The following is a 72,089-nucleotide window of genomic DNA, read 5'->3' as shown; positions in this document are numbered from 1 at the left end:
CAATCAGATAGGACAAAGCTGCGTCAAAACCCTGCGCCTGGTTGAAACAGGCATACGTCTTGACGCACGTAGGCTGAAAGCTAAAGCAACAACTAAGTGTTGTGTGCAGAAGTTGCAAAAAAGGAAAAATGGCGTTTAAACCGGTAATGAGCCCATGCTAACTTAACACGGTGTAAAGATATCCAGGATCTACATCAGTGTGGGGTTCACAAACCTGGCAGGTACAAGGCACTGAGGCTTTGCACTGTGCATGTCTCATCCCGAATCATATGTTGTTTCTGAATGAAACAATTTCCCAGACCACATGCTTTGGATTGGATACTTCTAAAAAATTAAACACCCCTACTATCCCGGAGTTAGAGGAATATGATGGTTGGAGTCATTTTACTCGGTTGTCCATTAGTGATTTACAGGCCCTACTCCGTAATTCTTCCTTTAAAATTTCCAGTATAAATCCAAAAGGTTGGCTGCTTTGGTAACGTAGTTCAGATTCTTGCAATTTGCTTGGACCCTTCAAACTCTGAAAAATGGTAAAGTTCCCTGGGGATACATGAACGTTTCTTCTTTATTTGCCCCATTCAATTTGACTAACAAACAACGCTTGCTGTCAATGCGTGATGCTTCCTTTTCAATGTTACATATTGAAAGGTTAGAATCTTTGCCTTTTTCAGTGGCAGAGGCCAATGCTGCAACGTGCCTTATCCACGGTTTAATAACGCTGCGTTTTGCTTTATATAAGTTTTCAAATTGTATGAAATATGTACCAATAGGTCGTTATGAACCTTTAGGTAGTGGTTTTCTTCATGAGGTCTGGTCGCTTCCATACACATACAGATGTTTCAAAGATGACCAAGAAGTTTATCTGAATGGAGAGGAATGCACTGAGACGCCAGATCATTCACTAATGTGTAGGCACATACAGTTACACGGTTCATACAACAAAGACCGACCAAATATGGCTTGCGTGTTGCAAGGCACGCCAGTTCCTGCTATCATCCCCACGTTCAAGTTGTTGGAAAATGATAGTTATTTGATGCTCAATAATGAAGATTGTTGTGGGTTAATTACAAGTATTCCTTTTATCGTAACAGTAAGTGAACGGGGTATTTGCTGCAGAAATGTTCTATTTCCTTCCACACATGAACATAGGGAGTTTTCAATCTGGCCACAAATACCAACCTTGGGTGCAGATTTCAACGGCATGGCAAGAATAAGGGCTCTTTTGTCTCAGAGAGAGGTGGCCTTGAGTTCGGCCCGTGAAACTTTCATGCTTCACATAGCGAACACCCGTACAGAGGTGCAGGCCCTTTTAAATACTGATTCGCCTTTGCATTTCACCGAGATGGTTCGGACTATCTTTAACGCGTCCTCCACAAAGGACCTGGCACATTTTTTTAAAGTTGTTAGCAGTGGTCTCGTGACTTCATTTGAGAAAATCTTTGGAGTCATCCCTGCTTTCTTTCATTCTATTTTTTCCACTTTGTTTGGTGGATTCCCAGTTTTACTTGCATTAGCAGCGGGCGCTCTTGTGGTTTTTTACATTTTTAAATATGGATGTCCTTCCTGTGCAAGGTCCCGCCCTGCAGCTGCTGACGCTGTGCCGCAATCGCATGCTTGAATATTATGGCACAATGCCGTTGGCGACATTAAGCACGGCATATGGATTATCTTTTCGATTCTCCTACTTCACCTGTGTCCAGCCTGTATTTCACTGCCTAACCTGTGATTTCGATTGGGCCATTGATTTGTGTCTCTGCGGACCGGTTTCTCCTGACGTCGACTTTAATCAGCTGATGAGTCCTATCATTACTCACGAGTTGGTTTGTCCTGGCGAAAGGATTATGGCTGTGGCATTGATGCATGGACTAATTGGTCCCTGGAATTTACTGGCGGCAACACAGTCTTTCTTGGAACAGAGCTTTCTTGAAAACCCACCGAGCTGTCCTCTGATGGTGATAGAGGATCCGGTGCTGGGAGAGCACGTATGTTCTTTTCCGCTTTTAAGTTGGATGGCTGAACTGTTTTCGGATGAAGACGGTGACTTCCTATTGGAGGCTGTTGCAGCTTATTTTGCATACACAGTTATGTCATAGACCTTTTTCATGTTTGATATGCTGAGTACTAGCATTTCATTGACAATTCATTTACTTATTTGTCAAGTTTTTATTATTTAGCTTGCCTATTGGCTTAAGCCTCGATAAAGTAGTTGGCTGTTTTATTTTTTTTTAGCATTAAATTTTGCTAGTTTTTAATGTTTTACCTTGTGGACCGTGCACATATAAAGTTGCAATCTGCTCTCATGACATGGCACTTCTATTATCTTATTCAGTTCGTTTCCGGATCATGGGGGGGTGTCATGTCGATCCTGGATATCTTTACACCGTGTTAAGTTAGCATGCGCTCATTACCGGTTTAAACGCCATTTTTCCTTTTTTGCAACTTCTGCACACGACACTTAGTTGTTGCTTTAGCTTTCAACCTAGTAGTTCATCGTGGTTTACATGACAATAATATGTTATTGCTCTACTATCTGCTTTGCTTGTTAAACTATATCTGTACAGCGAGTGCTGAAGTTTCAAGAACAACACGATACAGAATTGTTATGAGGTCTGATCTCCACGACTTCATAGTCATAACATAAGTGCAGCTTCTGCCAATTCTGGGCATGAGGCGCGTTTTATATTGCTTTGCCGTACACACATACACAACACTTGATGCGGTTCACATGAAGAGAGAGCTGGTGTATGCTGATGTGATTCCTTCAAATCTAGGACACTAAGGTATGGGCCCGCCCTAAACCAACCCAAAGAGACCTTCTTAACAAATAATGTAATATGTGTATTAGGGAGGGTGAAATATAAGTGTTGCTAACTCTTATTCATTTACAGCATGTTAACATACTGTCACCATTCGCTTTTGATGTACTAGTAACTATGCTGGTAATTTTGCTACTGATAATATGTGTACTTGTATTATCTAAGATACTACGCCTGAGAAGACGGCATTAGTAAATAAACATTTCAAATGCACATGTGTTCTTCTTAACTCCATGTTCTCGTTTGTAATGAATATATAACGACCGAGTGTTCATGAGTTCCACGTATCCTGAGGTACTGTAAGTTCATGTTCTGAATTGTCTAAAGATTGGGAGTTTGTTATATCCAATGTGACACTGTACCTAGCTTGTTAGGGGTTTTTTGGGTACTAAGGTCAGTTTTGGGGCACCCTAATTCGCCGAGGTTCCAATCCTCTGTGCTTAGTTCTGTGTGAGAACAGAAACCCTACGACAGGGGCACCCCTGAGCCTTGATGGAGCTTCATCACACTTGCGATACAACTCCAGCAATGCGCCACCTTTACGGCACAGATGCGTCACGCATCTGTGGTGTTTTTGCCCCATGGTGCGCCGCATTGTAAATGCAGCACACCATGGGTGTCGGAACAGCGACGCAGGATGACTGGCACATCCCTGGTGATGCGCCAGTCATCATAAATCTATCCCTAAGCTTCTTATCTTGTTAGAGATGAACCGCCATATGTATCATCAAAGTTTTTTGCATTTCCTAAATAGCGAACTTTAAGGAATAAATAGCGATTCTTTACCATTCCTAATTTGCGATGAGCAAATTGCTAATTGCAAATTACCCATTCATTTCCATGGAGCAGGAGACCCATAGGAATGAAGGTGCAATTTGCGATTAGCAATTAGCTCATCGCAAATTTGGAATTTTTTCGAGGGTGCAGGGGTCTCTCAAGAACACCCTGCTGCACCCCTGAAAAAGAAATTTGGAGGCATATGGCGCACATAAATTTTAAAAACATTCCTTTACCTCAAAAACGATTTTCAACTCATAATTTGAAAACACTGCCCACGGGGAAATGACTTAAAATGTCCTCAAGACACATGCAAGTGTTTTTTTAAAGCCTTTGCAACTTTTTTGGGTCACTTTTAACATGGCTATGTAACTCAAACAGTCAAAATTTAAATTTACCGTGCACAGGTGGGAGCATATTTACAAGGAATTTGCTCCACGGGGAAAGGTCTTTTAATTTAATATTGGTAAAATAACTTCAGAGACACTGAAATGCCTTATAAAGAAGCATACACCATTATGTCCTTCTCATAAATTTTAAAAGCATTCCTTTTGCCCAAAAACGATTTTCAAGTCATAATTTAAAAACACTCCACATGGGGAAATGATTTAAAATGTCCTTAAGACACATGAAAGCGTTTTTTGATTGCCTTTGCAGCATGCTTGGGTCACTTTTAACACGGCTATGTAACGCAAACATTCAAAATCTAAATTTGCCATGCACAGGTGGGAGCATATTTACAAGCAATTTGCTCCACAGGGAAAGGTCTTACATTAAAATGGAAAAAATAACATCAGAGACACTCAATTGCCTTATAAAGAAGCATACACCATTATGTCCTTGTCATAAATATTAAAACCATTCCTTTTCCTCAAAAACGTTTTACAAGTCATAATTTGAAAACACTCCACAGCTCCTATGCACTTAAAAACCCTGTCAGTACTAATACTTCACATTTTCTCCAATTACAATTTCTCAAAGAAACAAAATCTATTTGTAAAACACTTGACACCAAGCAACATTTGAAAAACACAACTTTCTTCATAATTTTCTCCTTAAAGCACACTATTCTGTATCTAAATTAAAGAAATCTTTTCTCACCTAAGCAAATACTTTGAGTTTCAAAACAGTCTCAGAAACACACCAATTTGTCTTCAGCAGAGCAAAGGGTATGCACTCCAGAGTCTGCAGCTATCAAAAGCACAGAAATGCTGTAATTCTTCACACATATCTCTCATGTCACCCAATCAAAACTCTTCCCTCACTTTTTTTCAAATTAAAACCCTTCCCCCCCTCTGCCCTCTCTGCTTTTTTTGCATAGCAACCACCTCTTGGAAGACCTCTGGTGTTTGCAAGTTCACACAACAATGTTGCAATTGAACTCTGAACTCTCAGTGCACCTGCATATCCAGTGCATTATTTCATTTAATGATTTTTTCTTCACCACTCAAAATACATCTTTCAAAGAACTCATCCATGCACCCTAACTTTCTGTTTTCAGTAATCAAAATCCACCAATCACTCTTACTGCTTCATTAACACAGAAACTCCACAGTTTTTTTCATTTTACACTCTTATTTTTTCAACTGCCATTTCATTGCCACACTTCATCTGACTGCAGGAGAACCTTCTCTCACCATGTTTTCTGTCTGGATTGTTGGACATAGTTACATCTATTGGGCTCAGAGGTATGCTGAGAACAGGAATTTACCTAACCTCAATTTACAAGATGTGGAAATTAAGTGGCTTGGCCACAGAGGATTAAAATGTCACCAATTGATACCATTGGTGAAAACCTTTATGCATTTGCCAAAACCTGACCTGTTAATTGTGCACTGTGGAGGTAATGATTTGGGCACTTTGACTGGGGTAGGTCTGGAAATGCTTTTAAAGGACACCTTTGAGCAATTGATGGCACTTTTTCCTCAGACTGCCTTGGTATATTCAAATATATGCCAAAGACAGAAATGGAGGTGGTCGAACCAATTTTGTCCACAAATTGAGAAGTCGAGGAAGCATGTAAACAAATCTGTTTCAGCTTACATGAGAGACCATGGAATGGGCTCCTTGTACAACAATAACTTGCGTTACTACATGCAAGATATCTACAGAGGAGATGGAGTTCACTTCTCAGATGAGGGCAACAGAATTTACATTCTGAATTTAAGAATGTGCATTGGTACCTACTTATAAGTGCCTAAATGTACCATAAACCCAAAAGCTCTTCTCAGAGCTACCCTACATCTGATCACTCACAATTATTATTTTACTCTAACTTTTTTCACTAATTTTCAACAAAGTACGCTCCCCAGAACGCTTCCCGTTTTTTTTTTTTTTTGCCCTGCGGGGCCCTTTTAAAGCCTCCACATCAAACCTAGGGGGTCAGGCAGGATCTACTATGCCCCCTTATGGTCATTTGCCCCTTCGCTTTGGCCTCCTCTTGTCTCTCGATCCTACCGAGAGACAAGATGGCGGCCGCTACGGACTGTTTGGAATGTTTACAGACGCCGGAGAACCAATCAGCTTCGCAAAGCTCCGTAACGCGAAAAGTACGCGAAGCGGAGCGCTGTTACAGATATATATCTTTTTTTGAACGTTAATTTCTCAAAATCCACTGGAGCACATATATTGAGACGTAGCAAAGGCACATCGGGCTACCAGTCCCTACAATTTTGCCAAGTTTCGTGCAAATCCATTCAGCCGTTCGATTATTATATATTTATTTTTTTTGCCCCGCGGGGCCCTTTTAAAACCTCCACATCAAACCTAGGGGGTCAGGGAGGATCTACTATGCCCCCTTATGGTCATTTGCCCCTTTGCTTTGGCCTCCTCTTGTCTCTCGATCCTACCGAGAGACAAGATGGCGGCCGCTACGGACTGTTTGGAATGTTTACAGACGCCGGAGAACCAATCAGCTTCGCTTCACAAAGCTCCGTAACGCGAAAAGTACGCGAACTGGAGCGCTGCCCGGTCCGCTGTTACAGATATATATCTTTTTTTGAACGTTAATTTCTCAAAATCCACTGGAGCACATATATTGAGACCTAGCAAAGACACATCGGGCTACCAGTCCCTACAATTTTGCCAAGTTTCGTGCAAATCCATTCAGCCGTTCGGGCTAAAAGTGAGGCCAACCGCCCTATGGAAAACTCAATGTTAAAAACACGTTTTGGGACCCCCCTTTTTTCTCGGCCCCCCCTTGACGAAACCCCCCCAAATTTTCAGGGGCTGCTCAGAAACAAAATGTTCCATTTTCCTGAAAATTTCAGCCAATTCCGTCCACAAACGCCAACGTTATTAGACATAGAATTTTCAAAAATCCCATAGAGAAAAAATCCTAACTATATATACCTACTGGCGACCGCCAGTAGGTAATATATATGCATATATATATATATTCACTGAAAAAACCATAGGTTTCACACTCGTTATAGTTAGGTATTAGCATTTAAAAAACCTTTGAAATTCACCGAAAAAACCATAGGTTTCACACCAGTTATAGTTAGCTGAACATTTTACTCACACAAAACCAATGAAATTACCACGTTATAGTTAGTTGGACTCACTATAACTCGCGCGCCCGCAATCCACTGCTGATGATGTCACATATTACATCATTCACGACATGGTCAATGACATCACTGATGACATCACTGATGACATCTCAAATGACATCACTGATGACATCACTGATGACATCTCAAATGACATCACTGATGACATCACTGATGACATCATTCATGGGATAATATGATGCACCTCCTCACACTCTAATCTAACCTAAGTAAGAGAAGGAGTTAGTGAAGCTGAGTAAGGAGAGTAAGGGAAGGGAAAAGAGTGAAGGAGCGAAGGAAGGGAAGAGAGAGGAAGGAAAGTAAAGCAGGAGGTCTGAAAGAAGGTGAGTGTGGAAGAGGAGTGAGGAAAAGGGGAGTAAACATGGGGATTGAGAATAAGTGAGAGAAGCGCAGAAAGGGAACGGGGGTGTGGGTGGGTGAGAGAAGAGTAGTGAGGTTAAGGAAAAGAGTGTTGAGAAAGTTAATTTTGTATGTCAAACTTACCTTATAAGTAATGTAAACTTAATGTAAACTTAATTACATATTTTCAGTAAATTTAATATCTGTGAAATGAAAAAAAGTAAGTTATAATATTTATAATATATATTTCACAATACAAGAGACAAAGCAGGAGATTAAAAGTCATAAAGGGTACTAAGAGATAAAGTAGGAGCGAAGGACTCAGAAAGGAAAAGAAAGGAATGGTGAAGGTCAGAGAGAGTGAAAACGAAATAGAGGGAGAGCAAATTACTAAGAGGATAATGAGGTGGATAGATTCAGTGACAGAGAGGAAGAGAGGGAGAGAGAAATGAATTGAAGGTGAGTAAGATACTAAAGGAATGTGAATTAGGAAAACTAAAGGAAGAAAGGGGAATGAGTGACAGGGAAGCAGGAGTGAGTGATGGTGGATTCATGACAATGAGGGATGGAAGGTGAGTGAGCGTGAATGTAGGGACGTAAGACAGAGAGGGGACAATGGGGGTGAGGGTAACAGAGAGGGAGTGAGGGAAGACGAGTGAGAATATGAGAGAACAGAGGGAGTGAGAGAAAGAGCGAGTAAACGGGAGTAAGGTGAGTGAGGAAAGGGGAATGACTGAGGGAGCAAAGGAAGGAAAGAAGGAGAAGAGAAGTGAAGCAAAGGGACTGGGAAAAGGTGAGTGCGTGAGGAGAGAAAGAGGAAGGGGAGTTAAGGATGATGAATGAGGATAACTGAGGGAACCGGAGTAAGGGAACAAGGGTGAGGGAGGGTGAGTGAAGGGCAGTGAGGTTGAGGAAAGAGAGAAGATAGAGGGAAGATAAAGGCAAGTGAGCATGAGACAAGGGGAGTGAAGTAGTAAGGACATAGAGGTAGTGAAGGAAAGAGTGACAGAAGGGAACTGAGTGAGAGAGCACAGAAAGGTAAGTGAGGGAGTGTGGGTGAGTTATAGGGAGTGAGCGAGACAGAAGAGAAGTGAGAGACTGAAGGGATGGAGAAAGTAAGGCTAAGAGAGAGGGACTGAGGGAAGGGGGCTGAGGAAGTGAGAGGACAGAGGGAGTGACTTAAGGAGTGAGAGAATTTGAGTAAGGTGAGTAAAAGAAGAAGAATGAGTGAGGGAGCAAAGGAAAGAAAGAGGGGAAGGGAAGTGAAGAAGGGAGACTGAAAGAAGTTGATTGTGTGAGGGGAAAGGGCAGTAAACATGGGGAATGAAAATAACTGAGGGAAGTGGAGTAAGGGAACGGGGGTGAAGTAGACTGAGAGAAGGGTAGTGAGGTTGAGGAAAGAGGAGTGATAGAGGGTGGATTAAGGTGAGTGATTGTAAGACAAGGGGACTGAAGGAGTGAGGACATAGAGGTAGTGAAGGAAAGAGTGAGAGAAAAGGACTGAGTAAGGGAGCAAAGAGAGGTAAGTGAGGGAGTGTGGGTGAGCTAAAGGGAGTGAGCGTGACGGAAGAGGAGTGAGAGAGTGAGAGGACCGAGAGAGTGAGGCTAAGAGAGAGGGAGTGAGGGAAGGGGAGTGAGAATGTGAGAGGACAGAGGGAGTGAGAGAAGGAGTGAGTGAATTGGAGTAAGGTGAGTGGGAGAAGGGGAATTATTGAGGGAGCAAAGAAAGGAAAGAAGGGGAAAGGGGGTGAAGTAGAGTGACTGACAGCTGGAAAGTGGTGGATGGGAGAGAGGGAAAGGACAGTAAAGGAATGGGGAATGAGGATAAGTGAGTGAAGTGGAATAAGGAAAAGGAGGTGAGGGAGGGTGAGAGAAGGGCAGTGAGGGTGACTGAGGAGGAGTGATAGAGGGTGGAAAAAGTTCTTCCATTTACCCGAGTTTCTGAAAGAAAAGCTCCAACATCTTTTACATTATAAAACAATAGTTTTCTTTTCACCTCTGGCTTACTCATGATTAACATTTCCTATAGTACTCATATCACACACTACGTGATACACGTACACTACCTCTATGACAACTACACGTTTTTTAATATCTTAATCAATCTTACCCACAAAGTAATTTTGAACAGCAGACTAAGTTTTATTAACTGATCCAATCTTCATAGGCCAATTACCTTTCCTAAAATTTCGGTTGTAAGAATACTAGGTAAGAATTTGGTAACTGATAAGGCAAACGTTGTGTGAAAGCCAATTGAGAATCATTACAATTAGTCCAGCCTTTTTGACATATTAAATAAGTTGTGTAATGTCCTGATGTTGTCGAAGGACCATCATGGAAAATAATTGCTGCAGTTGCAAAGGTTCTTCCTGAAATTGATAATTGAGAAGCCACAACATTTTTTATTAAAGTTGTCAATTTAGTTCCATCAGGTCTTACATACTGTCCATATCTTTGTATAAATAATGTTGATAGCATTGCAGACTTACATTGAGTACAGACCGTGTTTTGATTTGCTTCTCTAATTAGATTATTAAAAAACACTGATTTGCAGTCTGGTAAAGTCAAATATATAAATCATTCAGTGTCTATTGTAGTACTACTTGAAAAGGAGCAATTGTCACAGTTATGCTGCCATTTATAAGAAAGGCCAAAAAGATTTTCTACATCTACACCTTTATCTTGCAATACAACTTAAATCTTGAGATTTATGAATAGTCACTGCATATGCCAAAGAAACAGGAAACTGTTTTCGGCGGACATATAAATCTTTCACTAGCAAAAACCGAGCAGAACAATGACTGATTTGTTCATCAAATTTAATTTTTAAAAATTAAATTCCATCTCTATTTCGGTAATTCACAAAATCAACAACAACACCCATTGCTCCATTTACTAAACCTGTTTCCACATGTAAATTCCGTCGTAAAATCATCCGACAATTTAAAGATAAATACAGAGTCTTTTCCAAACCAGCAGTTTTAGATGTTGTCTTCTTTAAAGAATCCAATTTTGATGTCAACTTTTCTGACAAAATAATAGTTGCTCCTTCTTGTTCTATTTTATCAATAGCTTCGAGTTTCACAATCTGTTGATTTTCTAACTGTAACATGTTGTTGTGGAAGATTGAACATTGTTGCAGAGTTGGCATTAAGCATATTACAGATTTGTTTTCAGGAATTTTCTTAAAAATATTCTCTGGGAGAATATTTTCATTTGGAAACAAACTTGAAATTAATCGCCCATGTAAAGCTGCTTTGCCATGCTCAGTTAGTTTTCCAATTCTTACATCTTGTAGAATATTTTTATAATCTTCATCCTTTGCCTGTCGCATATTTTGAAGCAGTTCTGCATATTTGAAATTTAACCATATGTTAACATTTCCAATGCTTCCTAGGCACTTCCTAGTATCTTCATGTGTAAGCATTTTAAACACAGGTTGTCCTTTCACTGGAGTTAGCTGCAGTAGATCTCCAAAAACAATGATGTGTTTGCCTCCAAATAACACATCATACTCTGTTTTAAGAATTTCTTGCATTCTTAAATGCACAAAAGCAAGCATAACATTTGATACCATGCTTACCTCATCAATGATAAGAAGTTTCATTTTCTTTAGGACTCTTGAAACTTCACAACACGTTTCTCCAGATAGCTTGTGGTATTGTAATTTGTTATCATGCTCCACTGGCAGCATCAATAAGCGATGTAAAGTAATCCCTTTAATGTTATGTGCTGCCAGCCCAGTTGGAGCGGTAACAACACAAGACAGCGATGACTCCTTTCTTTTCTGCAGATAAGTTGCAATTGCTTTAATCAGAAAACTTTTTCCAGTTCCTGCTTCTCCACTCACCTACAGTCGGACAGGTATAAATTATGTACATGAGCACTCTTTTTTCTCATGACATAAACCATGCTCAATCTGTTCTGTGACTTTGTCATATATTTGTCTCTGCTCAACGTTTAGTTCTCTTTCTAAATCTTCTAAGTTAACTACATCCTCCTGAGCTTGTTCCATGGCTCTTTCGACTACATCCATGGCAGTGGCAGCTTCATTTTGTATAATAGGTCCTCCTAGTGGATCCTGACTCAATGAAGCAGAACTCTGGCTGTCTTGAGACCTGTGTCTAGCAATCTCTGCTGCAATTGAAGCTTCTTGCTGTATTTCCTCATTCAACATTTGCAGATAATTTAAAAAAACAGGACATTCTATGGCATCCTTGGTTGCATTGAACGAATCTTCATAAGTGAGAAAATCTCCAAGTAGTACCTCTTCTGTACGCCAAAGCTTAAAGAGTTGCAAACGAGCTAAGTAATAAAATTCCCTTTTGTCTGGAGATTCGCAACTCAATTTTCGATGATTAATCAAATGGCCTTTTCTTTGTTTCACCAGACAGCCTTCACATCCAATTACAGCATATACACCTTTATTGATATCTTCTGTGATGTTCCTCTTAAAAGTATAGGTTTGCAGAACTTCATAGAGACAAACGTTCTCAAGATGACTACTTCTATTTGGATAGTATGTATCCAACATGTTTGTCTTCAAAATATCTGTACTGTTTGGTTCTTTCTCTGTCAAATACTCTATTTCTTGTACAGATTTTAAAACTCGGTTTCGTGTTGCAGCAAGACCTAGACTCACCCAAATGATGGTTCTAGATTTGGTATATAGACTAGCGGATGATAACCGGTCAGAACATTCATATGCTCCAATTTCTCGATGGGACAACATCTTCAGACTGTAACTATATATTTTCTTGCTTAGACTCTTTTCATGTGAAATTTCCTCCCACATTTCCTTCAGTTCCGTCTTTTCTTTTTTTGTGATGTAAGACGTCACATATCGAGCCACAGCAATAGAGTTGTCTGCAACATATTGAATATCCGTTGTTAGCATTCCACATGGACAAAATCACTGGGTTGTAATCATTTATGTATTTGGCTCCTCATTTCTTCTTAGGTTGTATGTATTTTTCGGTGATTTTCTTGTCACAGTATGTCACTGAGAAGACATAAAATTGTTCACTCTTCCTTTCGATGTTACTGGACGTGGACATGCAAAACGACATTTTGTGTAGAACTTGTCCTTGCATTTGTATTTTTGACGACAGTATTTTCTACAAGCAATCCGGCAGAGGTATTTCCCAGAGTAGAGGAGTCTGATTTTGGCCAACATTCAGGCTTTCTTATTAACATCTTAAAAACTGAAACAATGTGTTGGGGGATTAACAACCTGCAAGGAGTTCAAAGCAGTCAGTTCAGATATCTGGGCATACTAATAACTCCAGACATAACCAATATACCCCAGATTAATTTAAAGAGGGTGGCCAAGGATATTGATCAGCTCTTTTCGAGATGGCAGAACCTCCCTCTGACGATATACGGCCGAGTCAATTTGATTAAAATGGTGATACTGCCAAAGCTAACATACCTTTTCAATATGATACCTTTGGTTTTCCCTGAAAAAATGCTCGGTAGGATTCAGGGGAAAATTGGGAGTTTCATGTGGGCTAATAAGAACTCCAGGCTATCATGGAAGAAATTGAAAAGAAGTCTGTTAAAGGGGGGCTTAGCTCTTCCAGATGTCCTGGGGTATGCTTTTGCTTTCCAACTAAAGAATATCCGTAGTCTCCTCTCTAACCCAGATGAATCTAACTGGGGAAAGATCTTGGGGATCATGGCTCGTCAGGAAGGGGGAGGGCCCGGTTTTTTGTATAAGTTCGGGGCACCAAAGTTCTATAAAAAGGTACGTCTACAGGTTTTCAAAATGGCATTTTTAGTTTGGACCAGAGTTAAGGCAAGATGGGGCATAAAATAGTATTCCGACTTAGCTCCAATTTGGGATTCCCCTGGTTTACCAATATGCCTTAAAGATAGTCTCTCTATTTCTATTAGGAGAGCTGGCATAACAGTGTGGTCTGATCTGGTAACATCGGAGGGGGTCCTTCCTTGGGAGGTGTTGAGGTTGAAGATCGGAGATTCTTTCTCCAGATTCAAATACATTCAACTTTGTTCTTGGTTTTCTGTAGAGAAGCCTAACATTTGTGGTAATTGGGATATTGAATCTGCCCTTTTAACACCAGGCTATAAGAAAAAAGATGTGGGTTATTGGTACAGAAGCATGCTCGAGGTAGAGGAAGTACACACACTATCGTTGCATACTGTTTGGAACTCAACTGCCTTAGAGGTTGCTTCAAGTACACTATATGAAACATCTCTCCACCATCTTTACAGATTTGTTAGGTCTGCTTCTCTTAAGAAAAAAATTTCTTTGCCCTAAATAGGATATATTTCACCCCCAAAAAGATAGCTAAGTTTGCCTCTTCACCATGCTGTTGCCCTAGATGCGGTGTACTAGAGGCTGATGATATCCATATATTTTATGAATGTCCCAGCTTAGACCTTTTTTGGGCCAATGTAGAGAGAGCTTTGGAGGGCATATATAAGGTTAAAATTAAGTTGAACACAATTACAATTTTTTTTGGGTTAGACACGGATTTTATTTGTAGGTTTAGGGCAACACAGGTGGCTTTATTTTTTAACCGTGTCCTTGTTGCCCACAGACAGATTTGTAAAACCTGGAAAGACTCGAGTCCCGCCCTGTACGAGAACTGGCTCGGAGCTGCATTGAGAATAGCACGCCTGGAAGTTGGTATGACACACAATGCATATAGTTTGGTGTGGGCTCCAGTGATAGAATGGGGAAAAGAAAGGAGGTTGGTCTAAAGCCTCGGGGTCCTATGATTATACCATGCCCTGGTCAAAAGGGGCAGGCCGGGCCGGCCTAAGGCATAAGCAATAACTTCAGCCCGAGGCGCCCAGGAGACTACTAGGGCTGTTAGTGTTCATTTGTGTTTGCCAATGGTGAAATGAGGACTCAAAAAAAAAGACAGTATTTTCCACAACGATGGGTTTGAAAGCCTAAAACTTGAATTCTTAAAGTATTTTCTTCTGTACTTTTCGGAACAGCACATGTAGAGTACTGCTCAATGAAACTCATCACTTCCTCATTTGAATCTGTTCCAAATTTGGTGCATCTTTAATCCATAGCAGCATATGTATGTGAGGAGCACCTCTTGCTTGATACTCCTTTCTCCAAAAGAAATCCCAAACCTCTCCAAGCGCAAGATTTTTTTTGTTTGTAAGAAAAGACATCTTAGCTTCAAACCTATGATTGAAATATCTGCATTCATTAACTGGATCCAAAGAGCACAGTTCTCCAGGTGTTTTGTATTCAATATTTTCAATGTTTTTATTTGCCTCTTATAGAAATTCAAGTAAGTCTTCCCAAGCACACTCAGCACAGCTAAGAGTGAGGAACCATGTAGGAGTTCCTAAGTTTTTTAGCATACATTTCAATTCCCCATGACAACAGTACCAATACTCGTTAGTACCACGCTGACATGCCATGAGATTAATTAGCTAAGATTCCAAAACACTGTCTTGCAGTTTCACTTTATCCATAAAGTCCCTTGCCGAAACATTTTATAGATGTACTCCACTTTTCAGTATATGGTCCACTGCATAGGAAAGTCCAGACAAGTCACTCTCAAACAGTAGATGGAACAAATATGGAATGCATTGACAAAACCTTGGATCTTCTGCATATAATCTTAAAGTCCGGTATTCAGATGCAGGAATTTGAACAGGTCGGTCGTCATATCATCCACCTTGACCTGTTGGAAATAATTGTGGAAAACAACGAGCTTCCAAACTTTCTTCCCATACACTAATAGGACTTCCTTTTGCTTCTTTCATTTGAAACAAGTCAATAGCATTCCCCATTACTTCTTTGGAATGCAATGGATGAAAACTATAATGTTCATAAATTTCTTCACTTCTAGAGACATCAACTTTTTCAATTTGCCCAGCTGAGAAATCACTGTCCTCTTCTACAGTTGTTTCCTCTTTGCCAACATATCGATTTTTGTAGTAGTGATTATTTTTTATCAAATACAACGTTGCCTTTTTGACTTTCCTAACATCCACTAATTCTTGCCAGATTTTCTTACTCTTTGAAAGAACACCATTAACTAGAATAACCAGAGGTTACTCGACTACTTTGTCTACACCAATTGTATCAATATTTTTCTTAAAATCTAGAGGCAAATAAACAACTCTTCCCTTTAATCCTCTCTGTAAATCTGAAGGAGGCAATTTCCCTGTCTTAGGCTCCATGCAAACAATAGACTGAAAAGGATGCACACATTGAATCAGAATAGACTTATAGGTATTTAAATCCATCAATTCAGAAGGAATGTCTACCAACTCCAGATTATTATGAACAGCTCTAGCAGGCATTCTGTTTTCATTTAATTTATTATAACAATATTTACAAATATGTTGATCAGAACCCAAATCAAAACAAATTTCTACCAACAAATAAGTTGCAAAATCCCTACACTCATTATTATTTTCCTTTTCGCTTTTTACATATAAATCAACTAATCTAGTCTGATTCTTATAATGAGTTTGTCGACAACACAAACAAGTAAAATTAGGCCTTTCACTTGAATTGAGCTTAAACTTTGTAATTTCATGTTCAAATGTTTCTGTACTTTCTCTTCTACATTACCTTCTATTACTGTATCAGTTTCTGCACTGTCCTCTTTTTCACCAAAGTAACAAAACTCAATTTCTTCACAAATGTTCTTAACATCTAATTCTGTTCCATGCAAAAGTTCACTGTTTAAGTGTTTTAGCTTAAGTGCTGGACTTTTTTCATAATATAACCTTCTCACTAATTTCCACACTGTATTATGATGCACTGCTAACATCCTAAAATGGTGAAAAACACTCTGACATACTTTTCTTGAAAGACAAGCCAGTGAATGCCCATGCAAACCTGTTTTTTCTCTCACTCTACAAGGATCTAACTCTTGCAAAATGTTAATTTTTTGTTTTAGACTTTTCTTAGTATATGTCCGTAAGAAACTGAGAAACAAATCAATTGAATCCTGTCGCACACAACAAATACTACTACAATTCCAAATATACACTGGAGCCTTACGACATCTCCCTAAAACTTCATCAGCTAACACCTCTTCTGTATTTCTAGGCACAATGTTTTCTTTTTCAACCGGACAACCATCCTTCATCTCATATGCTCGACCACTGGTGTCAACTGCATGCACCAAATCATTATACTGAAAGTAACTTTCTTCATTAAATAATGGCTCAGAACTTGAACTATGCTTCCATTCTCCAGAAAAAAATCACAAAAAATAGTTCGATTAATTACTCTTTTCCACTTACATTTTGATTTGAACACATTGATTACCTTATCTAGTGTATGAATTCTATTGATTACTAAACAATATAATTTATTTTTCACTTTAAATGCTTCATCCACAATCTTCACTATGTTTTTTTTTCTTGTAAAAAGCGGTCTTTTTTTATACATCTTTACATTTTTTGATACATTTGAAACTATTCTGTTATAAAACATTCGTCTACGAATTTCAATAAATTGATTTCTCCTTCTATTGCTATAGTCAATATCATCTCCTTCTACAGTTCTAACATTTTTTGAGGGGCAGAGTTTTTTCTTCATATTTAGAGATGGGTTCTTCTTCTTTGAAACAACATCTTTTTTTTTGACATTTCATTAACTTCCTTAAAAAGTCCTTAGTTTGCTTACCAGGAACATTATTTTTTTTTCACCGAAGATTGTGTTTTGGATGAGTCTTGTATTTCTGTTTTCTTGGACCTGAAATCCTCTTTATATTTCTTTTGACTTCTTTCCTTTGACGGCATATTCTTTTATCTTTCTATAGATGATTACAATCTGTGGTAAAGAAAAAATAACATATTATAGACCACTACAAACATACTACATAGCAATTACAATAACTGAACGATATAAACACTAGTTTACAACATAAGTTACTTTATACCACAGCAACTGTGTCACAGTAACAGTGCAGTACAGTTTCATTATGTCACTCTGTGCCTGTGTCTCATCTCACTCTGTGCCTGTACCTCATCTCACTCTGTGCCTGTGTCTCATCTCACTCTGTGCCTGTGTTTCATCTCAATCTGTGCCTGCCCCATCTCTCTCTCTTTCTGTGTCATTTGTCTGTTTGCGTCTGTCACATCTCTTTCTGGTAAATGTTGTATGTTAAAAAGCATAGCTTTAACTTTTTTGACAAGGATTACACTAAGTGTCTGTATGAAATACGGAATTATATTTTCGCATTTGTCAATAATGTCACCTCTGTCTGCTTACATTTTGCGTTTCAAAGGTTAAAGGGTACTTTGTGCCTGTGTCTGACCTCACTCTGTGCGTGTGTCTCATCTCACTCTGGTAAATGTTTCATGGTAAAAAGTATGGCTTTAACATGTTTTACAAGGATCACACTGAGTCTCTGTATGAAATAAGGAATTATATTTTCACATGTTTCAATAATGTCACCTGTGTCTGCTCACTGTTTGCATCTCTAAGCTTAAAGGGTACTCTGTGCCAGTGGCTCACCTCACTCTGTTCCTGTGTGTCATCTCACTCTGTGCCTGCCCCATCTCTCTCTCTTTTTTTATGTGTCATTTGTCTGATTGTGTGTGTTTCATCTCACTCTGGTAAATGTTTCATGCTAAAAAGTATGGCTTTAACATTTTTGACATGGATCACACTGAGTGTCTGTATGAAATAAGGAATTATATTTTCACATTTTTCAATAATGTCACCTGTGTCTGCTCACAGTTTACAACTCTAAGCTTAAAGGGTACTCTGTGCCTGTGTCTCACCTCACTCTGTTCCTGTGTGCCATCTCACTCTGTGCCTGCCCCATCTCTCTCTCTTTTTTATGTGTCATTTGTCTGATTGTGTGTGTTTCATCTCACTCTGGTAAATGTTTCATGCTAAAAAGTATGGCTTTAACATTTTTGACATGGATCACACTGAGTGTCTGTATGAAATAAGGAATTATATTTTCAAATTTTTTAATAATGTCACCTGTGTCTGCTTACAGTTTCCATCTCTCTAACTCTCATCAAATTATTCACCCAGATCCATTCAAAATCAAGCTTGACTCACAGTGCGATCTTAGGCACATGACCAGGATGTTACATGTAATCTACCACGTCTGTCTCTGCATGCAATATGTGTGTCTCTGCCCATACTATTTCACTGTGTCTACTGGCAAAAAACAGACCACATATATATAAGCAAGACATAACGTTCCTTTTTCATTTCAACGGCACACCCTGGATCTTGATGGCACAGCTTAGAGCCTATTTGTGAACTAAGAGGCCAGACAGACATGCTGCCTAAGATTCTCTACTAGTAAAAATCCTAAAGCCTAACTGACTTCAAGAATACATGTATTCCCATATTTTTAAACACATCAACTAAGCAAATTATTCACCCAGATCCATTTAAAATCAAGCTTGACACACAGTGGGATCTTAGGCACATGACCAGCATGTTACATGTAATCTACCATGTCTGTCTCTGCATGCAATATGTGTGTCTCTGCTCTTACTATTTCACTGTGTCTACTGGCAAAAAACAGACCAAATATATATAGGCAAGCCATAACATTCCTTTTTCATTTCAAAGGCACACCCTGGATCTTGATTGCACAGTTTAGAGACTATTTGTGAAGTAAGAGGCCTAACAGACATGCTGCCTAAGATTCCATATTCGTACATATGCTAAAGCCTAACTGACTTTAAGAAAACATGAATTTCCATATTTTTAAACACATCAACTAAGCAAATTATTCACCCAGACTCATTTAAAATCAAGCTTGACTCACAGTGCGATCTTAGGCACATGACCAGGATGTTACATGTAATCTACCATGGCTGTGTCTGCATGCAATATGTGTGTTCCTGCTCATACTATATCACTGTCTCTACTGGCAAAAAACAGACCACATATATATAAGCAAGACATAACATTCCTTTTTCATTTCAAATGCACACCCTGGATCTTGATTGCACAGCTTAGAGTCTATTTGTGAAGTAAGAGGCCAGACAGACATGCTGCCTAAGATTCCCTACTATTACATATGCCAAAGCCTAACTGACTTTAAAAATACACGTATTTCCATACTTTAAATAAATGAACTGAGCAAATTATTCACCCAGATCCATTTAAAATCAAGCTTGACTCACAGTGTGATTTTAGACACATGAGACACATGTCACGACACACAGAGAAAGAGAGAAATGACACACAGAAAAAGAGAGATTATGCACGTGCAAAGTGACATGAGACACAGGCACAGAGTACCCTTTAAGCTAAGAGAGGCAAACTGTCAGCATACACAGGTGACATTATTGAAAAATGTGAAAACATAGTTCCTTATTTCACACAGACACTCACTGTAATCCTTGACCAAAATTTAAAAGCCAGACATTTCACCAGAAAACATTTTCCATGGTAAATCGTTTTTAACACAGAGCACATCCCATTTAACTGTCCAAAACAAAAAAGGCAGAAACCCAACTCATTTCCAAAATACACCATTCAATTTTTAAACAGCATTACAAAAAAAATGACACACAATGCTAGAATAAAGAAGCACAATATACTTCTTAATCTTCCCCGTAGTGCATACAGCAGTCTATCTTTATTAAAAGAATCATTACTCACTTTTAAAACTACTTGGATTATATAGAACAGTGTCAGTCACACACACCAGATTTTCTTAAGCAGAATCTCTGAAATGCTCCTGAAACACTGCGACCACAAATGGCCCTGATTCCCTGTAATTCTTCAGACATATCCCTGAACTTAACCAATTAAAATTCTTCCCACACTATTTCAAAACCAAACTAACATTTTAATTGGTTCTACATTTCAACACTTTGAAACTCACATATTATTCACCCATCCCCCCAGTGCTCATTCACCCTGTTACCATGGTAACTCCTACCTAACCCAGCACACAGTTGAAAGGTTCATCATACTATGTTGCAAAAGAATCCAACAAGGGTGTTTGAACTCTCAATGTAGTAGCTTATCCTGTGCAATGTTTCTTTCAATGACTTTTTCTCAACCATTAAAATTACTTCTTTCAAAAAACAAAAGCATGCACCCTAATTTTCAGTGGTGATTTTCAAGAAACCACCAATCATTTCTTGTTTTTCAAGTGCACTGAATCTCAACCACTTTTTTCATAACTCCTACTTTCAAACTGCCATTTCAATTCCACAACTCTTCTGAATACAAGCACATCTACCTTCAAGATACCAACCGTCTGGTTTGTGGGTCATAGCTTTGTCTACTGGAGTGAAAAATATGCAAGTAACAGAGGCATTTACCAAATCTGGACATTGTGTGGATTGGACAGAGAGGATTGAGAAGTCACCAATTGATACCATTGATAACATCCTTTATGCATCTACCACAGCCTGACCTCATAATTGTGCACTGTGGTGGCAATGACCTGGGCACTTTGACTGGGGTAGGTCTGGAAATGCTTTTAAAGGACATCTTTGGGCAATTGATGTCACTTTTTCCAAAAACTGCCTTGGTACTTTCTAATATATGCCAAAGGCAAAAATGGAACTGGTCCAACGAATTTTGTCCACAGATTGAGAAAGCAAGGAAACATGTGAATAAATCTGTTTCTGCTTTCCTCAGAGACTATGGTATGGGTTCCATATACCACAACAACTTGCGTTACAACATGCAAGGCATCTATAGGAGAGATGGTGTACATTTTACAGATGAGGGGAATAGAGTCTTCCTCTTGAATTTGAGGCTCTGCATTGGTACCTACTTGTAGGTACAAAAAAACACCCACATAACACAACAGCTCTTTTCCGAGCTACCCTACCTCTAATCACTCTAAATTCTTATTTTGCTTTATTTTTTTACTCTGTTTTTCCCCGTGGTGCGCTCAGGGTACGCGTACCGGGAAACGTACATGGGAACGCACCCAGCGCTCACCCCGCGAAAATTTTTAAAAAATTAATCGTTTTTTTTGCCCTTCAGGGTCCTTCTAGGCCCCCCTCAGAAAACCTAGGGGGTCGGGAGGGGGTCTACCCTGCCCCCTTTTAATCATTTCCCCCTTTTTATTTTCACCTCTTTTGTCTCGATTCTACCGAGACACAAGATGGCGGACTCTCCAGACTGTTTAGAATGTTGACAGACACCCGAGTGCCAATCAGCTTTCCGCACGCGCACTCCCGTGGCGCGCCCGGTGCGCTCCCCGGTACGCGTACCGGTAAGCGCTGGAAGCGCGCATATAGATATATATATTTTTTTAAGTTAATTTTGGTAAAAACCACTGGAGCAATTCTCACCAAATATACAAAAGGCACTTCTGCGTACCAGTCCCTACAATTTTGCAAAGTTTGGTGAAATTCCGTTCAGCGGTTTGGGCTGTAGCCTTGTCAATTCGTCCTATGGAAATTAACATGGGGAAAACACGTTTTGGGACCCCCCTTTTTTCTCGGCCCCCGCTTCACGAATCCCCCCTAAACTTTCAGGGAAGGAGCGCTGCGGAGCTGGCCTAAAGTTTGGAAAGTTACTCGCAAATTCCTCCACCGGCGCCAAAGTTATTCCCAATAGAATGTTGCGGATTTCCTATGGTAGCTAGGTCCTAACAATAACTACCTACTGGCGACCGCCAGTAGGTAATATATAGACACATATTAACCTATAAGTCACTCCTATGGCAAGCCTTGACAATCCTGGAGGCTGAGTTTTTGGTTTTGTGTGAGAGGGTGCCCTATCATGAGCTGAGCCCCTCTGCAGCTTTCGGAACCATCTCCTTATAGCTGTTCTATGATATACCCATACTATATACTCTTAAGTGCATTATGATCCTCGCGGTTAATGCTAACTTTGGTTTGGCTTTATCAAAACATGTCGTGTAAGGTGTCAAAAATTTTGGGATACTACCCATTGCCAGTTTTGGTGGCGGGGGTAGCATTCCACCCTTCTAGAGGGAGAAGACATGTAGTTACTGGTAAACCCGGTTAAAGTTAAACAGAGCCCCAGCATCACAAAATGGATGCTGCTGCCACAGACATGAGTCTGCCCTCCTGCTGCTGGATGAAACTCCTGCAGGGGAGGTCTGGACAATAAGTTTCCTGTCCAGGGAGGTGCTAGCACCTCCCTAGACAGGCTTTAGCGCATTGGGGCAGGGTGGGTTGCATTCAGTGAATGCTTTTCAGACACTGCCTGGGGCACACAAGGTGATCCATGCATTTCCCAGTTCAAACCTATTGCTGGGGCACCCAGCCCCAGCTCTGGCATGAAGCTGGACAAAAGGGAAGGGGTGTATCCACCCCCTCCCCAGGTCCACCCATAGGAGGGACCTTAGAGTTAGTCCTACCCCTAAACTTGCTTTAAGTAGAAAACCCCAGTCCCTAGGACTTTAGATTACCCTGGACAAAACTCTGATACATAATTCCTGGACCTTCGACATTCCATTTCGACAGGAAGACAGAAAAAATCTCCCTTGTGGCCAAGGAGTGACCACCCTGTCCAAACAGGCACCAATAGCATCTTTGCCGGTCTTCATTTTTGAGGCTACGACCGGATCCTGAAGAATCTGTGACACAGGACATAGACTTCCAGACCTCTCTGACGCTTTCCTGTACTGTCAGCAAAGCTGCAACCTGTGGCAGACACAAGAGATGTGGGACCAGAACTCCTGGACATCCTGCATTTTTGCTACTGCACCTAGTTCCTGAGGTATCATGAAGTTGAGCATTGGGGTATTTAAGCCCAATCCCCAAGCACCTTTTGCACTGAAGCTCAGAGGCCCACACTCCACGAGTGTCCCGTGGGCTCGCTTTGTGCATTTCTGCTTGAGGTCCCTTTGCAGTTCTTAGTCCATTGGCTAGTGAGCCCCCAAGAAGGGCCATCTTTGTTTTTTTAGCTTTCCTGATTGTTCCATACCTGCTCCCACTCCTCTCCAAAGGAGTCGTTCACCAGATCTTGCTGGTCTGCACCGAAGCCCATCTCGACATCCTGTGTAAATTGCATTTGCCAAGGCTTGTTGGGTCTAATCCAGATTACGACACTGCAGTCAACTAGATCCTTTATGGGACAGCTCAAATCCAGATCCTGGTTGTCATCGACACCTCTTGATCCTCATTGGCTATAGAGACAAGCTTTACCTTTTCACCTGAAACCACCCGACATCGGCTGGCAAGTTTGTATCGCCATCCTGGTCACTGGCTAGTGACCCAGACTCTGTCTCATCTGCCTTCAGATTCTTCACATCCCTGATCCACCCTTGGATCCACCCAGACACTTCTCCTCTGGTTGCCTGCAGCATTTCTTCGCAGCTCTCCATTGGAATATATGACGAAAATCGATACCTAAAGACACCTAGGCACCCGGCTTCCCTGGGTGAGTTAACACAAGTACTCCAGTGCTCCCTTGGGTCTTGACTCTTGAAGTGTCCTAGGGGCATATGTAGGTAGCCATTTGCGAATCAAAAACGCTTAAATTTTGCGAATGTATGCGTTTGCGAATGCAAATCCGTGAAATGGTATGTAGGTAAGAAAAGTTGCATGCAAAATTGAGAAAAAATGGTTTGCGAATATCGCAAATACTGTTACGCAAAATGCGAATTCGCAAAATCATATGTAGGAAAGAATCGCAAATTGCGAATTCACGAAATTCGCAATTTTGCACTTCACAATTGCCACCAACTCTGGCCAGGTGGTAACCAGGTGCAACCTATATTAAGTGGCCCATGATGCATATGTGGTTTCTCACAATGGCTGGGCTCTATGTTATAGCCAGGAGGCCTACACTCCACGAGTGTCCCGTGGGCTCGCTTTGTGCATTTCTGCTTGAGGTCCCTTTGCAGTTCTTAGTCCATTGGCTAGTGAGCCCCCAAGAAGGGCCATCTTTGTTTTTTTAGCTTTCCTGATTGCTCCATACCTGCTCCCACTCCTCTCCAAAGGAGTAGTTCACCAGATCTTGCTGGTCTGCACCGAATCCCATCTCGACATTCTGTGTAAATTGCATTTGCCAAGGCTTGTTTGGTCTAATCCGGATTACGACACTACAGTCAACTAGATCCTTTATGGGACAGCTCAAATCCAGCTCCTGGTTGTCATCAACACCTCTTGATCCTCGTGGCTATAGAGACAAGCTTTCCCTGTTCACCTGAAACCACCCGACATCGGCTGGCAAGTTTCTATCGTCATCCTGGTCACTGGCTAGTGACCCAGACTCTGTCTCCTCTGCCTTCATATTCTTCACATCCCTGATCCACCCTTGGATCCACTCAGACAAATCTCCTCTGGTCGCCTGCAGCATTTCTTCGCACCTCTCCATTGGAATCTATGACGAAACCCGATACCTAAAGACACCTAGGCACCCGGCTTCCCTGGGTGAGTTAACACAAGTACTCCAGTGCTCCCTTGGGTCTTGACTCTTGAAGTGTCCTAGGGGCATATGTAGGTAGCCATTTGCGAATCAAAAACGCTTAAATTCTGTGAATGTATGCTTTTGCGAATGCAAATCCGTGAAATGGTATGTAGGTCAGAAAAGTTGTATGCAAAATTTCGAAAAAATGGTTTGCGAATATCGCAAATACCGTTACGTAAAATGCGAATTTGCAAAATCATATGTAGGAAACAATCGCAAATTGCGAATTCACAAAATTCGCAATTTTGCACTTCACAATTGCCACCAACTCTGGCCAGGTGGTAACCAGGTGCAACCTATATTAAGTGGCCCATGATGCATCTGTGATTTCTCACAATGGCTGGGCTCTATGTTATAGCCAGGAGGCCTACACTCCACGAGTGTCCCGTGGGCTCGCTTTGTGCATTTCTGCTTGAGGTCCCTTTGCAGTTCTTAGTCCATTGGCTAGTGAGCCCCCAAGAAGGGCCATCTTTGTTTTTTAGCTTTCCTGATTGCTCCATACCTGCTCCCACTCCTCTCCAAAGGAGTAGTTCACCAGATCTTTCTGGTCTGCACCAAAGCCTATCTCGACATCCTGTGTAGATTGCATTTGCCAAGGCTGATTGGGCCTAATCCGGATTACAACACTGCAGTCAACTAGATCCTTTATGGGCCAGCTCAAATCCAACTCCTGGTTGTCATCGACACCTCTTGATCCTCGTGACTATAGAGACAAGCTTCACCTTTTCACCTGAAACCACCCGACATCGGCTGGCATGTTTCTATCATCATCCTGGTCACTGGCTAGTGACCCAGACTCTGTCTCCTCTGCCTTCAGATTCTTCACATCTCTGATCCACCCTTGGATCCACCCAGACACTTCTCCTCTGGTCGCCTGCAGCATTTCTTCGCAGCTCTCCATTGGAATCTATGACGAAACCCGATACCTAAAGACACCTAGGCACCCGGCTTCCCTGGGTGAGTTAACACGAGTACTCCAGTGCTCCCTTGGGTCTTGACTCTTGAAGTGTCCTAGGGACATATGAGGGTAGCCATTTGCGAATCACAAACGCTTATATTCTGTGAAAGTATACGTTTGCGAATGCAAATCCGTGAAATGGTATGTAGGTAGGAAAAGTTGCATGCAAAATTGCGAAAAAATGGTTTCCGAATATCGCAAATACCGTTACGCAAAATGCAAATTCGCAAAAACATATGTACGAAAAAATCGCAAATTGTGAATTCACGAAATTCGCAATTTTGCACTTCACAATTGCCACCAACTCTGGCCAGGTGGTAACCAGGTGCAACCTATATTAAGTAGCCCATGATGCATCTGTGGTTTCTCACGATGGCTGGGCTCTATGTTATAGCCAGGAGGCTGAGTATTCGTGAGGATGAAGGTAGAGGGAGATGCCAGGAGAGGATTTACAGAGCACGCATAACCCTCTTCCAATGCACTATGGAGGACATCCATGTGCACTACAGGCTGCATCCAGACAGTATTCTGGAGTTGATAGAGGAGCTCACACCCATGTTTCAGCACCCCACACACAGGGCGCACACCATTCCCCCAAATATTCAGGTGTTGTGCTCACTGCACCTCCTAGCGTCATGGAGTTTCCAGGGGGTAATTGCCACAGTGGGAGGGGCGTCCCAGAGCGCACTCTCGCGTTTCTTCCATGCTTTCCTCAATGCCAGGATGCAGAGGATGCATGTCCACATTAAATTTCCTAACACACAGCAGGAACTTGATCAGACAAAACTTGATTTTTATCAAATTGCCCAATTTCCACATGTGATTGGCTGTGTAGATGGGACGCATGTTGCACTCTCCCCCCCATCACACAATGAGTATGTTTTCAGCAACAGAAAGTCCTACCATTCAATCAACATCCAGGTAGTGTGCAACGCAAAACATCTCATTACCGATATTGTTTCAAAATTCCCAAGAAGCACCCGTGATTCCTTCATCTTCAGACACTGTGTCTTACACCGCAGACTAAGTAATGGAGAATTTGGAGAGGGATACCAGCTAGGTAATTTCATGGCACACACAAACATTCGTAGGAATTACTACAACTTGCAGCATCTCACTAAACATATTTTTCTTACTCCCATGTAGGAGACAGTGCTTATGCTGTGCGTGAGTTCATTCTCACTCCCTACCTCAATCCTTCCAATGCAGCAGAGCGGAGATACAACAACGCCCACAGATCTACAAGAGCCACTATTGAGAGAACATGTGGGATACTCAAGAGCCGTTTTCGATGCATCAACAAGAGTGGAGGCACTCTTCAGTACAGTCCAGACACATGCTGCAAAAGAGTGGTGGCCTGCGCTATGCTCCACAACATTGCCATCAAGAAGGGCACCCCAGTGTAACTTACTGACTCCGACACATCAGATGAGGAGGGACAAACCCCCCAACGGAAGCATGTAGGAGGAGCTGGGGCAGCTGCTGGGCGCATGCGACGTGATGACATCACACAAAATTACTTTTAGGTAAGAGAATACACCACAATGATTAATGTTGTTTGCAAAAAACAAAATGTATTTCCTTAAATGCAGGAATAGTAATGTCACACAATGTGAGTGTTACTCAAAAACTTGCACCTGTTCTTTTCCACTATGTCTTTTACTGAAGTCCTCATGGGATGTGTTGCTTCACAACATTCCATTGTGCAATATGTTGCCTCATGTACGGCGTGAACGCATTGATGTTGCACCGTCACCCTGGTCTGTGTTTGCAGTGCAGTGCTCCACACCTCTTCCCTGATGCCCACTCCTACGCCGTTCAGCTGGTATTGGGGGAGTTGGTGTACTACGGCTCGATTGCCCATTGGTGTCAATGCTACCTGGCGTAACAATGCCCCCAGTTACAGCTGCACGTAGCTGGTCAAGAGAATGTGTCACCTGCACCAGGCTCCTAGCAACATCTTGACAGCAGTGTGTCATTGCATTTTGAATGCTGACTGTTCTATCTATTGATGTGGATTGTCGGCTCACAGCGCGGGCAAATTGGTCTAGCCGTAATGTGAGTCGTCGTTGCTCCCTGCGCTGGGCCTGGCTAGCAGCTCTAGTTTCAATCAAATGTGCCTCTGTTGTTGTTGCAATTCACATGATGCCCACTCTCACCTCAGACATGTGCCTATTGTGCTGTCTCAGTTGTCGTTTAATTGACGCTATGCCTTTATTTTGCAGGCGCTGCACTTGAAGCATTTGTCCCTCCAGCCCTGCAAAAACAGACTCCGAAATTGTGGTGGCATTGCTGGTGTCCTTCGGTGCCCTCTGTCTGGCTCCACTGCCAGTCATGTTTGATGTGGTGGTTTGCAACGTGCCCTGAGAAGCCCTAGGCGATACATCAGCCTGTGGCTCATCTTCGGCATCTGTGGATCCTGAATTCATTTGGATTAATGCAGGGACAGTTTTGCGCCTTTTTGTTGGTATTGTAGGTGTGTCAGTAGTGGCACTCTGATTCTCCAGCCCTGCCTGACCTTCTGCTGAAGCGGACTCTTCCACTGGTGCAATAGTAGCTTGGGTAGTTGGTGTATCTGTTAAAAAAAAAACACACATGAGTTGTGTTTTTAAATTTCTTTTTTTATGGAGGTATGAAGTTTAAACTGACACTATTTACATGCCTGCTTGTATTTTTTTTGGGTACTGTTCATTTTGTATTTGGAACTGCTGCCTACATGACCTTTGTCTGACTATCTGCCCCTATGTACATGACATTTGACTACATTTCCCATAATGCTTCACTGGGTATTACTGTAATCATGGACCGGATTCCTATTTGTGCATTCAAGTTTTGGGGATTGAGTGGGATGGCAATGCATTGTGTAATTTTTGCATGCATCTTACCTTCAGTTGTGTCTCTAGCTTCAGAGCTGTCCAAGTCAGCCACGCCCGTCACTGCCTCTGGCCTTAGGGTTGTCTCCACCAACTCCTCCATGGGCGTCGGCTCTGGTTTTGTGGAGCTTCCACCTCCAGTTGTTTTGGCTTCTGCCAATCTCGTGGCAACCCTCTCCTTCGACCTCTGCCTCATGTCATACCACCACTTCCGGAGGACGTCGGTGGTTCTATGGGTGACACCAATTGCATTTACTTTGTCCTGGATTTCTCCCCAAATTTACTCTTCCTTGCTTCAGGCACACGGAGTGAGGCTTTACAAAAAGAAGATCATGGTGCCTCACCACCTCCTCTGTTAGGACCTCTAACTCCCTTTCAGAAAATTTCTGCCCCCTTTTTCTGGAAACTTCTTCAGCCTGCTTCTCTCCACCTTCCTTTTCAGCAGCATTTGGATCCCTTTTTGTAAGTTTGAGCTCTGTTCAAGAAACACACACCCTCCTCTCTGTCTCTCAGCCAGCAACTGACTCTGGGACAGGTGCAGGCAATTAGGTGCAGCATGGAAACTCACAATTCCTTGTTGTGATGTTATCATCCTGCATCTGAATTGCACTTTCCCGTTTTTTGCGATTCATTAATAGCGAATTCGCTAATAGGGAATCGCAATTCCAGTAATCGCAAAATAATTCTGCACATTTTTGGCAATCGCTAAAAATTCACAGATTTTTACCTACATACGATTTTGCGATTCGTAAAGTGCGATTCGCAAAAACCCGCTTTTTCCGAATCGCAAAATCAGGATTACCTACATATGCCCCTTAGTCTAAAAGGGTTCCTTCGTAGTCCACCTAGAAGTGCCCTTAATCTTTAAAATTGTAACTTGGTATTTCTCCATACAAAATTGTCAATGGTGATCAGTGGCTGTGTTTAGACACTGCACGCGTCCGCTGTGGGCCTCCTGCATCCTAACCTTTAGTGATTGTAGGTAGCCGCAGTGTTTCTACAGGCCCTAGGCCTGCTTTCTAACTACCATGTGGTTCTTATATCACTATTTTAGTAAATGGTTTGTGAGGCCCCTAGGGCATAACATCTACTGTGCAACTTATCGTATGCAAATTAAGTTCCTTGTATTGTACTTTTACCTCTGACCTCATAAAGAGTCCAGAGGGGTTGTGATTAGATCACATACATATGTATTTGATATATACCTTGTGTGGTGTGCTTTCATTTGATCATTCAAGAGATTATAATAGGTAAAACAACTTGCTTAACTCGTCTCTAAGTCTTAGCCTGAAGGCTGCTCTCCACAGCTACCACTAGGATAGCTTTCTATAAGGTTTACGTTATAACCTACCATCAATAAGGGTCGTTCGGACTGGTGCAAGGTGCCCACTAGAATAGTGGACATCATATACCAGGCCAACTTCTCACACCCTTGTCCAGCTGAGGTAATTAAAACCTCTTCGAAAGTCAGTTCTAACACCCTAACCTCCTTACTTAACCTCATAATGGGGGCAGGTCACTACACTATAGCCTGGAAAAATACCTCAATTCTGCCACAAATTTTTTATTTTATTTTATTTTGAAAGTTTTATATAGCGCGAACAAGATCTTTGCAGATATCAGAGCGCTTTACAAGGCATAGAATAACAAACCAGTAGAGTGAATAACAGGCCATTAGGTACAGCATAGTTGTAGGTATAGGTGGGGTGGGGTATGTACATGGGGGGGCATAGTAAAACAGGTACATCAATAATGCAGATAGTAAAAATAGGTGTAAGCAATTCAACAATTTAACAATTCAATAATGCAAGTAATACGAATAATCGAGGGATTGTAGATAATACAGATCTGTGAAGAGACTTTAAAAATCCATGTTAATAGATCAAGTGTGTTTAGCCATGAGGATAGCTTTTACTTCTTTCCTAAACAGTGTGATGGAGGGGATGAGTCTAGTTTCAGGAGGGAGTGAGTTCCAGATCCTGGGTGCCGTTCCTGAGAAGGAGCGTTTATAAGTTTTTTCCTTCCGGAATCTTCGGGGTTTTAGCAGAAGATTGTATGTGCCTCTGGTGTTTCTAGAGCCGCCAGAGATTGTCAGCTTTTGGGTGAGGTAACCGGGTGAGCTCAGGTGTACAGCCTTGTGTGTCATGCAGGCGATTTTCAGATGCATTCTGGCTTCAAAAGGCAGCCAGTTCAGGGATTTCAAGTCAGGGGAGATATGCAAGTGTTTTTTTGATCCAGTGATGAGTCTTGCTGCCGCGTTTAGTGACGCTCTGAGGGGTGCAGTTGTAGTTAGGGGGAGACCGCAGAGGGCGATACTGCCGTATTCTATTCAAGGGATGACTAGTGCTTGTACTGCAGTTTGGAAGTCTTTGGCTGGGAGGAAGGGATTGAGTTTCCTCAGTGTATTGATTTGGTAGTTCGCACCCTTAGTTGCCTTGCTGATGTGTTGCTGCATGTTGAGATTGGTGTTGAGTGTTATGCCAAAGATTTTGCTGAATCCACGATGGTTGGTTGGACATTGAGTGCAGTTAGGTGTTTAAGCCAAGTTTGAGTGGTAGAGATCTTTGCGGGAGGTGAGATCAGAAGGAACTCTGTTTTCGAAGCATTTAGTTTGAGATGATTATCGACAAGCCAGGATTGGGTGCTTCTGATCGTTGAGTTCAGGAGTACAATGTCTTTGGGGGATTGCAATTTGAGATATAGTTGGGTGTCATCTGCGTACATGTGAAAGAGTACATTGGATGTTTGTAACAAGGTGGTGAGAGGTTCCATAGCTAGGTTGAACAAAGTTGGGGATAAGGAGGATCCTTGGGGGACGCCTAACGATACAGGTATTGGCGAGGACATAAGGTTGTTGCACTTGAATTTCTGTGACCTGTTGTGTAGAAAGGAAGTGAACCACTTGAAGACAGTCCCAGATAGACCCATTCTTGTGTTTAATAGTTAGAGTAAATTCTCATGTTTAACGGTGTCGAATGCTGAGGAGAGATCAAGAAGGATGAGGAGGCAGGTATCATTTTGGTCAAGGATTTGAAGGGCGTCGTCAATTATGTGAGTTATAGCGGTTTCTGTACTGTGTCCTGCTCGGAAGCCTGATTGATGAGAGTTGAGGAGATCGAACTGATCAATGTGTTTGGTCAGTTGTAGTTGTGCGCATTTTTCCAGGAGTTTGGCGAGAGTGGGAGTATTGGTAATGGGACGGTAATTGTTTAGATCGGATGGGTCGGCTGTAGGTTTCTTTAGTAAAGGTGTGACTTGTCCGACTTTGAGGGAGTCAGGGATGGTTCCTTGTTGGAGTGAGCTGTTGATAATTTTAGTCCAGAGTGGAAGAAGAAACGGGATGAAGTCTTTGACAGCGTTAGCAGGGAGGGGGTCCGTGAGGTGATTGGATGGTTTCAAGGTGCTGAGCAGTTTGACAATTTCCTCTTCAGTGTAGGTGTCACAGGATGACCATGTGGCATTGTGTTTTGGTTCAGTGGTTGCTATGCAGTGGGGTTTGGGGTAAAGGCTTGCGTCAATGAGGAGATCACTCTTTATGTTGTCAGTTTTTTGGGTAAAGAAAGCAGCGAAGTCTTCACAGGAGGGTGCTTTGCACACAGTGATGGGTAGTTGGGGTTGTTCCTTAGATTGTGTTCTGATTAGCTTGAAAAGTTTTCTCGGGCGGTTTTTTGCTTGGTCGAGCTGGAGGCTGAAGAAGGTTGATTTTGAGCGCTTCATTTTCCTGAAGTAGGCGTTTCTCTTTTCCTTCAGAGTTTTTAGGTGCAGTGTAGAGGGGGCTGATCTCCAGGTGCGCTCTGCCAATCGCATGGTTCGTCTATCCTCATTAAGACTCCCGTCATACCATGGATTGGAGATTTTGGCGGAGACTCTTTTTAGCTGCATGGGTGCAGCCTCATCAATTATTGTTGTCATGGCGTTGAGATAGTGGTCATTCAAGGATTGGACGTCCGTAACGCCAGTCGGAGGGAGTAGGAGGTCGTGACTGTTCGGGGGTAGGGAGTTTGGGTTGAGTTTTTTCAGGTCTCTTTTCCAGACTTTAGGCTTGGAGGATTGAACCGTGTTGAATTTGACTTTCTCCTTGATGAAGAATGTAACAATATGATGATCTGACCAGTCACAGGGTTGAATAGACTCAAGTTGGATGGTGTCCTCTTTGGAGATGACAAGTGTGGTACACAATGAATGATGCGTAGTCCAGGTGTAGTAGTAGATCCCTCTTTATTGATAAGTAGATAGGTGGCAGGTTACAGGATAGTAAGTTACAAGTAGAAAACCCCACCAGGAGAGAGCTTCCAGCTCCTCAGCCTGAGATGACCAACTGACTCTCTAGCTAGAGTCAGGCACTTAACATTCCATGATGTCACAGGACATTCTGATGCAATGGTAGAGAGGGAAAATACATAGAACCATTTACCACACATCCTCTTCCGTTAACAAACAACAGCAAGTAAGAAGTTAAGACGGAACTGAAGAATATAGAGAAGACCAAAGACACAAGAGCTAGTCAAAGAGATAATTTGAAAAGCAGGAATTTCAAGCGTGAAAGCAGAGAGAAAATTCAAAGTGGCATGTAGAAAGAAATGCAAAATTACATAGAAAGAAATGCAAAATTACATACAAATTTTACATAACATGCCCATCCACCCTCCTTAATAAAACAAGGTAGCGATCCCGGTAAACTAAGTAGGGTGTATCAACTAAATGACAAAATATGTGCAGATGGAAGAAAGCACAATAAGATGAATTAACAACTTACACAGAAAAAGGGTATGCCTTGCAATAAAGACTAGCGCATGACGTGCACTAACAACCTCCCCTCCAAGGGTACACCTAGAAAGGCAACCTTTAAACTGTGGAACAAAACAACTCCCCAGGAAAGGGTACACCAGAGGATATAAACGCCCCTGGAACAAAGCACACAGTAGCCAAACACTGACAACTGTGACACAACTACACCAAGAGGTAGCGCTGACAACGCACCTCAACTACCCACACAGAGTGATGCAAATTAGACCAACACAGATAACCTCCCCTAACAAAAGGGTACACCATTGAACAATGTAGGAATTGTTCAAGATAACATCACATAAATAGCGGCGCTGACAACGCACACCACCTTCCCCAGAAAAGGGTACACAAAGATACTAATCTTTGAAACTCTCCAACAAATTAGTTACATGCAGACAACATCCCCTAAAGAAAGGGTACACCACGTGAAAGTGCGCAACGTAACTTCTCCAAAGGGTAACAACAAGACCCTAGGAAACAAAAAGTAGGCACTGACTGGCAGTACAACCCCACAACTTCCCCTAAGTAAGGGTACACCATAAGTACTAACCCTAAGTATATGGATGGGGAATTAATAAGTCACAAACACTCTAACTGCACAAGCAGAGTGAAACATAGGATACCTACCCTGTGTGACAAAAACTACAACATCACCTATATAAAGATATGTAAGGTACACCATAAGGTACAACACTGCTCTAGTTTCAAAATATGGCATTGACAGGCCACAAATCCTCCCTCAATTAAGGGTCCACTACAGTGTTATAACGTTGCCTTAGGAATCCAACCCAAACTCCCAATGGTAGGGTACAGTATAAAACAACCACAGATAACCAAAAACATAAAAGAAAAACATACTAACAACCTGAACTAGGTAAATAGGACCATCCATTATGCTCAACATACCAACCAACCCACAATATTCACTGATATACAAATTATTTGAAGCATAAGAAATTGACAAAACAAAAAAACATTAGCTCCGGTGAGCGATACCTCACCCGGGGTCTTCGTAGACAGATCCATGAAGAGAGTAGCATCAAATGAACAGCGCGATGTAGTGAAAACTCTTGCGGTGTTCCAAAGATGTATATAGCCATCAGGGTGAAACGTGAGTCATAAAGTCCTTAAGGAAACAACCTCTGAAAAGTCAAGAGACGTAGTGCATTCTGTGTGGAAGTACACTTCTGAGTTTTCACTTGTGGTTCGTAGCGTTTACGATGTAGAGAAACTTGAATTGAGCCGATGTCAAGAAACGTGAGCTCTAGCCAGTAGAAAGGGTATTCCAAATATTTGATTAGACATTGAAAGTATAAAGAGACTGGCGCTGCAGGGCAGGCTTGAGCGGAAATACCTCTGAACGAGTGACGGCACTAGAGATACCCATACGCAGACGCGCAGCAACTCCAAACAATTTGACGGCATGGCGTTACGTCCGCGCCGGATGGCTCACGATGAAGACGTGCTGTCCGAAGTCGGAAACAGGAGGTAGTGGCAACGGAGCAAACGTCACAAAAGAAGAGATGACGGCTTCACGAGACAAGTAAGTCTATGTGTGCGCCATGGCAGGAGGCTTGTTCAAAATGTAGCGGTTCAACTGTCAAAGGGTACATCGCATCATGGATGTACAAAAAACACCAAACAAAAGTGTCCTCCACTCACCGCTAAATGCAATCCAGTCTTCACCAAGACGTAGGCTCTTAACGAGGACACTGTTCTCGAGTTCACCGCAAGGACAGGGAAAGCAGGGGAAACTTCACACGATGTTAGCTGTTGTGAAGAGTATTGGCAGCGCTGGAAAGCTCCGTAACAAAACAAAAAAAAATTTGCCGGAAGAAAGGAACTTCACATGCCTGATATAACACTCAACGAAAATTGACTGTAGTGAAGGGTGGTGCCAGTTCTGGGCAGCCGTAATAGGACACTCACTGATGTTGGCAGTTGTGAAAGAAACTGCTAGCGCTGGGCGAACTGTCACAGTGCAAAAGCCATAGGGACACAGTAGGGTGATCAGGCCAGCTGAATCTCACACGCTTTTGTGGCTGGAGATATCTAATTTCCAGATGACAGCAAGGTCGCAGTGGACTCCTTCACTTATCAAACGCCCAGGGTGGAGGCTGTCCAGGGTGAAGAGGACACTGGTGGGGTTTGCTGGGCGTTTCTCCAATTACAAAAGGAAATAAACTTACTTATTTTTTAATTTTTGACTGGATCCCATAACAGTCCTTGGTTTTCTTATGCTAACTCCTGTAGTTACTTAAATTGGGTCCCAGAACAGTCCTTGATTCCCTTAAATGCTGAGTTGCAAGCCTCTTTCTGTGCAGCGTAGGTTAGTCCAAGAAAAGTCGCCAAAATGTGGTACACAAACAATGATGCGTAGTCCAGGTGTAGTAGTAGATCCCTCTTTATTGATAAGTAGATAGGTGGCAGGTTACAGGATAGTAAGTTACAAGTAGAAAACCCCACCAGGCGAGAGCTTCCAGCTCCTCAGCCTGAGATGACCAACTGACTCTCTAGCTAGAGTCAGGCACTTAACATTCCATGATGTCACAGGACATTCTGATGCAATGGTAGAGATGGAAAATACATAGAACCATTTACCACAATAAGGTCGAGGATAGAGCCTTTCTCGTGGGTCGGGCTGTTGCATAATTGTGTGAGGTCAAGGGCATTGAGGAAGTTTTTAAAACTGTTTACCACTCCATCATTGTGATCGTTCCAGTGGAGGTTGAAGTTGCCAAGGTAAATTTGAGTGACCTGTCGTCCGGAATTGGTAGAGATCAAATCCACTATTTGTTGGGCGAAGGTGAGGTTGTCCCTGGGTGGGTGGTAGATGCCGTGAAGAGAGCATATCGGTTTACCCTCACTGATAATATCGAGGCAGATGTATTCATAGGAAGTTGGGGAGGTGCGGTGACTTTCAGAACGGAAAGATTGTTCCTGTGTATGCATGCAATTCCACCACCTATCTTGCCAGACCTGTCAAGTCTAATGATGTGGTAGTTGGGGGGCACCCAAATGTCCATTATAGGTGTAGAAGATTCGGTTAGCCAGGTTTCAGTCAAGATGATTAGGTCAAGGTCCAATGTTAGGATGAGATCAGCGATGGCGGAGGAGTGTCTAGAGGCCGATCTGCAGTTGAGGAGAGTGCATTTGAGACGGGGTGTGTCAGGGGAGGTAGAGGGTTCTAGGGTGAGGGGGACTTTTCTAAGGTTATTAGGGACAGAGATTCTGTTGTTTAGTGTGGGGGGTCTACGGGGATTTGAGTGTATCGTGGGAATGGAGAGGGGTGTGGAGGTTGTGCTGTTTAGGGGAGCTGGGTCATTGGAACGGAGGAGGGTGAGTGTGTCGAGGTCCGAAAGAGGGACCAAAAGAATTAAAACACCTAATCTAGAGCCCAGTGATACTAACAGCTACAAACCCATCTCTCATCTCCATTTACCTGCTAAAATCATAGAGAAGGCCATGAACATGCAATTAAGTTTGTTCTTGGAGAAAAACAACACGTTGGACCCTTCTCAGTATGGGTTCCACGTGGGAAATAGTAGGGAGTCAGCATTGATCAAAGGCACGGAGGAGGTTGGGGACCACGTCAGCGGAGTGGTGTCAACAAGTTTGTTTATCCTGAGATCCCTGAGGCAAATAAATCTCTTCCTCACTGAAGAAAGCTTCAGAGCAGTTGTCTCAGCCCTCATTCTGTCCCGTCTGGACTACTGTAACAGCCTGTATCTGACCATTAATAATAAACATCTTAACAGATTACAGATGGTGCAGAATGTGGCAGTCAGGCTGCTTACGGGCACTCCGAGGTTTGTGTCGGTCAGAAATGGCCTACAGTACCTTCACTGGCTCCCAATCAAACAACAAACCCAATGCAAGGCTCCCTGTACTGTCTTCAAGTCCCTGAAGGGGACTGGCCCTGAAGACCTAAAAAAGCGCATTCAATGCTATGTCCGTGAAGAATGCTGCGTTCACTGGAAACAAAGTGGGTGGCCATTCCTATGGTGAAAAAGGGTATCTGGGGTGGAAAGAGCTTTGTCCTTAGAGCCACCATTGCCTGGAATGACCTTCCGTTTTATCTAAGGTCTGCTATGGAATTCCTTTCTGAAGACATGGTTATTTTCAGCTTAGTCTCAGTCTTGGGCTCAGGGGTGGAGGGTTCCAGGAAGACAGTGCTCAGCGCTAGGACACCCATGGGTAGCAGTGCGCTTCACGGAACCATATAACATAACATAACATGTGCTATACGCACACAGTAGTGGCACAGCCACCCCCAAATGACACAAAAGTGATAGTTGGAAACTTTCCCTTTTCTTCTTTCCATTTTCTTCTCATGTCTTTGCCAGGGTGCTTGCTAATGGCGTTGTCACTGTAGGATTCCAGTTCCTCTGAATGTAACAAAACACAGCACAGCAGGGTACCGGTGCCCACGCAGTCATCAGGGCGGGTAGCAGATGGGCCACCTGCAGTCTCATCACCTTCAGAGTGAGGTGTACACCAGAGTCAGATGTTCTGCAACACTGCAGAGGTCTGAGGTATTTGAAGGCTCATGAAACCCAAAGAAATTCTAGGAGTGCTCCGCATATATGCGTGCAAGGCTCTACTGAGACCTGACACAAGGTAGGTTCACACTGTTGAAGAGGTGTGGCGCCGCGGCCAGGGCGACTGACTCCGGAAGTTGGGTATCACGGTTCGATCCCCGGCACCGGCGGCAGATTAGCCCAGCACCATGTGACTCTGGGCAATAGCTTGCTTAATCTTCCCGACGGCCCCCAGCGCCTAGAGACCCTAACGGGTTATTGTGCGCTTTACAAATGTGGATATTTATTTATTATTTTATTTACTGTTCAGCACCACCGACCTCTCACCCGAACACTGAACAAACTGCATGCTGAGAACTCAGAACAGGCAAATAGCTGTAAAAAGCCTAATAACAGTATTCCTTAGCTTCATCATCAAGTTCCCTGCAAACACATGCAAATCATAGACAAAACAATCTTGAAAAAGAAGACATATTCCTTGCAAAGTCAGACAACAAAATGACAAACATCAACAAACAGTACTTTTGCATGGTTGTATATCGCCATCTAGTGGATAGATAGAGTAGGCTCAGTATTAGAAAATGAAGAAGCTACTATTATTTAGAAGGAACTTCATCCACTTAGTCACAACAACATAGTTTTCTGGCCAACATGCAGTTGGTGCTTATCTGTATCTGTTCAGTTGCAGGTAGGGTCATACGCATGTCAGCAAGAAAATAACAAAGATCTTCCAATATAGGAAAGTCATGTTAGGGCATTAATTATCACCTTAATTGATTGAGCCTCTAATATCTGGTGAAAACACTCTCTTCCTCACACAGTGCACTTTAAACAGGGCAAGAGCAGAAGCCCTGTGGGGTTGTAATTCCCCACATAAAGCACAGTGCACTTTTCCACTGCCGCTGTGATGGGACCGCACTGCAACGCCCAGCAGCCTTTGAGCCAGAGCGCTTTCTGTGCATCAGCCAGTGCACTTAAGCGGCTGCGTGCTCCCACAGCGCGGGATGTGCGCATGCCCACCCGGCTCACAGCCTGGGCCAAGGGCGAGCCCGTCTGCTTCTGACAGAGGCTGGGCACGGCAACCCATCTGACGTGTGGAAGTCAGCATGGGTAAGCTCAAAACAACATGTTCAAATGACTTGCCAAAGCCAGTGCCAGGAAACCAATCGGTGTCAGTGCGCTTCACAATTCATTATTAACATAACATACCATAACAAGACTAAACCTATAATTCCCTGCAACTGCGCTTCCATAATGTTTTATCTAACTAGCACTGTTGGGGCAATCACTCCGGAGATCCACAAGGTAGAAGCCCAGTTGGGGATGGGTGATGTGAATGAGACTGTTATTATTCCCCCACTGATACCCTCTTGCACTTCAGGTTTTGATTGTGTTAAGGATATCTTAGCGGGGGCCAAGATTCTAATCAAGGGATAGAAACTTTGATGCACTCAGGCCAGGAACATCCATTGGGAATTGCTAACAACACACCCGCGATCTCTCATGCGGAACAGTTTCTAACATCTATAAAGAAAAAAGAAAGAAAGGAGCTAAAGGAGCTACGGGAGAAACCATTAAAAACGTTTTTGCTCCCCAGGCGGTGCCTGGTAGTCTTTTAAATGTTACAGAAAGGCATCCCGCTCACTTTGGAGCTAAACCTCTGGATAGTTCTATGGATATTATTTTGACTCCGATTGACACTTTATTTGAGACATTAAGATTGGAACTAATTAACTGTATGAAATATGGGGTGGCTGGCATTATGAAGAAATTGTCACATCTTGAGAATAATTGGGTGGGGGCTGCCCGTCTCCAATACTATCACAAAAGAAAATGAGAATGACAAGGGTGGAAATGGACAGTGAGTAGCATCCTGCAGGAACATTAATGTAAATACAGGTAGAGGGTTTGAGTAGAACGTACCAGCATTTTTGGTTTTGGCCCCGGAAACCTATTGAGCTCCCCCAGGAAAGTAGCTGAGATCCTAATCAGCAGGTGAATATAGAATCCCATAGGCTAGTCGATACTAACCTGATGGATAATTTGTCCAAGTCAAGTGGCCTGGTGAGCCAAGTTAGGCTCCATTTGCCTCTGGGGGTACCCCTCCTTAAGGCAATTACCAGGGAAACTAATGAAGAGTAAATTCGTAAAGTTACATTTTGGTGTTCAAGACACTCTGAGGGAGGTTCAAGGGCGTCACCCCATACGATAATGCCCAGACGAGTTGATTGGGTTGGCCACTGCCCTAAAAATACTGAGGGAGACTGTGTGGTGGTCAATTTTGGTAAGAAGGTTATAGCAGGTTGGCTTTTCAGGGACAAACAGCTTGGTGATAAGGGGAGAATTAGAGCACTTCCACTGGGGGTGTTTTACCCAAATAAGATATCTGAAAGTTCCAACAATCTATCGACATTTTTAGGGCCATACCCAGGAGTGAATAGTCCAAGATTGGACAACAGACACACGTTCTCTGTGGATCTCTGCTTACTTGGCAGAATCCCCACAATTCCTTTAACTTTGTGGGGTCCCAGGAGAGTTGGCCCGGTAACAAGTGGGGTAGAAACATCAAACAGATTTGACTCACTATCCCAGTTAGATGGTAATGACTGACTAAACAGTGTTCCACTTACCCAGGTGGAGGAGGAGGATATACAGAGGGCGCAGACAATTGATTAACCCCAATTGTGTATGTTGTATGAAGTTGGACTACTACAATTACTTAGCTGGAATATTGCTGGGTTGAAAAATAAAATGGAGGATGGTAATTCGATCACTTTTCTTAAAGGTTACAATATTGTTGGGCTTCAGGAATCATGGGATGTAGATAGTTCACTAGGGTTAGACGGCTTCACCTCCTATTTTGATCCTACTCGACCATCTGCTGTGGGGAGACCGAACGAGGGCTTGATTACCCTGATCGCTTTAAAGGTTTCTGGGAGTTATCGTAAACTTGAAACAGGATTAGTAAACTGTCTAGTTGTTGAAATTACCCCTGTAAATACAATTAAAGTTTTAATTTTTAATTTTTATAACTCATTTTATAAAAATACAGTCATGGGACATCTGTTTAGCCCTTAAAACCAATAGTGGCAATTCTTCTTTGTCATCTTGTCATAGGCAAACTTTGTTAGGCACAAATTTGCTTCTTTTTTTAAGGATCATTCTCTGCCTTAAACATGCCCTGAACCTCAAAGACTGGTTCATAAAGCAGCACTTCGACCTGTAAAATGATCAAAAATCTCAAATTCATTTCATGGCTTGTGCATATCATGAGTAGTGTAAACATATATGTATACTGGGGACTTACTCTTCAAACACATGTGTTTACCCCAATAATAACATCTTGCTTTTGAACACTGAGGTGCGACGTTCAACTCTAGGTAGAGCATTTTATCCTGGAGATATGAGACTCAGTGGATCCCAGCATGGGGCTGCGAGTGCAGTATTTTGATAAATAATCGTTGGCTGTGGGATTTTGTTGGTCACTACTTAGTGCATATGGGTTAATGAAACAGATCACAGCTTACATATATTATAAAGATGGACATTTGCTTGCTGGTATGCGAGGGAAGTTAGTGGATAGAGATGGTATGGACTGGTTTGGGGGTATGTAAGGTTGGAGTGCAGAGTAAGTGCTTACCAATATGCAAGTTAAGGGTTTCATGTAAGGTGATTAATGTGGTAGGAAAGTAAATGAGATATAAGCTTTAGTTTCCAAAGTATTTTTAATTTCCAAGTGGAGTTGATCAGGCTTTCTATTGTCATATTATTGCCGTTTAAAGCCCATCCCGGTGTGGTCAGCACTGTAGTCAGAAAGCGTTGGTGCCCTTGTGTCGGTTCAGTGCTTCACGAGGCAAAAGCCATGCCTCGTATCAACACCTCGGACACCCACAGCCGTAACACTGCCACTAGGATCCTACCCCCAAACCGATTATGAACTCCACTCCATGAAAACTAAAAAAATTATTTATAAACTGACACCCATTTCATAAGACTGCTACCCAATCACTCGTGGACAACAGCTTCAATTTGAAACCAGGCCCTTTTCTCTCCTAGTCCCCAGAACTTCCATAGCACTTTTTATTTTCTGTGTTACTTTTTACCAATAGATATTGTGGCCCCTAAATGGACCTACCAACCTAAATTAAAGAGTGATGAGCAAAAAAGACCAGCGAATAATAAAGTCCTTATAACATCTGATTTCAGCCTTACAATTCAGAGGTTTGTAGAGTGTTTGCTGCACTCCATGTTCCAAGCAGGTTGCAAACTGGCAAAACTGTACTCACTCTGCCTCCAGAGCGGTGTTCACCGCCCACCCTTAATGGCGACATTGTACATGTTATATTTACTTCTGTATGTACTGCAAGCAAAAAGGTTTTAATACACTATTGGCAAGACTGTAATTGTCATAAATACAGTATCTAAACATATAAGGCTAATGGGCATTACATTTGTGACTGTTGAGTGAGAATAACTGATTCACTAAAAGACTGAGCCCTGCCTGGATGTTCAGCATTAATGCACCTCATAGAACATAATGATTGACCTTTAAGCTTCATTTCTGTTTTTGTAACCTACTTTTATTTTTTACAAGACACCACTATGTAGGTACAAGGCACCTTCTAGAATAACTTGTAGTATATACATTGTTTTATGTCATCCAAGTATTCACATAAAAGATAAGAACAGTGATAGATAAGCTACAAAATCCTACATGTGCATATAACGGATGTATGACGTTACAACGCATACTTTTACCACGCATACCTTTACAACGCGGTTTTTACCACGCATACCATTACAACGCGGTTTTTACCACGCATACCGTTACAACGCATAGCACTTAGAGATGCTGGATAGTGGTAAGTATAATGTTCTATTCCAACTCCAGTCCCCGTGGACACTAAGGAAGGTGTTGGATAGAAAATTTAACTTATTCCCTATCCTAGAGCGCCCCCCAGGGCAATGCGTTGTAATGGTATGCATGGTATTGCCTGCGTTGTAATGGTAGTGCGTTGTAAAAATTTCGTTGTAAACGTTACATACCGCATATAACTGCAGGCTGTCTAGCTGTAGGATTCCTCATTTCTTCTTGTCCTTGCCATTTGACATCTCTTTAATAATGTACAGATAAGGCAGGAAAGAGGAGGAAACAGGTATATCGTTTTACACATGGAGTTAGAGTGGGACAACAGTGCAAGAGTGGAGCTCCACATTTTTCCAGCTAATGTCATTCCAGATGGTTCAGGCGTTGCATGTAGTTTCTTCCACACTCGCATTGGGTTCCAATTGACTTTATTATATAAAATGGTGGCTGGCAGCTTAAGCCTGGGCGGGGGGAGTTCACTCCTGTGTGAACATTTGGTGTGTACATGTTAAATACTTACTCAAAAGTCTAATGTTGAGTTGACTTTGCTGCTTCTCGAGTAGAAAATCTACCTGAGAATCTGTCCTCTGAACACGACTGCTCATGACCAACTGCATCAGAAAGCTCCAAGTTAGTGGAAATTGCGATAGGTGACACAACATCTCACCAGCTTGCTTGCTGCACCATTAGGTTGTTCCTATTGTCGTCAATTTGCTAGAATGGCAGCAAAATTTAGTAATGTGAAGTGACCAAATACCACCCATTCCATGGGTGTAATTAATTTTTCCACCCACACCTTGAATATTTAAGCATTACTTTACAGCCACATTTTATTTCATCACATTACTTTACACCTGGAGTGTTTAAATCGCATATGGGTGGTGCTTAAGTGTAGAATTGCATTTTAGAATTCAGGAATGGTTGTTGTTTCAGGGTAATATGAGAATGTGAAGGTTCAGTGAATAATGGAATATCGGGGGTATTTAATTTAAAGGCTCATGGATGTGTGGTGTTTGGAGAAGTATGGTGGAGTTTAGAGTTTTTAGAGTTTAAGGTTCCTACGCTGTCTCAGAGTAATAATTTGAATCATGGCCACAGCAACAGTTATCATCCAAAACACCATCTCTCCTGACTCAAACCTGTCTAAATCCTTGTTTCTAAAATACGGTCTCTTTGCAGGAGGCAGAAGTATGATTATAAATCAGTTAGTGGGTTGATGCAAGTGTGATATGTGTGAGACAATTTATAAAATCATTAAGTTAGGGTGTCTGTCTGTGAGATGGGTGTGACACTGTAAACGCAAAAAAGAAAGCAAAAAAGCACTTAGCTTATTGATATAGCTGCCCAAAAGAGACAACAACGTAGTACTCACCTCACCACATACCCAATACCGCATCATACTTCAAAATATAAGGTGTAGGCCTGCTCCAGACACAGTTCAATTAAAAGAGACATTTTTAGGAGGAAAACAACTAAAAAAGTCAGACAGGGTCCCAAACTAAACTTGGGAGTGAAAACAAATGTCCCCCATTAACATGAACGATAGCTAAATAACCATTTGCAAAGCCAATTGGTCCGGCAATCCCTCCAGTCTCTTGCTTTATCAATGATTGTTTTATAATAGTTTAGGCAAAACTGTACAGTTGAGAGAGTACTGGACTACTAGTCTGACAACTGATGGTGTCCTGGCTGTGGTTGTGCCAGGAGCCACCAGAGATGTAGATGTTGTCTAAAGATAAGTCTAGATGTGATGAAGACAGCCCAAGCCGGCACATACAACACAGGGGTATCCAATAAACCTCCATCATGGTTTGGGTGATGTGATCATATTTCTTTATGTGTAGACTAGGGGTGATGCTGTACGCAGCGTGTCCTTAAGGGATGCCAATGTGGAGTTTCCAAGGCCATGGAGCAGCGTTACCACAACCCTGATGCAAGTGAACATCAGTTCTGAAATAGCTTTCTGTAAAAAGAAAATTACATTTATTTAAAAGAGTAAACTGGTACCGTAATGTTTTTATTATTATGGTAATTTGTTATTTTATGTTAGTTTTCAGAATTCATCCTACTCATGCACATGCACCCCACACGAACTCCTTTGGCACTTAAACTCATCTACCGAAAGACTAAAGAGATCCTTTCCCTTAATAGGTGGGGATATCTCAGGCATAAAATATGGGTGGGACAATATGCCATGATTGCTCTTCAGGTGATGCATTTCAGGAGATGGAAAGATGATGTGTACCCCAGTGTCTCCCATCCTTCTGCTCATGCATGACATGATGGGTGGTTCTGATCTTCTATAGATATTCAGATTTTAAGCCACTAACCTACACAGCAGATCTAGAGGGCTGATTTATCAGGGTCTCAGGATATCTGCAGGACCAACAGGTTGATATTACTAAAGTTTATGCTCTAAACTTATATCAAGAATCTACCTATTGCATTTCTTCACACTTTTGAAGTTGTTCCCATTGGAGACCTTAATGGCTGTGTGCAACTTCAACTTAGTAATGGACTCCTGAGTGGACAGAATACAACATGCTCCAGCTTTGTCTGGAGGATTTTTATTAAAAAAACTTGAAGAGCACATTGAAAGTTTTTGGACTTCTGGAATAAAGATGGCGATGGTTTGACCTACCTTGTTTGCCCTGCCTCACTCTCCCTATGATCTGTGAATCTGTAGTAATTAACATTCTGGACTTGTGTTATAAACATCATCATATCAAGACGATTTTGATATCAGAAGACCGACAATGGCTAGTACACTATGCACAAGCATTTTCGTCATATTCGAGTGACGATTTCACCTCGAAATCGAAATTTGCGTCCTGAACCCTCGGCTTCCATTTTGGGTACGGCAGCCATTTTGTGAGTTGCCCTCACATAGGCCAATGATTCAGGCCAAACATGATTCCAAAGGACACGTACACCTTAGTTGACTTCTCTGCGACCTGGGCAAGCTGGAACCACTGCCCCAGGCCGAACCTGCCCGGCCAGTTCCTTTCCCAGTGGCCGAGCGAGATAGCATCAAGGCAAAGCCTACCATAAACCTTGTCATCGCACACACACCCTGCCTAATCTTGCTCACACCTGTCCCTGTTTCTTTCTCTATGACTTACTTTACGAGGAGGAGGTGTCCGTTTTTATTGGGGGTCCGTCGATATCTGATGAAACTACTGGGCCTTGCCGTATAATTTATTGTGGGCTGAACAAACTGAAATATGGGCTTGTCATCATGACTCTGCTTTTCCTTTGTAGTGAAAACATGTGAAGGGTCAGTTGAAATGCGAAGAATGTTTGCCTAAAGCATAATATTTTGTATAAAAAGAGAAGGCTAGCTTTGTAAGATTGAGCAGTCTCCTGAGAATATACATTGTGTTGTACTTCTAGGACGCCTGTTACTTGGTTGCAGCCAATACATTCGATCTTTGACTTCACCTAGAAGACTCTGAGTTTCTGTGGTCTAATCAGGAAGAATCCGAAGTCTTAGGGTGTACCCTGACACCACTGGGTTCCGAAAAACCCAGTACTTCAAATCGGTGATTGCAAGGAGATCAGTATAGCTCCAGGCATGCTGGGAGGTGGCTCACCGAGTTGTGTGCAGGCACCTCATAGAAATCTTTGGGGGAAAGTACGCCACGGCTGGAGGCTTGGCGTATGCGAATATTGGAATACCGGTGGAGAGGCTGTCCAGTCGTGGCGGCAGCGGGAAAGCATGCGGTCTGGTGGTGAGTACCGCTGGTACTGGTGCAGTGGCAAGTGGAGCACTATCTGCCCCATCGGGGCTGGCAGGGGAGCCTTGCCCGATGTGGGAAAAGGAGAATAAAACACAGTTTGGGAAAAACCCACCAATCATGGGGCCCTCGGAAGGTGGACTTCAGCCCTTGATAAAGACTGTTTTCTGCAACAGCACCAGTGGATGGGACAAAGTTGACACCCCTGTAGGAGAGACTCATGACCCCCTCCCGATGCAGTCGGGGAAAAGGACAATCATGAGCACATCGAAGTGGGGGAGACCAGTAAAAGCATCACTCAGAGAAAAAAGTAAGTGGCTTCATGGCAAATGAAATGGTGGAATGCACTCCGTCATCGGCAATGCAGGAGTTGCGGGTGTGGATGGGGGCGAGGGTGAGGGCAATAAAAAAGAAGGAGAGTCTACAACAACAGATATAAATAAAGTCAACATTAATGGTCCAATGTAGGCTGGCAAATGCAGTGGTGCATGCCTTGTCCCTGGAAGCAGTAGGGGGTAAACATGTCTTTTCTCTCAGCTTAAAGGGAAGTTTAACCCTACACATAGAGAATTGTTTAAGTTTCTTCAAGTAAGGGATTTTCTATTGAAAAAAGGGGAGAGGGGGAGAATGAGTTATAAGGAAAGAGCTAATAGAAAAACTACAGCAGTAGACCCCCCGTCTTGACAATGTATATCATTTCCTAAACACACTGAAGATAGATGATGTGGCCAAAACCTCGGAGAAATGGCAAAACAAGTTAAATGTTCCTGAGCATGCATTTCATCAATATTAGTGGCTCAAGATGTCTTCATGTCCGCCAAACTACAGGTTCTGTTCTATAAAATGTGTTTTTTTGGATGCTATACACCAGACTGAATATCAATTTTCTCCTCTTTTTTAAATGTTTGTGCTCTGATATCTTGTAAAAAGTCATTCTCTTTTTTATATTTAGATGTATTCATATTTTATATATTATAATATGTATGCTATCAAATTCTTATTCATGTTCTTTATACCATGTATCTACTCACTTATTTATTCATTTCACTATTTATATATAATATGATTCCTTATTTATTATATTTATTTGTTCATATTTATCACCAACATATGAATTTATTATTATCAATAATTAATTGTTTTATTATTTCTGTGTTACTCTGTATTTCATGATAAAATTCAATAACAAATGTCAACACACAGACTGAATTGCCAAGGCCCCCCTCCTAGGCCTCTTGGGTCTGGCCTCTATACTGGGTGCCCTGGTCCCACTCAGCGCACCTAATCATTTTTGTTAGCGACTGCAGGAGGAACCTTAATACCCCCTTGGTCCCTGCTGGTTCCTTGCATCCTGTGGGAGCCAGCATTGATTTGGACAGAGGGAGCTGCCGAATATGCAGCTCCCTTAGGTCCAAACTCAATTCTGCTCTGCTTTTAGCAAGCTGGAGCATTTTTTATGATCTTGCTATTAATTCCTGGCATGGTCTTACATTGACCCAACCAGCAATCATAGGCAGTCAGGGAATTCCTGCTCTGAACATTTTCTTAATTTTTTACATTTTTTATGGGACAATGCTTCAAGCTGAGTACAAAGATGTCTGCCAGCATTAACTGGTTCAAGGTGTTAGCAGCCAATAGCATTGCAGTACTGGGACTGTTGGATCCTCTCAGGAACAGCATCCCTATATATCTATATATTTTTTTCATATTTAAAAAACTACTAAATGGATTACACCAAATCAAACAAAGGTACTTCCTTGGACCAATACATACCTTACTACCAAATGTGGTGTAATTCCATGCAGCAGTCTCGGCTGTAGCTGTCTCTAACTATCCTATGTGAATTACCATGGGGAAAATGTGCTTTATGAACACCCCCTGCTCTCGGCCCCCCACTTGATTTATCAATCTGAAATGGAGAAGACATCATCTGAAGTCAGCTATCTTTATATATTACCTACTCGCAGTCGACATTAGGTAGTTAAAGTTAGGTCCAAAGGTTCAATAGGAACAACATTTTCAAAAAAACTTCTTCTTTTTGGTTCAGCTGCTATGTCAAAATTTCTGGGGTGATGCATCACAAGGATTTTTCATTTTTTGAACATGACTACAACCTGAACCGCTGAATGACAAGCATAACTATTACCTGGACATTTGCAGGACTGACTCAGTGGTCTGCAAGGGGTTAAGGGACCGCATACATTGTGCACATTTGACTGTAACACTGCGTGTTTCAATGCCTGAGTCATTCTGCAAGTGCATAGACAGTGACTGGGTTCCTAGAGTGGTAGTAGTTGACATCAGGATACATTTATAAGCACTTATATTTCAGCAGAGCTGCTTTAGAGCCATATAACCAGGTCAGCAGAGCTGCTTTAGAGCCTAAGAACAAGGTCAGCAGAATTGATCTAGTGCCAGAGACTCAGGTCAGCAGAGCTGCTGTTGAGCCAGAGCACCCAGGTCAGCAGAGCTTCTTTAGAGCCTAAGAACCAGGTCAGCCGAGCTGCTTTAGAGCCAGAGAACCAGTTCAGCAGAGCTGATCTAACTGACACTGACTGACTGACACTAACTAACTGACATTGACTGATTGACACTGACTGACACTGATAGACTGACACTGACTGACTGACACTGACACTGATTGACAGACACTGACTGACTGACACTGACTGACTAACTGACACTGACTGACACTGATTACTTGACACTGACTGACTGACACTGATTGACTGACACTGACTGACACTGATTAACTGACACTGACTGACTGACTGACACTGACTGACTGACACTGACTGACTGACGTTGACTTACACTGACTGACACTGACTGACTACTCTCTACTACTCTACTACTCATTCTCTTCTACTCTCTACTACTCTCTCTCTACTACTCTCTACTACTCACTCTCTACTTTTCACTCTACTACTCACTCTGCTACTCATTCTCTACTACTCACTCTCTACTACTCAGTATCTATTACTCTCTACTACTCACTCTCTACTACTCTCTACTATTCACTCTCAATGACTCACTCTCTACTACTCTCTACTACATTCTCTCTACTACTCACTCGCTGCTACTCTACTACTCACTCTCTACTACTCACTCTCTACTACTCTCTATTACTCTTTACTAATTCGTCCTACTACTCTCTACTACTCATGCTGTACTACTCACTAGCTACTACTCTCTACTACTCACTCTACTACTCTCTACTACTCTCCACCACTCACTGTCTACTACTCTACTGCTAACTCTCTACTTCTCTCTACGACTCTCTCGCTACTACTCACTCTCTAATTGTTGCATAGCATTTTGGGAACCAAGTGTAATTTTCCAGATTCATGCCCTTATATAGGTTTAAATCAACATATCCTTATATAGGCATAGAAATCATAATCATATTTAGACATAGCTCATGCAGTCCAAATACAGCATGGCTACTTCCACTAGTTCTGAAAATCCACAACGATTTCTTTAGCGGCTGGAGAATTTCCCCTGCTCGCATACTGATTTATCCAAGAACTCATGGAGTTTTCAAAGAACTGAGACTCTTCGATGACATTATTATGTCCAACTTTATGTCAAACTCGGCACCTCCAAGGTATAAATATGCCCACACTTGCCATAGCAAACACACAGTGGTTTGGAGCAGTTCGACTTTCTACTTGTCCGACGCATCTTGCTACAGCAAGTGCCGAAGGAAGCTGACCCTCCAGCAGACGCACTGAGCGAAACGCTGTCTTTTCTCCCGCCGAGAAATCCAGCTCCAGTGTTTCATAGCTACCCTTGCGGGTTGTTGGGAAATCGAGTCGTGAGATTGACCTTCTTTATTCTTGAACTAAGGTACGGAGCTGATTAGACCCTTTGCAAAGAATACTAAATTTATGCTACACCTCACTTACGTCTTCCCTCGTACTAGACCTAGGTGAGGTACATCCGGGTAGGCGTATTTTAGAAGCACCAGTTGAGTACTTTGTAGCCTTTGTTATTTATGTATGTATTGATCTATGTTCTAGTAACCATACAATATTCTTACAGTATTCTTTTATTCTACTCTTTTTACTGTATACATTATATTTTGCAATCAGTATTACGATTGTAGCAGTTCATTTCTTATGCTTGAGACAGAAGACTGTTCAATAAATACCTTTTATTGAAAACGCCTGTCTATCTACTTCTCTGCAACTCTGTTGAAATGAAGCTTGCACAAATGACTGAGTAAAATATCTATCTATTGTTTCCATGACTCTGTAGATCAGTTTTATCTTGGGGAAACAAAGTTGTCATGTTTATACAGTGGTCAGAAACTAATCCCTTCTTGTTAACTCAATAAAGTTTCTAGTGACCCCTGAGCTAGCTGGCACTCACAACTAAGTCTAATATATTCGATAGAGACATAGTCGACATAAGTCCTACGTCACATCTATAGGATATATTATTCCATTGCACAGAGCCTATTGGGAATATAGGAACTACACTACATACTACTCACTCAACTACTCTCTACTACTCACTCTCTGCTACTGTGTCTCAACTACTCGCTCTCTACTATTTACTCTCTACAACTCACTCTCTACTATTCACTGTCTACTACTCACTCTCTACTACTCACTATCTACTACTCGCTCTCTACTACTCACTTTCTACTACTCACTCTCTACTACTCATTCTCTACTACTCTACTAGTCTCTCTACTACTCACTCTCTACTACTCTCTCCCTACTACTCAATCTCTACTTCTCTCTACTACTCACTATCTACTACTCACTATCTACTACTCTCTGGTACTCTCTCTACTACTCACTCTCTCTACTACTCACTCTCTACCACTCTCTTCTACTCATTCTCTACTACTCACTCTCTACTACTCTCTATTACTCTCTACTACTCTCTCCTACTACTCTTTACTACTCACTCTCTACTACTCTCCACTACTCACTCTACTACTCTCTACTACTCTCTACCACTCACTCTCTACTACTCTCCTGCTCACTCTCAACTACTCTCTACAAATCTCTACTACTCACTCTACTATTCTCTACTACTCACTGTCTACTACTCTCTCTCTCTACTACTCACTCTCCACTATTCACTCTCCACTGCTCACTCTCTATTATTCACTCTCTACTACACACTCTCTACTACTCTCTACTACTCACTCTCTACTACTCTCTAATACTCTCTACTATTCTCTACCACTCACTCTCTACTACTCTACTGCTCACTCTCTACTACTCTCTACAACTTTCTATCTACTACTCACTCTCTACTACTTGCTCTATTACTCTCTACTATGCACTCTCTACTCTACTCTCTTTACTACTCACTCTCCACTATTAACTCTCTACTACTCACTCTCTACTACTCACTCTCTACTACTCGCTCTCTACTACTCTTTACAACTTACTCTCCACTACTCACTCTCTACTACTCGCTCTCTCCTACTCTTTAGTACTCTCTCTACTACTCACTTCTACTACTCACTCTCTACTATGCATTCTCTACTGCTCTACTACTCTCTACTACTCTCTCTACTACTCACTCTCTACTACTCTCTACTACTCACTCTACTTGTGGTATTGGGTTTAGTCAGATCTACATACTCTGCAAACAACTCTCGAACACCATAGAATAGAAGTTGGCACGGAAACTGGAAATGCAAAAGACAAGTTTATTAAGACCCCATGGGGTGGTGGTACATTCCTACAGCACCCTTCGGTAATGCAAGAAGTATCACACAGAACATCGGTGTGTGACCTCTTTTATACAGTCTTTACAGTAATAAAAAGGTAGGCGGTATACTTTTGCACAGTTTGAGTACATATAAGGGCATTTTTGGAACACAGCCAACATGTGGGAGGAGTTTAGTACCACTGGTCAGTTTGAAGAACATTCCTAAGAGGTGACCACTCATTAATCTAAATGTTCGAGTACGCATGCGTGAGCTTGACCAATGCTAAAAATAGCCAGTTGCTGGGCAAGTTAGATGGTCAGTGGTACAGAGAAAGGACAAAAGGGCATGCTGACCACGAGGCAGCATGTTCATTGAAAATGGAAGCCAGTAATACAAAATGGTGTCCGCGAACATGGTCAAGCTAAGAGGGAAAAGTTTGTGTAGCTGAAGCAAATGCTAACCCGATCGTTGCTGAATTACGACATACTAATCTCTACTACTCTCTACCAATCACTCTCTACTACTTTTCTACTCACACTCTAATACTCTATACTACTCTTTCACTACTACTAACTCTCTACTACTCACTCTACCACTCTATACTATTCACTCTCTACTACTATCTCCCTACTACTCACTCTCTACTTCTCTCTACTACTCACTCTCTAGTACTCTCTACTACTCACTCTCCACTACTCACTCTCTACTACTCACTCTCTACTGCTCTACTACTCACTCTACTACTCACTCTCTGCTACTCTCTGCTATTCTCTCTACTACTCACTCTCTACTACTCTCTCTACTACTCACTCTCTACTACTCTCTTCTCCTCACTCTCTACTTCTCAGTCTCTATTACTCTCTACTACTCTCTATTACTCTCTCCTACTACTCTCTACTATTCACTCTCTACTACTCACACTCTACTACTCTCTTCTACTCACTCTACTGTATGTACTACTCTCTATCACTCACTCTCTACTACTCTACTGCTCACTCTCTACTACTCTTTACTACTCACTCTCTACTACTCTCTCTACTACTCTCTGCTACTCTCTCTACTCACTCTCTTCTCTCAACTTCTCAATCTCTACTATTCACTCGCTACAACTCACTCTCCACTACTCACTCTCTACTACTCACTTTCTACTACTCACTCTCTACTACTCACTCTCTACTACTCACTCTCTACTACTCTCTACTACTCACTCTCTACTACTCACTCTCTACCACTCTCTACTACTCACTCTACTGCTCTCTACTACTCTCTAACACTCATTCTCTACTACTATGTACTACTCTCTCTCTACTACCCGCTCTCTACTAATCTCTACCACCCACTCTCCATTACTCACTCTCTACTACTCGCTCTCTACTGCTCTACTTACCACTCTACTACTCACCCTCTACTACTCTCTCTACTACTCACTCTCTACTAATCTCTCTACTACTCATTCTCTACTACTCTCAACTACTCACTCTCTACTACTCCACTACTCTCTACTACTCGCTCCCTACTACTCACTCTCTACTACTCTGCTACTCTCTACTACTCTGCTACTCTCTACTACTTACTCTCTACTACTCACTCTCTACTAATCTCTACTATTCACTCTCTACTACTCTCTTCTACTCTCTACTACTCACTCTATAATATTCACTCTAATATTCACTCTACTACTCACTCTCTACTATGCACTCTATACTACTCTCTACTACTCATGCTCTACTACTCTCTATTACTCTCTACTACTCTCTCCTACTACTCTCTACTACTCACTCTCTACTACTCACTCTCTACTTCTCTCTTCTACTCACTCTACGGATTGTACTACTCTCTATCACTCACTCTCTATTACTCTACTGCTCACTCTCTACTACTCTCTACTACTCACTCTCTACTTCTCACTCTACTACTCTCTACTACTCACACTCTACTACTCTCTGTCTACTACTCTCTACTACAATCTCTCTATTACTCATTTGCTACTACTCACTCTCTATTACTCATTCTCTACTACTCTCTATTACTATATACTACTCTCTCCTACTTCTCTCTACTTCTCACTCTCTACTACTCACTCTCTAATACTCTATACTACTCTCTACTGCTCACTCTCTACTACTCTCTACAACTTCCTCTCTACTACTCACTCTCTACTACTCGCTCTAATACTCTCTACTATGCACTCTCTACTCTACTCTCTTTACTACTCACTCTCCACTACTTACTCTCTACTACTCACTCTCTATGACTTACTCTCTACTACTCGCTCTCTACTACTCTCTACTATTCACTCTCCACTACTCACTCTCTACTACTTGCTCTCTGCTACTCTCTACTACTCTCTCTACTACTCACGTCTACTACTCACGTCTACTACTCACTCTCTACCATGCATTCTCTACTACTCTACCACTCTCTCTACTACTCACTCTCTACTACTCTCTACTACTCACTGTACTAATCTCTACTACTCTCTACCACTCACTCTCTACTACTCTACTACTCTTCTACTCACACTCTAATATTCTATACTACTCTCTCACTACTACTCACTCTCTACTACTCACTCTTCCACTCTATACTACTCTCTCCCTACTACTCACTCTCTGCTTCTCTCTACTACTCACTCTCCATTACTCGCTCTCTATTACTCTCTACTACTCACTCTCCACTACTCACTCTCTACTACTCGCTCTCTATTGCTCTACTACTCACTCTACTACTCAATCTCTACTACTCTCTGCTACTCTCTGTACTACTCACTCTCGACTACTCTCTCTACTACTCACTCTCTACTACGCTCTTCTACTCACACTCTACTACTCACTCTCTACTACTCTCTACTACTCTCTCCTACTATGCTCTACTACTCACTCTCTACTACTCTCCACTACTCACTCAACTACTCTCTACCACTCACTCTCTACTACTTTACTGCTCATTATCTACAACTCTCTACAAATCCCTACTACTCACTCTCTACTACTCACTCTACTACTCTCTACTACTCACTCTCTACTACTCTCTCTCTACTACTCACTGTTCACTATTCACTCTATACTGCTGACTCTCTACTACTCATACTCTACTACACGCTCTCTACTACTCTCTACTAATCTCTTTCACTCACTCTCCACTACTCTACTCCTCACTCTCTACTACTTTCTAAAACGTTCTCTCTACTGCTCACTCTCTACTACTCTCTCTAATACTCTACTATGCACTCTCTATTCTACCCACTCTCCACTATTCACTCTCTACTACTCACTCTCTACCACTCTCTACTACTCACTCTACTAATCTCTACTACTCTCTACCACTCACTCTCCACTACTCTTCTACTCACACTCTAATACTCTATATTACTCTTTCACTACTACTCACTCTCTACTACTCACTCTACCACTCTACTACTCACTCTCTTCTTCTCTCTAATACTCAATCTCTACTACTCGCTCTCTATTACTCTCTACTACTCACTCTCCACTACTCACTCTCTACTACTCGCTCCCTACTGCTCTACTACTCACTCTACTAATCACTCTCTACTACTCTCTGCTATTCTCTCTACTACTCACTCTCTACTACTCTCTCTACTACTCACTCTCTACTACTCTCTTCTACTCACTCTCTACTACTCTCTATTACTATCGACTACTCTCTCCTACTACTCTCTACTACTTACTCTCTACTACTCTCTCTCTACTACTCTCCACTACTCACTCTACTACTCTCTACCACTCACTCTCTACTACTCTACTGCTCATTATCTACTACTCTCTACAAATCCCTACTATTCACTCTCTACTACTCACTCTACTACTCTCTACTACTCACTCTCTACTACTCTCTCTCTACTACTCACTCTTCACTATTCACTCCATACTGCTGACTCTCTACTACTCATACTCTACTATACGCTCTCTACTACTCTCTACTACTCACTTTCAACTACTCTCTATTACTCTCTACTACTCTCTCCTACTACCCTCTATTACTTACTCTCTACTAGAAGCGAAGATGAAGAAGTCTGTGAAATATGTATGCAAAACGCGAAAAGAGGGCAGAGTAGACACACCCTGACCCCCTAGCCCTGCTCAGGGTGTCGCACAAGGACCCCCAGGGCCTTTTGTTTTATTAATCGCGGGATGCGCATAGGGTCCGGGCATCCGATAAAAGAAAAAAAGGAAACGCGTACATTTTTTCATTTACCCCGGGGGGGCCAAATCCCTGAGCAACTTTTAAAACAATATTGTGGGGGTCCCAATCCCCCCCGCACTGCCCCGGGGACCGCCACCTCCAGGGGCAGTAACTTAATATATGTGGGGGGCTCATTGTGCCCCCACCAGCCCCGGGAACCGCCACCCCCGGAGGCTTGTTTAGAAAGGGTGGGGGGCTCTTACGCTTCTCATTCCTATCCTTGTAATTTGTCTCTTTAATTATAATAAAATGTTAGCCCCACCTCCATCAGTGCTAACTGTCCATAATATGTTATTTCTTTACCTACACTGGGAGAGGAAGGAAAATACACATCCTTTTTATATTTCATAACTGTCAGATGATGTTAGTAAAATTCACAACGGACATTCCATTCGTCTTCTAAATGTCGGGAATGGTGAACTTGTCCCGTATGGTGTTTTGAGGGTCTATTATGCGTGCCCTATGGCTGAACTCAGTCACGGAAAAACCACCTGCTCTATATTGATACATGTAGCATATAGAGGGAGGTTGAGTTAAATAACTTGAACTTTATACAGTCAATATTATGTTCAATGTGTTCATATTAATGTATATAAACATGGCTTAACTCCAAATTTAACCATTGAACTGAAATGTATTTAAGCAATCAATTACGACGTACTAACCGTTATCTCTTGTGTAACTAGGACTAATAATCATGCGTCATCCTATTATAGTTGTTATTTCCTGCATACCTTTATTTTTACTGTCTTTTTACCATTGCTCTAGTCTGGTCTCTGGCCAAAGGCCAATATTCACTCTCTATCAAAGACCTCACCTAGCTGTCGATATTCACAGGAGCTGTTTGTGTGGGGTCAAAGACAGAGGTATAATTATCTGAAAAAAGGAAGTTTTATATTATCAGTTCACCTCTTAGAGAGTGACATCCAAGGAATTGCATCATTGAGACCAGTGATGTCACTTGATATTCTGAAAACCCATTGTTGCTCTCGTTGGAATAAGAAAGTGGGGATATCACTGTTTAACACCATCTCAATATAGCAGTTTTGAAGTACTGATATAGACAGAAGAAAATAATCTAATCCAGCAAATGAGAGGTGTGGGGATGAGAAACATGTGTACCCCGGATGAGTCGGTTTTAGATTGGCCAAGACGTCACTAAGCCTGTGTGTTTGTATTAGATTAAGTAGGGGTTGAGAGATTTTGGGCTTCCTACCGGTATAGGACCAATGATCGGCTGCCTTCAGTTGGTGGGTAAATTAATATTCAGATCTCCAGAGATTACCAGTGGTAAAGACCATTGGGCAAGTTCGCCTGCAATCCAGTTAATGTCCCCAGGGTCATCAGTGGTACTTCCATATATGGAGCATAGTGCGTAGTATAAATGCAGAATTGGGGGGAGATGATACTCTGCGATAACCCACCTACCCAGAGGATCAGATTTTACCCTAATGGGAGTCAATGGAAGTATTTATTGACCCAGCACTCCAACTCCTCTCATCTTTGCCCCGTGGGAGGTTCCCCCGATAACCCTATAACCCAATGAGTTTAATAAGTGCTTCTGGGATCCCTCCACATGTGTTTCTTGCAGGGTGATACGTTCAGCTCCCAAAAAGCGTAGAGCCTGAGCTACTTTCTTCCATTTCAATGTATCATTTAGGCCATGATTATTCATATTATCTGTACATTTTTTGAGTGTTTTTCCCCTATCTGTATATCCTGTGCTATCAAACATTTAGTGAATCCCACAATATGCTAATATATTTTTTTTACTTTTTTGCACATTTCTTCCCTTTTCCTGTTTTCTTTTCTTTTGTCTTTTGACTTACCCCTCTTTTTTTGCATTTTAATTTCATTATCTGCGATCAAATTTACCAGTGTTGTGAGCCCCATCACTGACAATTTGTGACTCCCCTACCTTCTCCCCCTCATAATGTGATCAATCAGGGAGACCCTGAATGATGGTTGTCAATGGGGATGCATCGCTGCTAGGCTACACCCTTAGATCCAACAAGAGGCATTACCGGCCTTTTTATGTAAATGTGTGCGACTCACCCCTTGGGGCTTAGAAATCTGAGATATAAGGCCGATAATGCCTCTTGTTTAAATATTGAACTTTCAGAAGACAAATGTTTCAAATGCTGGGGTAATCTCTGGGTGGTGTCTGTAAAAATACCAGGCAGAAACACACCCAATTTAATTATATCTATCCCACGGCATGAGGTACTGACATACTTAACTGAGTTAACTGGTAGGCTGGTTCTAAGGAGGCAACACATTACTTATTCGGTCTATCTACACTCACACAAAAGAATACACATGTATGTGCTTATGTGGACTGAGCACTAGTATTAGTGAAGGATCATATAGTCATGTCTTGGAAGGCCTCACTTGCATCAGAATTTCGAGACTAGTTGAGAGATACAAAGAAATCGACATTTCCTGAAAATGATGTGTTTTCTAGGGTGCATACAGAAGATAGATATAGTGTTCATTATAAATTATAGAATATATTGGAGATCAAACCTGATACAAGTACATCTTTAAAATAAAATTATCTAGAAATTGTACCTGATGCTGGATCAACTAAACGGGCCTCAGTTATCATATGCAGTTACGTTGCAAAATTCATTACATTCAGGGGCAGATTTACAAGCCCCTTGCAGCGACCTTTAAAGATTCCATAATATTCACATCCTCTTGCCATAATTTCGTTACACATTTTCCTTGACATACATCTACATCATCTGGAAATGTCTCTGAGGTGCATAAAATTGACCAATAGGCGTTTTTTTTTTCATTCTTTCTATAAGAGGGATCCTACCAAATTGTTCAAATCCAGGTCCTTGCTTATTAAAATAAATACGGATTTGAAGAAATTCAAAGAATTTATGTTTAGTCAAATAAATTGTACTTGTAGTTCTCCAAATGTTACCAACTGTCCATCTTCACACAGATCCCCTAAACAGTGAATTCCTTTTAAGCTCCATCTATTGGAAACTTGATCACCAAAGATTATTCTGAGCAGCCCTGGAGCCGAGAATGGAGTGTATGCGTTCAACTTAGAAATACCTAGTTGCCACTTGACCTGTTTCCAAAAAGAATAGGCGGCCTTTAGTATTTTAAATTTAGTTTTCTTAAAGTAACTTGGTTTTATTATTTTAACAAGACCTTCCCTAGCCTCATCACACAGCCCAAATTCATACATTGATGGTCTGTGGCAGGGCAGGATTTTGGCCCTGTCCCCAACTACAAGGAGACTGATAAATTGCGGGACCGCTGCCTACTTATACATCATAAAGAATGGCATACCCCAGCCACTACGATCTTTTGGCAACACCATCTTCTTATAGGCCTTTCTCTGCCAGCTATACGCCCACAAAAAAATCTAGAACCGATCCTCTCTAGCTTCTCAAACCACAACACTGGAAATTCGAGAGGGATTGTTCTAAAAATGTATAAAAACTTAGGTAGTGCCATCATTTTTAATACGTTTGATCTGCCATAAAGAGATAAGTGTAGGTGATCCAGCCTCTCCAATGTTGAGTTCACCATAGTGAGCACATGATTCATATTTAGCGCTGGGATCTTACTAACTGGCAATGTGATTTTAAATCCCAAATATTTAACTTCTGAGATAGTTGTTATATTTTCAGGTGGATCCCCATCTATATCGAGCACCTGTGTTTTGGAAATACTTAATTTATACCCAGAGAAAGGCCCAAACTGAGATGCCAATTTATCTATTGCTGGTAGTGCAGTGGCAATATCTCTTGCAATAACAAAAATATCATCAGCATATGCCAGTGTTCTATAGTCTGCAGTTCAACCGGTTTTATATATTTAGCCAGATTTAACTTGTTCAAAAAAACATCAATATATAATGCAAATAATAAAGGTGAACACAGGCATCCTTGTCGTGTATCTCGACCAATCGTAAACAGGCCAGACTCTTGACCAGAAATTTGTATGCTGGCTTCCGGAGTCAGGTATAATGTCTTAAGTGCTTGCCTGTTCGTAGAGCCAAATCCTTTCCGTCTTAAAACCTCCCACATATATGGCCAGGAAGCCCTGTTGAATGCCTTCTCAGCATCCAACAGGATTACCCTCATTGTGGAATTGGTTGCTTGTGCCCAATCCCCAAAAGATATCACACGCCTTACGTGGTCTGCTGTGTCCCTGGCAGGGATAAACGTGTGTTGGAAATTTGAAACCAGAGCAGAGATGACACCAGCTAGGCGCATCGCTATAATCTTAGGATACATTCAGTTTTCTCTGCTTATTGATAGAATAACTTAGTGTTTCTCCACAGACCCCACCTTGAATGCATCCCAAACCATAGGACCTGAGGCAGAGCCCCGATTATTTGTAAACAATTCCATTACATCCATTTACACATCTGTTCACAATATAAAGGATCAACCAATAGTTTACGTTCAAAGGTTCAAGCTATCGAAGTCGATCTGCAGCTGCAATCTAGTTCTAACACAATAGGGTTATGATCAGATATTATCTTGGGCTTAATATCAACCCTGGCCTTTCTTACTTGCTCTGCTGTTATAAAAAAAAAATCCAAATGCAGAAGCTTTCTGTGAGGTACAGAATGAAAGGTATCCCCCGAAGCGCCCTCACCATTCGCCCACCATACATCCACCAACCCACATTTTTTAACTAGCCCTCTGGTGGCTTTGAAAACCTAATCTTTCTTTCCATCACAAGGATGCTCACTTGTTATATCAAAACCACCCGCCAAAAGGAGATTAAAGTCTCCACAGAGGGTCAGTGGAGCTAGCCATGCCACTAACTCGAAGTTCAAACCATTTATCATATATGGATCATCCAGATTGGTACCATATATTGAACAAATCATCATTGGGACACCCTCTATCCATAATTCAATGATCACCCACCCCCTGCAAAGATCTTCCTTAACGTGTTTACACTCCCCCCACCCAAATCTTTTCAGGATTGCTACCCCTCTCGTCATTGAGCCTTGCCAAGTACAACCCAAGAGCTCCGTGCCCAAATCCTTCAGCCGCCTCCTGTTGATCCATCCAATATGAGTCTCTTGTACACAGAGCAGATCCACCTTCATTGAATTAAGAATCTGTGCCATGATCCCTTTTTTTTCCGATCGCTCAGGCCACAAACAATCCATGAACTCTCGGAAAATGAACCCATCATTATTAAAAATGTCTTTAAAAATACCTTGCTTGCTTTTCCCCAACTCTAGAATGTTTTTCAATAATATGAAACATGATTTTGAAAAGTTTATTAACCATACCCTTACTGCTGCATCTATACCATAACAATTTCGTACTATTACTTGCCCCATCGCCCTCACCACCCTTACCTCCCCAAGAGTGCCCCCCTCCCCCACACCCACCCAAATGAGGCATAAGAACTGAATATACCCTATTGGTGATGGAGAGAAAGGATTGTGTACACTCCGCTGACCCCCCTACTCCCTAGCATGAAAAAAAGCATGAAGACTGACTGTAAAAAAGCCGTCCCTCTATATTGTACCCAGAAATTCCCTTGCAGCAATCTCGGAGATAAAGAACAGCATTTTGTCTTTGTGAATAATTTTAAGTTTTAATGGTTTAAGAAGGTAGTACCCGTACATTGTTCCTTCTGGAACGGTTCTCTATGTTGATGAGCTTCCAATTGATATCATCCCTCAAAGAATGTAGAGAAGTCATATCCGCTTTCCGCTGCACAATCTCATCCTCAATTATAGAAATTCTTGCCTCCACTGCCCCGATCCTAGCAGACATCTCTGTGAAAGTCTTAATGACACGACGCACCATATTTTGGAATTGGCGGACTGCGCCCAGTGTGCAGAAACCATCTGATTAGGCTCCTCACAATGTGTCATTATGGCTTGATAGATAGTAGACAAGGTGACCTTCTTCTCTATCAAGACACCAGAACTATTGGTCTCTCCATTTGCTCCAAAGCTGCTACCCAGCCTGCCATTCATCTCCCCAAGTTGTGGTAAAAATGAATAATCCCACCCTAGTGACCCAGCGTTATCGGGTCTTTCCTTGGACACTGATTTGGAGCCCTCCCGTGCCTTCCGCACAGTTCCTTTTATCAGCAGAATCTGCCAAGCTGATTTCATCATCATCCTGCTGGACAGAGCTAGTCATACTTCTATCATCTGCCCAGTCTCCACCAGCACTTTTATTGTCTGAGGAGTTTGATGGCTCTGACATCGAATAACATTTTCCACCGAGTCACCAGAGTCAACATCTTTTTCCACTTCTCTACGAATATTTTCCATACTAGCACCAGTCTCTTATTGTGCTTCTCCAGGATTCCCACCAGCCATCGTTGTGGGCCGAACCCCCAGAAGATTAACTACGACCTCCGGTGTCTGCTGAAAAAGAGCCACCATTTCTTACTCATTATCCGTATCCTTATCCATATTGTGATTGTGATTCCCAGCTGGGGATCTTCTATTTGGGCAAGTGTCATTACTTCATTACTGCATCCTGAATCTGGCACACTTATAGTCTCTCCATTCACTGTTAACCGCGTTGCCCCTTGCTGTATTGACAAAAGGGGTGAATTTTGGTTTGTACTGGGCACGGATATGTCTATTGATAACGCAGGTGCATTTGCTACTTTGTCAGCAAATGGAGAGGTTACTATCCCTCCTGGTGAGACTGTATCCAGGCTCTAACCTTTCATTTGCAGATTTTTAAAGATCCCGAAATCTTTTAAATTTTCAGCGGCGCCATCTACAGTCCGGGTGGCCCCCAAAGGAGAGGTAACCCTTTCTTGCCAGACGCCAGCAGCACCGGTGCGTACGTTACCAGCAGAGGCTGAGACATGTAAAGGGGTAGTTTATGTGGCTGCTGCAGCCGCCTGAGTCTTAGGGCCCTTAGTGATCTTGGGTGCGATTACTGGCTGCATGTTTCGGCCCAGGTTTTCCCATGGACCCTTTGCCTGAAGCGCAGCTTCGGCCTCAACCTCCGCCTCTCGCCGCCCAAAACCAAGCACTCCAAAGCGCAACCAACACCCGCGTAGTGAAGTATAGTGCACGGAGACCGTAGGAATCCTCTCAGATACAGGTGAAGCAAGAACCAAAGCATTCCCCAAAGCACTGACGGCGTTCCAGCGGTGCTCCCTACTTTCGATAGCAGCCTGGAGTTTATAAAGGAAGGTTAAACAGCAGAGAGCATGCACAGCCTGTCTCACTCGTCACTGGCGTAACCGCCATCTTGCCTCCGTGCTCCCGCTGGTCTGCAGTGTATTGTAAACAATGCACCATGTTGCAACATATTTACAACATGATGCATTATTCCTGAGTCACTGTTACAATGCCTTAAGTAAGCAAGTAAGTCAAACCTTACTTGCTTAAAGCAGGAATAAGAAATGACGCGGCATTGTCAGGAATAGACATTCCTAACCATTGCTAGAGTCGAGTCGAGCTTGCAACATGACTCCAGCAATGCACTGTTTGTTTGCCAAAAGATGCATCACACATCTGTCTATCCTTGCGCCATGGTGGGCTGCATTGTAAGTGTGACGCATCCATGGTGGCGCAAGGGTCGTTTTACAGGACACAAAAGAACTGACACATCTCCGCTAATATGCAGAGATGCACCTGTTCTTGTAAATCTGCCACTCAGTTAATTTCTACTGGGAACAAACCTGTGGACTTCAAAATGTATCACCATGTTGATTACCTGTATTGCTTCTTCTCCTGGGAGCAATAGGGCTCTGAATGCACGCCTGCATTCCCCTAAATAGGTAAATCCCCTATACCAGCGCCGAAACGCAATAGGACGCCCCCTTACTGGGGCAGCTGTAGCTGCTTTATAAGTCACAAAACAACAACAAACAAAAAAACTTGCCCTACTTGTCCATCTTTGTGCAATACTTAAAATCCCAAATGACACTGAAACAAAGAGTAAGCAGACCATTGTTTGTTGCTCAGTTGATTTGAAGGTGGGTTTGTGCTTGTTCACAAAACTACTTCATAAATACACAAAACCCTTTTTTCCTGCTCACACCTGTCGGCACCCACCGTCTGAATGAAGACTGCAGTTTTTGGTCTATCATTTACTACTGTCACAGATTATATTGCACAACAAGATTACACATCTAGGCATAACAAATGCTCAAACAGTATCCACACACTGCAACTTTTGGTCTACCTGCTCAGGCCTGGGAGACTACCTGCCCCAGAGAGATCATTGGACTTTTGTTATTATTAGTGTATTAATATATCTTCTTGGTTCCTGTTTGTGTGTAAAGATTTGGATAGTCTTATACAGCCTCAGACATCAACGCTCTCTGCATAACAAAAAGCTAACTCTCTTCACCTAACCTTCAAATTTTAAGACTCATCATAAAACAATCAAACGAAATATGTTTGCCCCATCACAACTTGCTGTGTTTGATCATTTTTATGTTGGTGGTGCTCCCTCAGGATATTAGCTCTGAATGCTAGAGCCATGTTACACAAAATTAATGTATAAAATACACATATCCACCATGGCAACAGGAAGTGATGTCTGGCTTCAAAGTGCTCAGAGAGCTGATTGAGAGACTTATGATTAAACACAAACTTGAATCAACTCTTGTTCATAGCCCTGCATTGCAGAAAAACTGACAGCAAAAAGACCACCCATAAATTCGCAGTATCGAGGTGCTTCACAAAACACTGGTCAACCAGCAGGTTTTTGTTAACTATATTGCGTGGTAGGGCACTGATCCCACGCAGGACTTGTGGCGGGGCACGCTGTTTCTGACTGGGCCACAATTGGTCAGGCTGCTTCGCTGCAGGTATCGCCAGGGAGCCCGTTGCTTGGCCAAGTCTCCTCCCGCGACCAACCGGAGCAGAGGCCTCGTGGCTGAGGGTCCTGGTAAGACGACTGGAGCGGCATGGGGAGAGAGCTGCCCGCTCCCAAAGACCGATCGGCACTCACATCGGGAACGCCACAAGGATGGAGATTGAGGTCTACATATCGTAAGTGAGGCCTTAGTGCCAGCGCTGCCCCTGCTGCACATATACTTACCGACACCCCCCTGGCATCTCAGTGGCAGGCCTCAGGGGAACGAGTAGCACAAGAGCCAAAACAGGGAAAGACATCATTTACACCCCACTAATATGCCTACTACAGGCTGGGGTCCCCGGTATGAGGCATCAATATCCAAAACCTGCATTGTGTGAGCCGCCGCCACTGCGTGCCTTGCAGACCCAGACATAGTTGGCGGGTGTGACTGCCCGAAGTGCCTGAAATCTTTTGAAATTGGGCACACACCATGCCGGTGGACTTGTGAGCCCACAGAGAACATCAACAGAGGCAGTGTGTCAGTATTCGGGGATCAAAAGGAGGCCCAAACAACAGAGAGACAATCAGCTCTGCAAAGAAGGTTGTCCCCTTGCCCCCCATACTACAAACTCAGGTCAGCCACCATCACATTTGCATCTTGGATTACACATTCACACAGTCTCAAACATCGAATTAAAAACTTCACAGAAAGGAAGGTCGTTCGTACCAACCAGTCAGACCTACTGTTTAGAATTAGAGATAAGCCTTTTCAAGCTAATGAGAAATTTAAGCCTGAGAAATTGTTTTGAAAAAGTAGCTACAGATTGTTATGACGGTGGAGAAGATCTTTTACAAGATTTAAAACCGTTGTGTTTGTACATCACACCAGTCAGTCACAAAAGTTTCAACGTATTTGAATCTCCAGTGAAACAGGACACACTGTAACTGAACTTTAAAAATCGAGAAATCTCACCCAAAAGGAATATGGAATTCTATTAAATCTAGCAATAAATCCAGCTCACACATGTCAAAGGGCAGACAAGGGAGGTGCCCTTGTTGTGATGAACACAACATAATATGAATCACGATTGGAAGCTCATTTAGCAGATGAACATACGTATGCTAAACTGGACACCAATCGCACAGACCAATTCTTGAACATACGTAAGTCCATTGTGAATAAAGAAATTGACAACGGTGTGATTAATGAGAAAGTCAAAAGGTTTCTGATACATACACACCCGAGGAGTCCAGTAATATATATGCTCCCAAAAATACACAAGTCCGCATTCAATCCACCTTTTTGTCCAATAATTGCGACATAAAGTAGCCTACATGAACTTCCTGGGAAGTTCCTTGACCGCTATCTACAACCAAGCGTGACTAAATGAGCACCTACATAAGGAAAACAAAAAAGTTTTTGACTAAAATAAATCAAGGTTTAATTCTGCTCTGGCTATCTTAGTTGCGGTCGACTCTCTGCCTCCCTTAAAATTGTATAAACAATGTCCCGCCTCTCGTCAGGAGGCATGGTACACTGACCAACTAAGGTCCGAGAAACAAGCTTGTAGAAAATTAGAAAAAGCCTGGAGGAAAACGCACTCTGAGGAAAATAAAAAATGTCATTTTGATGCTTTTGTCAATATATCATAAAAATATAAGATTGGCTCGGAAAACTCATCTCGCCTCTCAGTTGGCGGAAGCCGGTAACTCCCCCAAAGCACTATACCGGATTCTTCAAGCCTTTATTAAACCTGCGGCTTGCGAAAGTGCGGATGTTTCCTCACAGGCACTGTGGGACGACATATCTGTCTTTTTTAAAATAAAATAGAGATGATATACGAAAAAATCATCAAGGCCACAAATTCTAAGGGCAGCTCACCTATAACATCCTTCCACCCCCAGACTTGTGACACTCCAATGCTCACTGCCTGTCCTTAAGTCAGTCAGACTGATATTCATACTCTGATGGGTCAAATTAAAACAGGATCTCCCCTAGAACTCATGCCTGCCAAAACTATCATCTCTCTGGGCAATTTACTCTGCCCTATGATCCGGACCCTGATGGATCTCTCTCTTGACAAAGGCCAGGTACCACAGGAATGGCAGAAAACTGTTGTAAATCCTGTCCGTAAGAACTCAGCTCTCCCATGGACAGACCTTTCCAACCTGCGCCCCATATCCCTCTTACCCTACCTGACCAAGATGATGGAGAAGCACATCAATACCCATCTGTCGAATTTCATCGAGCTGTCGGGAGACTTAGATCACTCCCAATCCGGATTTAGGCCCAACTATAGCATAGAATCGGCGCTCCTCTCTGTGACTGATACCATCAGAATGTCACAGGATAGAGGGAGCTCCATGATTCTGGTGCTATTGGACCTGTCCGCAGCATTCGACACAATATCGCATGATATCTTGCTCAGTCATTTGCAGGAGGTTGGGGTCGGGGATTATGGATTCATCCCGGTGTCGTATGCTGACAACACTCAGCTATTATTCCCATTTCAGTCTCTAACTCCTGCTGTCAAGCACTCCTTTTCTGAGGGCATGAGGGCGGTCTCCCGATGGATGGCCTCAAATTTCCTGCAATGTAATGTAGGAAAGACCGAGGTCATGCAATTCGGGGAGGCCCCACTACTGTGGTCACCAGATTGGTGGCCACTAGATCTTGGCCCCGTCGCTAGTCCTAAGCAGACGGTGAAAAACCTAGGGGTCCGGCTGGACCAAGGACTGTCCTTAAAGGAACACGTCAACCAAACAGCAGGTTCATGCTTTCAGGTAATTGGACTCTTGAGACGTATGTTCCCTTTTCTGCCAGACACCTCCAGAAAAACCCTTATCCAGGCCCTAATACTTAGCTGCCTGGATTACTGTAATGGACTCCTCATATCAGGGAATGACAACTTACTAAGCAGACTACAGGTGACTCAGAACACCGCGGCAAGACTGATTCTCAATGCCCCGCCCAGAACTCCCTCACGTCCTCTTTTGGAAAAACTTCATTGGTTGCCAATCCGACAACGGATTAAATTCAAAACCTGTTGTGTCATTCACAAAAGCATTTTTGGCTCAGGCCCCTTGTATCTGGCTGAAAAGGTTATCCTCTATAAACCTGTACGCACCCTCCGTTCTGGCAACCAATTTCTGCTACAGATTCCGTCCATCAGAAAGGCGAGACTGGGTGGTAGATCCATCTGGTTCCTCTGCCCCAGTCTATGGATTAAACTTCCTTTTAACCTGAGATGTTGCCCCAACTACTTAATTTTTAGGAAACTTCTGAAGACTTTCCTGTTTTAAATATCCTACCTCTTTTTCAGCGCCCTCATGCGAAGCACTGTCTATACTCCGGTTGGTGAACTAAGCGCAGAGATACTCCTTCGGGAGTCGAGTCTTGCGCTATACAAGTCTTTAAATAAATAAATAAATTGAAGAAGAATGAATCTTGTTATGTACAATCGATGTGAGGTGGCTATATACTTCAATTCCGCACCAACTAGGTATGGAAGCTGTAGTCCACTCAGCCTTCCATCCATTTGAGGTCGATAACATGAGTACCATTGAGTTGGGTAACAATATACATCTGTTATTTCAGTGCCAAGATACCCCGTTGCTGGGGTAAACGTGCACTTTACAAATACACCTGTTATGTTAGAAGAAACATTGTTGCAAACAGATCGGGATCATGACCTTAAAAGCTTCCTCTTGGAACTTTTGCAATTCACATTGAATCAAAGCTACTTCAGATGGAAAGATGAATGGTTTTGCACAATTAACTGGAACTTCTATGGGAAGCTGTGCAGCTCCAGCATATGCAAATCTCTTTATGAGTAGATTCGAGGAAGAATATATCTTATCAACACTCACATGGAAACTCCACACTCAATTATTTGTACATTACCTAAACAATATTTTTACCCTGTGGAACGGTACCCACTCAGAACTATCTGATGCTTTGGTGGATCTCAATCAATTGGAAAACAGGATTTACACATGAAATTCAGGAGCAGAAACAGGGGCAAGATGGCCGCTGACAGGCCGTAGGGAGCAGTCACTCCTCTCTTTGCTCCTGTATAATGGTGGAAAGTGTATGGAAATAACTTTGAGCGCTGCTGACTGCTGTTGCTATAGACTATGGAGGAAAGAGGAATATGCCTTATCCACTTAAGCTGATACAACGCATCTCCATTTGGATAGTGAAAAGTGCACAGAGATTGCCAAAAGTACTTTGTTGGCTCAACACGCTGAAAATTGTCATCCCACGCGAAGACACACAGAGAAACAGAACATGGCCCCTCGAGCCCCGAAACCCCAGAAGGATTTGCAAAATGATAAGGAAACGGACAAGACTGTCTTTAGTGACCCGGGTACGGCCACAATGACTGCTAACCTGAGATCAACGACCCAGATGCGGAGGAACAAAAGGCAAGACAACGCGGAAGCCGCCGAAAACACCGTGATGCCGAAAGATAAGGAAAAGGAAAAGAAAGCCGCAATAAGCAAAAAGGGTGCTAAGCGCCAGAACAGTGAATTTTCCAGTAAGGAGGGAAACCTGCCCTAGCCTACCCTCCGTGAGTTGTTTGCGATCCAAGTATCAGGTCCGGTAATCACTCCCTCACCTGTAGTCCCGGTGGCGAGCAGGAGCACGGGAGATCCAGCAGAGTTGGGAGAGCCAAGCCCAGATCTGCCTGATGATGGGATGGGGATGGAGACAGGCGCCACAGTCAGTGAGAGCGACCTGCGGATCCCAGAGGAAGCGCTCCGATCAACGTCTCTCTCTGTAACCTCATCGGGATATGCTCTGTTGCCACAGGTCGAGCAGAGCGAACAGATTTTCGAGCTGGGATGCCAACCAGCGTTTGTGGCTGAACGGGAGAACTCGGTGACTGGCGCTGATGCGGATGCTGGCGGAAAACAACCGCAACAAGTAGACTTTGTGGACATTGCTGATCATCGCGGTAAGGAGGGCGCCGCTGGGGGTGGATTATTATCTCTGGTTGGGCACGATGCTGGGAGCGGGGTTGTCGTTAGTAAAAAAGTGATGCCAGGAGTGGATAATATCATGCTCCCCCTGCATCATTAATGTCCGTGCATGCATCTAGCAAGACACAATGTATCCTCGCAATATCTGAGAGCATGACAGATCCCTCCAGGCCTCCTAAGGGGGGTCCAGAGGCCACCGCGCTCTCACCCCCTGACACAGAGCAGGTAATGCGATCCAAGGACATCATCCCTGAAGTGCATAGTTGTGACCCTGGGCCATAAAAGCACAATGACTGCGAAGTCCCTAGGCAACAGTCAGGAGGTGGACTTCTGAACCCTGGCTCTCCCAGTGACGAGTCTTTTTATTCTGTGAACGACGAGGAGGAGGATGAGGATGGGTTACTACATGCAGGGAAGCACTGGGAAAGCTGGGGTGTTTGACTGGGTGAATGCATTGCAACAAGGGAGAAATGACAAAATACTGTTTGTTACTGATCTAAGCCTGGTGGGATACTTACGTGATGTTCATTAATGAGTATACATATATTTACGGCCAATGTTTGTGGCCTAAATGACCGCACCAAAAGGCAGCGGGTTGCAACATGGTTAAGATCTCTAAATGTGGACTTGGTCTGCCTACAGGAAACCCAAATAGAGGGAGAACAAGGTCCTCTATTAGAACAGCTGGTATTCTGCGTATTAGCATACTCTAAGCAAGGGGCTAAAAACAGAGGAGTGGCAATACTATCGAAACGCAGATATGTTATAATAAGGAGAAAGCTCGAAGATCGATGGGGGAGATGGGTCCTCATAGAATATAAAGCCAATGAGGAGTGGGTTACTTTAGGCTGCATATATGGCTCGACAGAAGATGATCCGGATATTCTGGATTTTTTGGATCTGGAGCTAGCCACCTGGTACCCCACTGTTATTCTGGCCGGGGATTTTAATATTAATTGGGCAGGAGGACTGGGAATGGCCTTTGGCGGGGGATACCAGGGTAGGAAAGTGAGAGTCTGGCGTTCATCATATAATCTCACAAGGAACAACGCTCTAGTGGATGTATGGGGGGCTCTAAAGCCTGCCGAGCAGGGATTTACCTATTACTCAGCTCCACACAAAGTCTGTGCCAGACTAGATTATTTTTTTGTTTCAAATTCTTTACAATCCAAAGTTAAAATTGAGAGACTTCCTCGGATAATCTCCGACCACAACCCTTTGATTTAAACAGTAAATGTTGGTGTGATTACGGTGCCGGATCGGGTCTGGACATTCGAGAGAAGATTGCTAAAAGATGATGCTTATATTACACATATGAATAACTGGATTAGGAGCTTTTTGGACCTTAATAGAGGTAGTACGGCAACTGGGAACATGTGGGACTCCTTAAGGCGGCCGTGCGAGGGGAGACAAGAAGCTTTAGCGTAGCAAGCCGAAGCAGGGATAGACAAAGGAAGGCAGAGCTCGTCCAAGCGGTGGCAGAGGCAGGGGAGGAACTAACTCAGAGTGTGGTGAGGGGGCCCCTCTAGATCAGGTATTGATTAGAACAGCGAAAGCAAAGATGGAGGCGGAGGAGAGTATAGCTAATAAGGCGGCTAAAACATACCTAGCGAATAGAGAAAGGTATTATGAATTCAATGAAACTGTTGGCCGCACCCTTGCTATTCGCACGAGGCAGAATGTGTCCACTGGGCAAGTAAGGGAGATTCAGGATGATGCGGGTACAATAGCTGCAGATCCAGAGGTGATCCGAGAAGTCTTTAGAAAATTCTATATTTCTTTATACGATCAAGAGCGCCCAGGCGAT

This window comes from Lissotriton helveticus, chromosome 4_2 (genome assembly GCF_964261635.1).
Source record: "Lissotriton helveticus chromosome 4_2, aLisHel1.1, whole genome shotgun sequence".
Lineage (NCBI taxonomy): Eukaryota > Metazoa > Chordata > Amphibia > Caudata > Salamandridae > Lissotriton > Lissotriton helveticus.
This window is presented reverse-complemented; position numbering follows the sequence as displayed.